This window comes from Meles meles, chromosome 16, assembly GCF_922984935.1.
Source record: "Meles meles chromosome 16, mMelMel3.1 paternal haplotype, whole genome shotgun sequence".
Taxonomy (NCBI): Eukaryota; Metazoa; Chordata; class Mammalia; order Carnivora; family Mustelidae; genus Meles; species Meles meles.
The window spans coordinates 81,526,153-81,592,222 of NC_060081.1; the positions used below are offsets into that span (position 1 = coordinate 81,526,153).

General features: G+C 65.3%; 4 protein-coding genes across 6 annotated transcripts in view; 1 reads left to right on the forward strand and 3 right to left on the reverse strand.

Annotated features, from left to right (window-relative positions):
• The first annotated feature begins 3,492 nt into the window (after positions 1-3,492).
• On the forward strand, positions 3,493-4,539 carry RPS21 (ribosomal protein S21). Its single transcript, XM_045980469.1, has 6 exons — positions 3,493-3,584; positions 3,714-3,776; positions 3,856-3,919; positions 4,054-4,125; positions 4,341-4,396; positions 4,478-4,539. Exons 2-6 carry the CDS (start codon positions 3,727-3,729, stop codon positions 4,485-4,487), a joined length of 252 nt encoding a protein of 83 aa, XP_045836425.1. The 5' UTR covers positions 3,493-3,584; positions 3,714-3,726; the 3' UTR covers positions 4,488-4,539.
• Positions 4,540-4,650: 111 nt separating this feature from the next.
• CABLES2 (Cdk5 and Abl enzyme substrate 2) lies at positions 4,651-18,556 on the reverse strand. Of its 3 annotated transcripts, XR_006815291.1 has the most exons (11): positions 18,017-18,556; positions 10,782-10,853; positions 10,616-10,708; positions 9,895-9,972; positions 9,362-9,470; positions 8,671-8,836; positions 8,207-8,310; positions 7,745-7,851; positions 6,907-7,111; positions 5,884-6,782; positions 4,651-5,511 (listed from the first exon to the last, which is right to left on the reverse strand). XR_006815291.1 is itself a non-coding variant. In XM_045980467.1 (10 exons), exons 1-10 carry the CDS (start codon positions 18,514-18,516, stop codon positions 6,642-6,644), a joined length of 1,548 nt encoding a protein of 515 aa, XP_045836423.1. In that variant the 5' UTR covers positions 18,517-18,556; the 3' UTR covers positions 5,756-6,641. The 3 variants fall into 3 exon arrangements, 2 of the variants coding, with proteins under 2 accessions (XP_045836423.1, XP_045836422.1); XM_045980467.1 differs by lacking the exon at positions 4,651-5,511 and having other exon boundaries at positions 5,756-6,782; positions 10,616-10,681; XM_045980466.1 differs by lacking the exon at positions 4,651-5,511 and having other exon boundaries at positions 5,756-6,782.
• Positions 18,557-20,838: 2,282 nt separating this feature from the next.
• RBBP8NL (RBBP8 N-terminal like) lies at positions 20,839-37,905 on the reverse strand. The gene is made up of 14 exons (XM_045980465.1): positions 37,635-37,905; positions 29,017-29,162; positions 27,941-27,983; positions 27,306-27,401; positions 26,977-27,089; positions 26,479-26,551; positions 25,999-26,150; positions 25,784-25,866; positions 25,445-25,611; positions 24,333-25,044; positions 23,935-24,067; positions 23,418-23,488; positions 23,191-23,320; positions 20,839-21,610 (listed from the first exon to the last, which is right to left on the reverse strand). Exons 2-14 carry the CDS (start codon positions 29,075-29,077, stop codon positions 21,480-21,482), a joined length of 1,965 nt encoding a protein of 654 aa, XP_045836421.1. The 5' UTR covers positions 29,078-29,162; positions 37,635-37,905; the 3' UTR covers positions 20,839-21,479.
• A 19,905-nt stretch (positions 37,906-57,810) lies between these two features.
• GATA5 (GATA binding protein 5) overlaps positions 57,811-66,070 on the reverse strand; it is a 10,899-nt gene continuing 2,639 nt past the window's right edge. The window contains exons 4-7 of the mRNA XM_045980293.1: positions 60,371-60,496; positions 59,853-59,940; positions 59,392-59,516; positions 57,811-59,057 (exon numbers count right to left, since the gene is read on the reverse strand). Coding sequence (XP_045836249.1) covers positions 58,902-59,057; positions 59,392-59,516; positions 59,853-59,940; positions 60,371-60,496 — 495 coding nt within the window. The 3' untranslated portion in view covers positions 57,811-58,901. The remainder of the gene's footprint in view (positions 59,058-59,391; positions 59,517-59,852; positions 59,941-60,370; positions 60,497-66,070) is intronic.

Consider the following 66,070-nt stretch of genomic DNA (forward strand, 5'->3'; position numbering starts at 1 on the left):
GGAAGGGAGCCAGGCCTCCTCTGGACAGAATGGAGGGCGGGCTGGAGGGCTGGAGCTCCTGGCCAGGTCTGGTCGGCCCTGACCTGCTGCTCACCCTGGCCGCCGCTCCAGGCCCGGAAGGAGGGTTTCCTGGTTTGGGGCTGGTTCCGTTGCACACACAATGCATTTCACGCCGGCCTGGCCCTGCCCGGCCCAGAAACAGCTGCTGTGGGAGGAGGAGGCGGAGGGTCCCCTGGAAGGCGGCGCTGCCCCGCATCGCACGGCCTCGTTGACGCGTGTCCGCGGTGGGCCTGCGAGGCGTGCTGGGGAAACGGGCGGCCGCCGGCGCACACAGACACAACCGAATGCTGCTGGTCGCCATCAGCTGCCTGGAGAACCTGCGGGCGGGCCCGTGTGAGACGGGGGTGGTTCCGGTACAGCTTCCTGTCACCTGCCCAGGATCCAAATCTGGTCCTATGGCCTGGAGCCACAACGTAACAACAGTGATGACGGTGCCGGTGGCGAGGACGGTGATGGCGGTGATGGCGCCGGTGCACGCTGGCGGGCTAGGACTTCCTGAGCGCCACACTCATTCTGAGCACGGCATGTGTTGGTCCGCTGAACGCAGACGACCCCGGCCCCGTGGGGTGGCTTTACTTCCGTTGCCCCCACTTCACAGCCAGGAGAGGGCAGCTGAGTAATTTGTCACACGGTTAAGAGGCAGAGAAACAGTACACACTCAGCTAGTGATCCTGACGTGGTACGGATGGTCGCGGTGACCCGGAGAGGGGACAGGAACGGGCGCACATTCTGGAGTAGACACAGGTGCGCACAGGGACCCTGACCGGCACCACCTGCACAACAGCCGCTGCTCCTGGGGGCTGCCCTGGGTCTACCGAAGGGGCAGAGCCTGACAGTGTCTTTAGGTGCCAGGTCCTCCTGCCCCCCCCTTGTACTTCCTGACCTCTGGCCCTTCCCCAACCTGGAAGACCCCACAGGAAGCTTGGTGAACAGTTGACCCCATGGGCAAGGGGCCAGGGGACTGAGGGAGGTGGCTCAGCCCCCTTCAGCCAGCAGGGAAGTGGGCTGGGGACAGGTGAACCTCTGGGGAACCTCCCACAGCTGCTGGCGGAGCCAGGCACAGCTCTCGGACGCCCCACAGTGGCTGCTGGGGACAGTGCAGGTGCCGGGAGGCCACCCCTAACGGAGGCTCTCGATGTCCGCGGGCACCCCGCCTCTACAGGTGGCCCGGGCTCTACTGGTGAGAGGCCTACCTGGCTCCCTTCAGGGACCACTTGCTCCAAGGGGGGACCTGGGACTTCAGACAGCAGGGTTTCTTAAGGGCTCATCCAGATGTCATGGGCCATAGGGTAGGGGGCACAGAATTTCCCCTTGAAGAACTTGGCCTTGGGACTCTGCCCTAGTGGAAAGCAGCGTGTACACCTGTTCGTGTCCTACAGTCTTACTTTTGTGGTTGTTGTTGTTGTGTTAATGATAAACAGGGGGCGCCCGGCTGGCTCAGCTGGTGGAGCGAGAGAGTCTTGACCTTGGGGTTGCGGGTTTGAGTCCCATGCTGGGTGCAGAGATCACTTAAAAATAAAGTCTTTGAAAGAAATAAAACATAAGTGGGCACCTGGGTGGCTCAGTGGTTTAAGCCGCTGCCTTCGGCTCAGGTCATGATCTAAGGGGCCTGGGATCGAGTCCCGCATCGGGCTCTCTGCTCCGCAGGGAGCCTGCTTCCCTCTCACTCTCTCTCTGCCTACTTGTGATCTCTTTCTGTCAAATACATAAATAAAATCTTAAAAAAAAAAAATAAAACATAAGTAACAGAAAACCTGCCGTGTTAACCATTTACGGGTACCGCTCAGTGGTATCAGACACGTTAGGGACACACCATCACTGCTGTCCTTCTCCAGCACTCTTCATTTTGCAGAACTGAAACTCCGTCCCCATTAAACAACTTTCTGTTCCCCTTCCACAGACACCGGCCTCCATCTTCCTCTCCAGTTCTGAGGACTCCAAGCCCCTCCACAAAGTGTGACTGCGCAGGATCTGTCCTCCTGTGACTGGCGTATTCCACTCCGTGTCATGTCTGCAAGGGTTCACTGTACGCACGTGTCGTAATTTTCTTCCTTTTTAAGGCAGAATAACACTCCCTTGTACATGCAGACATCTGGTTCATCGGCTCATACGCCAGTGGGCACCGGGGTACTTCTGACTACTGTGAGTGGCCTGCCGTGAACAGGTGCACAAACATCCCTTCGAGACTGCGCTTCCTCCGTGAATACACTCAACAGGGGACTTGCTGAACGTTTGGTAATTCCTTTACATTGAGGAACCACTATGGTACCCCATGACGGTCGCACACGTTGTCTTTCTACCGACAAGGGGCAAGGGCTCCGGTCTCTCCACACCCATGCCAACATGTCTCTGTTGTTGCCCTCCTAACGGGTGTGCAGTGATCTCTCACTGGGGTCTCGGTCTGCGTCTCCCTCATCAGTGAGGTGGAGCCATTTTAAACGTGCTTCGGGGCTGTTTGTACGTCTTCTTTGGAGAAATGTCTACTTTTGAATTGGGTCATTTGCTTTTCTGTTCAGTTTTTGTTCTCTGTTCTGGATATTGATCCCTTATCAGACGTATAACTTGCAGTATTTGCTCCCACTCTGTGGGTTGCCTTTTTACTTGATTGATCTTGTTTTTTGATGTGCAAATTTAAAAAATTTTCACGAGGTGCCATCTGTCTTGTTTCTGTCCGTGCCTTTGGTCTCCTATCAAAGCCACCAAGTCCAACCCCGTGAAGCTTGTGTTCTACATTTTCTTCTAAGAATTTTATAGTTTTGGGCCACTTTAATTTTGTATGGGGTGAGGCAGGGCCCAGCTTCGTTCTGCACGTGGATGTCCCGATGTCCCGTCTCACCACTGGTTGAAGAAACAATCATTGCCCCAGTGTGGTCTCGGCAGCCGGTGGACAGTCATCTGACCACACGTGCGGTGTGTCCCGGCACACCCCGCTCTCTATTGCGCCCAGTGCCCTGAGGAGACCCTCGGCACACCTGTCTCCCTTCCCGCATTCTGGCGCTCCCGCTGCCTCCGCCTCCCGCCTCCCAGCAACAGGCCGTGACCAGGACGAGCGGCGCTGACCCACGTGCAGACGGGCCGGCTGTGTGGACCCCCGACCACGAGCAGGTCATGTCCGAGCACGCGTGGGGCGGCCTGCAGGCCCACGGAGTGACCGCCCAGCGGGGGCGGCCTCAGCCGGACGCCACAGCCGGAGCTCAGGGCAAGGGGCAGCAGGCGCCCCGCTCCCAGCCGGGGACCTGCACGGGGACCTGCAGCCCCAGCTCCGGCCAGGCCCAGAGTGAGGCTGGCAAAGCGGTGCGTGCGGCCGGGCTGGGTCAGGGAGGCGGTGCGGGAGACGGGACGGTCACTCCGTCCGGAAGCGTCACGTCACGTCCGCCGGAAGCGGAAGTACACCCGAAAGGCAGGCTGCGCGCGGCGCGTCGGGACCCGGAAGCACTCCCCGAGGCCCCGCCCCGCCTCCCAATACCGCTGCCGGGGGCCGCCGCGCTTCCTTTCTGCGCTCGCGCTCGTGGTGCCCGGAGCAAGTGCGTCGCGCGGCCGGGCGGGAGGGGCGAAGGGGGTGGGAGGCCCCGGGGGGTGGCGGTGGGAGACCCGGGCCGCGGCGGGCGGGGAGGGGACTCGGCCCGGCCTCACGGCGCCGCGGGGTCTCGCAGGTGCGCCCTCGCCATGCAGAACGACGCCGGCGAGTTCGTGGACCTGTACGTGCCGCGGAAATGGTGAGCGACCTCCGCCCCGACTCCCGCCGCCTCCGCGGCTCCCCACCCGCCCGCTCACCGCGCTCCCCCATCCCCGCAGCTCCGCCAGCAACCGCATCATCGGCGCCAAGGACCACGCGTCCATCCAGATGAACGTGGCCGAGGTGAGCCGGGCGGCCGAGGGCCAGTCCCTCCGGGGAGGACGCGCGCAGGGTGCCCCGCGCGGCCGGTCATCCCCGGCCCGGTGTGGAGCGGGAGGCGCCCGGCGCTCTCCGTGACACCCGGTGACGATTTGCAGGTGGACAAGGTGACGGGCAGGTTCAACGGCCAGTTCAAGACCTACGCGATCTGCGGGGCCATCCGCAGGATGGTGAGTGTGTCCCTCCCCGCGCGGACGACTGGGAGGGGACGTGAGCGGCCGGGTCCACGTGCTGGCCGCCGGGCCTTCCTGGGGGTGCGGCCGGGGTCTGGGGGCCAGGAAAGGGCCACCCTGGCCCCTAGAGGACCCCCCCCCCCCCGCCGGGCGGTCAGAGGGGAGGCCGGAGACTGAGCGAGCCGGTGCTCGGCCGGCCCTGCTTCTTCCAGGGTGAGTCCGACGACTCCATCCTGCGACTGGCCAAGGCCGACGGCATCGTTTCCAAGTAAGTCAGAGGGCCTGCGTTTGGGCACAGAGGCCCTGGACCTTTCCAGAAACAGGCTTTAACGCTGCCCTTTTGTCCTAGGAACTTCTGAGTGGAGGAGCGCACAGAAGCGGGGGCTTGTCGTAAATAAATGGTGAAACTCGTCTGTGTCGGTCTGGTCTGTGACTGGAGGCGCGTCTCTGGGCACCAGGGTGGGGGCGGTGGTGTTTGACACGGAGGGGCCGCTCAGCCGAAAGGAGACAACCAGCCCGCGGAGGACGTCGCAAAACCACGTTTTACTTTGGACCAGACACATGACTATTTGCAAACACGTGACATGTGACTGGACGACGAGGTCAGAGGGCCCCGAGCGCACTTTCAGTCCACAGCCGCCAGTGCGGAGAGCGCCGGGCCCTCCAGACACCTGTGGCGGGTGCAGGCTGAAGGCTGGTCAGTACTGGCTTGGCTGTGGTGACCGCGGAGTCCCACAGGGGAGCGGCTTTCCGCATGGGGGACACAAGGACGAGCTAAGGGAGACGTTACCTATTGTACGTGAGCACGTAAACGGGGCACGTCTTTGCGGCTCTAAGGTCGCCTGGAAGTTCCCCAGGACACGTGCCCTCTTCTGAGGTGAAGCCGTGAACCGGCACGTGCACTTGGGTGGGTCCCTTGCAGCACCCGTGACCCGAGACATCCTTGAGACGCAGGCGGCAGGGCAGGTGGGTATCCGGAGGGAACCACCACCTTCACCTTGGGTCCGTAGGGGCTCGGGGCCGGCGCTAGCAAGGACAAGGACGTGCTCCACCGTAAACGAGGCTGGAGCGCGGACTTGGGCTTTGGCATTCACGCTGCAGTCTCCGCCGGCCCTGGGGGCGGACGCGGGTGCCCGAGTGCTGTGGTGAGAACTGGGGTCTCCCTTGCGCGGAAGCACCGGTTCGCGTGAGGACGGGGTGGCGCCGCAGCCGGGCCTGCGACCGGTTCGTAGGGCCGCACAAGGGGAGCGGCGGGAGAGCCCAGCCAACGTGGTCGTTGTTGACAGCAGCTGACCCAAGGCGGGAAACTCCTTGGTTCTTCAGTGTTTGGTGGGGCAGTGCGCGGGAGAACCAGGTCACAGAGTGTGCGGGAAGGCCGCAGACCTGGGAAAGCAGAACACAGGCCCTGGTGGGCAGGAGGGGCACAGGCCTGTGCACAGGTGACCGCCATTACCCCGTGGGCTCCCTTCATGACAGCTGGGCCTACTGCTCCTGCCTGCCTGGGAAGAAGCCGTGTGAGCACTGACCCCTCAGGGAGGTGGTGCCATGGGGTGCAGGGCCATGGAGGAGCCCATCTCCTGCCTGCTTGAGGGTCAAGTGTGGTTTCAAGTCACAACTTCAACAGATGTCGTGTAACCAATTTTTCTTCCCTTAAAAAGACCCATAGAACCAAATCGCAAGTAACAATAAATACACTTTCTCCGTCACAATATTGCTTAGGAAGATCAAGAGCCAAGAGCAAGCAATCCAGTCAACCTGAAGGTCCAGAGTGTCGTAGGCAAGCAGGGCGGCGAGGTCCCCAGGGACAGGCCAGTGTCTGTGCCGAGGCCCACTGGGTTGTATGACGCTCGGCACCAGGATTTCACAGTGACACGATGCTGGGAAGAGTAGCAAATGAGGGAAACCGGAGTCTGCTCCAGCTTAATCCGATGCCAGAGCTCCGCCTGGGGATGCGGGGAGGCGGGCGAGCTTCCCCGGAGGCGCTGCTGGGCAGGAGGGAGCCAGGCCTTCGGGGCACATCTCCGCAGCCGAGCCCAACGAGCCCAACGCTTCATGACCCCAACGCTTCATGATGTTACCTTCAGCACTTTCAGTGTGTTGGGGAGGGTGCGGGAACCCGGATCTTCACTGGTGGTTCGTGGAAGACGCCAAGAAGGACACCGCGGAGCTGGGGTGGCCGTACGGGTAAGCCGGGGTCCCCGTGCAGCCCACTCTCAGGCACGTGGCAAAGAACACAAAACCTCCCATCTTGTTCCTACGGACACACTAACTGGCTCTCTGGAATACCACGGGCACAGTGCGCTTTGGAACAGAAACAGTCCCCGCAAGACTGCGAGGGTGTGAAGACAGTGGCATCAGTCACAGAGGCAGGCGAGTCCCCGCCAGGCGGGTGCCCCAGCTGGGTGCCGACGTGGGGCCCGGTGGGCGTGCGATGCCTGCGAACACCTCCTGGGCCCGCGCGGGCGCCTGCACAGGGGCTGCATGGGCTGCGTGGGCAGCAGGGCCGGCCTTGGCTAGAACTGCTGCGTGAGGCGTCGGTAATGAGGTAACACCTGGCTCTCGGGAAGGTAGAGCGCGAGTTCCAAGGCCACCAGCACCGTGAACTCGAACCCAATTAGATCCCGTCTGTTGAATCGGAACCTTTCCTCCAGCTTCTGCATTGAAAACGCGAGGTGGTTACGCGGGGCCTGGTCCTGTCTCCGGCCCAGGACAGCAGGTGCAGGCCTGGCTCCGGGTCCCCCGTGGGCAGCCAGGTCTGGGGGGAGGGGGCGTACTCACATCGATGAGCTGCTTCACCTCGCCCCTGCGCAGGTCGCTGCTGATCTTGGCCGCGAGCAGCACGCAGGCGCCGGCGCACAGCTTGCGGTTCTGCTTGTTGAGTTTGCCCTGCAGGACCAGCTTCTCGAAGTACACGTACGCCATGGACACGGTCACGGGCTCCAGGCTGCACTCCTCAGAAAGGTTCCGCATCTCCCGCTTCAAACTGCGGGTGACGGGGGGCCCGGTGCTCGGGGGCGAGGAAGCAGCCACCCTGCCCGGCCCCGCCACGGTGCTTTGGGCGGCGGGAAAGCCCTATTCCCTTTGGGTGGCGCAGCCCGGCGCTCGGCCTGCCGCTTAGCGGGGGAGCTGGCCGATGCTGGGCCGTGGCACCCGTCCTCCCAGCTGTATTGGCAGGCCCACGCTGTGCTCCAGGGGACACTGGACAGAGGACACGGTCCCTGCTGTCCTGTGGCAGTGGGGAGGACAGGGCGGGAGAAAGCCCGCGGAAAGGCCCTGTGGTGCAGACGCGCTGAGGCAGTATCTAGACCTCAGTGAAGCCCTTAGGCGTGCTGCTGGGGAGCGGACGGTGGGACGCAGTGCGGCCGGAAGGACCCAGGGCAGGGCAGTGTGCCGCTTCCTCGCCGTGAGGTCTTGGGCCAGCCTCGTCGGCCCTCGATCCCATCCACCACGGGGCTCAGTGCCCGCCGCCCATGCCGTCCCGCGTGTCAGGGAGGAGGGCTTGGAGGTGTGGGTACAAGAGGCCGCGAGGCAGCCTGGTCTGCGGAGGCGGTAGGAGGGGACTGGGACCTGCCGGAAATGGGGGCAGGAGCCGGGAGACCCCGCCTCAGCCGCTCACCTCCGGATCTTGCTCAGGGTCAGTTTGATGTGCGGGAACTTCTCTCGGAAGGTCTCATTCATGTCCTTCTTGAGGTCACAGGGCTTCACGTACTCGATCACCGTGGTCTGCAGGAGAGGCAGCAGGGTGGGGAGCCCGCCCCGCGCAGGCCTCGGGCCCCAGCCGCCCGAGGCCCTGGGGGGCGCTTTCATGCCGGCCTGGGGCTGCGACGCCAACACGCGGTGGCTTCAGGCACCAGCTCTGCCAAGGACACACCTCGGGACCGAGAGCACAGTGGGCAGCCCCGGGCCACCAGGGTGCATGCTGAAGGCAGCAGTGACCCCAGGGCACCCCTCCGGCCTACGGTGTCCCCCGTCCTGTCCTGAGGTGCTGCTGCTGTCCTGGGGGTGGGGGGGCAAGTCAGCCCCACCCTGGCAGCTCGCGGGGCCGGGCGGGGTGGGCACGCGGCGGCGCTCCCCGTACCATGTAAGAGGCGAAGACAAGCACCCGCTTGTGCTTGCCGCAGGGCCACTGTGGGTCGTCCAGCAGATTGGGGTTGTATTCCGGCACGTCCCCGGCGTCGCCGCCTGCAGGCAGAGGGCAGCCCTGACTCACCGCGAGCCCCCAGCTGGGGTCTGCGGTCTGGGAGGGGCTGCAGGCCGTGCTTCCCTGCTCCGGAGAGCTGGGTGGAAGGAAGGAACGCTTGACAAGGAAGGGCCCCCGGCCCCCCCGGCCCCCCGGCGACCCTGCCATTGCTGGACACAGGATCTCTCCATTGCCCGGTCAGACGAAGCCTAGGCTGTCTGCTCTAGCGGGAGTCCCTTCTCCTGACCCTGCTCCAGAGCCTGGTGCCCTGTCTGGATTGGGACCCTAGTCGGCCACGTGCTCTCTCTTGCCCAGCTGGTGTGGCCGCCTGCCCTAAGCCCAGTTAGGGCACACGAGGCTACCTAGTTCCGTGCTAGCTGGCGCTGACTTGGCCGGGGCTGGTTTGTATCTTGAGCCTGGCAGAGCGCGGGAGACGCTGGGCCGGGGCTGGGGCGGCGGGCCGTGGCCGTCTGTCTTGTGTGTGACCAGGGCGTTGGTGGGGTACAAGAACTTGGCGTAAGACACCACCTGGAGAGACAAGGGTGTCAGGGCTCAGTCCCTATCGCCCCCGGGCCCTGGGCCTGGCCTGAGACCAGAGGTCCAGCAAGCTGTCCCTACGCCTCCTGTTGCAGGAAGGCCCCGCACAACTACCACCCTGGCGTGGGTAAAGAAAGACCTGCTGAGGGCGAGGGCTCCCAGGCAGCCCCGCGCTGGGCGCTGCGCCCCTGGGGTCAGTGTTCTCAGTAACAAGAACATTCCGGAATGCCACCCTGGCCAGCCCGTGTGGATCTGCAGCACAGGAACCTTCTCCCTCCCTCTGACCGCCAGCGAAGAGACGGCACCGGGACCCCCTCCCGACTCGGGTTGTTTTCGTCACCTGGCTGCTGAGCGAGGCTACGGGGCCCGTGTCCGGGCTGTGGGGCTTTCTCCCACCGACACCGTGCATTTTAGAAGATTTGGGGGAAACACAGCTCCATGTGTTTGTTGCCTTGGTGAGTGCAAGCTCCGTGGCCCCCAACACCCACACTGCCCACGGACCGCAGCCACACTTGCCTTCCCGTCCGCTCCCAGCTCAACGCCTTCCAACTCAAAGACCATCTCGGGAGACACGGAGACGCCGCCGGACGGGTGCTTCTGCTTCTGGCTGTCCACCCTCAGGTCGCTGCAGTGCACAGGACGGGGGACGGCTGCCGCCCTCCCTGCCCCTTCCCAGGCCCACGCACTTCCTGTTCGAATGCTCGAGAGGTCGGCAGTCAGGGAGAGGCACTGACCTCTGCTCGAGGCCACCCGCTTGGCCAGCTTGCCCAGACCCGTCCCAGGGGGAAGGGTTCCCCATCGCCATCCCCACCCCAACGGTCGTCTCCTTCCTCCTGGAGCGACGCACGGGACACACCTGCCCGAACCGCACACGAGGACGCAGGGCAGTGGCCCCACGAGCAGCGTCCCCGGCATCTGCCTTAAGCAGCTCACACAGAGCAATGGTGCGGACACACCCCTGCTAGGGAACCAGGCCCAAAGGCCGTCAGAGCTCCTGGGGAGCTGTGCCAGGCCTGATGCCGAGCTCGGCGCCGCCCTGGGCCACTCACCTGAGCCGCAGGCCTTCTCCGTAGGGCAGGACTGAGAAGGCCGCACAGAGGGACCGCTTGGCACAGATGAGCACAATCCTGGGGGGAGGTGCTGGTCAGAGCAGGTGGGAGGCGTTTCTGGGAGAAAATGCCTTCTCCTCTAGACTTGGGTGACACGAGCTGCTGGCTGGGACCACCGCACACCTGGGCTCGCTGAAGCCCCCCCAGCAAGCAGACCTGCCTCGGGCCTGCTCCTCGGCACCAGCACGAGCCCATCACCCTGGGGGTCATGCTTGTGTGTGGGGGGTCTGGGCTACTGCTAGGAGAATACAGAGCTCCCCGACCAGGGCAATGGGGTGGACACTTGGCAGCAGGGCCTCCAGGAGGAAGGGCAGCAGGCTCAGATGTCTCAGGGCGACAGGAACGCCTAGGGGCCCCTGCAGTGCCAACAGACACAGGAGCCCCGAGGGCCGCCGCACCAGGCCCGCACCCCGGTCCGGGGCAGCTGCATCCCAGCTGGGGCTCAACCACCCACCGTGTTTCCCAAATAAACCCCAGCCCCCCTCTCTCGGCCACACTGCATCATCACGCCTGTCCTGTGTCCCTTCACCCGGGCTACCACAGAGGGGCACAAGGCAGGTCCCCAGCCCCTGATCGGGGCGAGGGGGACACAACGGGCAGCTCCAGGGCTGCAGGTGGGGGCCCAGGATTGGACGGCAGCCCTGGCCGTGGCACGTGGCACCTGCTGTTCCTGGTGTCATACTGCCTCATGTTCTTGATGAAGTGAGTCTTCTTCAAGCCTTTGTGTCTTGGGGATCCGGATATGTGCTTGGTTCTGCAAGATAACAACCAGATCACTCTTTCCCCCCTCGAGACCTCCTCTGGCCCCAGGTCTCAGACACCCTCACCTTTGAACAGAGGCACAGCCCGCAGCGTCTTCCAGGAACTCAAGAGAACAGCGCTGGGAGGAGACTCGCCTTCTGTAAGAAGACAGAGCAGGGCCTCCGCTCAGCTAACACCTGGGAAGGGGCCGCTCTCAGGCTTCTCCCCGCCGAAGGGCAGCCCAGCCACCGACTGGGTCAGGAGCCTGTCTGGGGTGAGGTCTGAGCCTTGGGTAGGGCCACCCAAGGACCAGAGTGTCAGAAGAATCCAAGGGGGACCAGCACCCTGGTCTGCTGCCTGTGGCTTCCCAGAGCTCAGCCCAGCACGTTCCAGCATCTTCTCTGGCCCAGGATTGGCAGGGCCGGCCATGCGCACCCACAGCTGAAGGAGCTGCACCTAGAGAGCTCGCAGCCTCCCACCCCACTGTCAGGGGAGCTCCTCAGGCCTGAAGGCCCAGAGACCCTGCGTGGCCGCGCTCTTAGGCCAAGATCACAAACCCTGGTTACAGCACCCAGGCCACCCCTGTGGTCACCTGTCGACCTCCTCGTCCTCGTGGGTGGACGTGCACATCTCACCAGTAAGGGCCGCTTGTGATGAAGCTATGCAGATGGGCCCCGAGCCCACACACGTTCCCAGCGAGGGAGGATCCCAGAGACCACGGCTGTGGGTCCACGAAATTAAGCGACATGGGCCGGCATATGCCAGACACCCCGCGTGTCTAGAGTATGAACCGAGCCCAGGCTCCTGGGAAGGGGAGCAGGGGAGGGACACATGGCCGAGGAAGCCACTTTGGGGAGCTGCAGCCTGCCCAGAAGCAACGCTGTCCTCCCAAGACCCCGGCTGACGGAAGAGCCCCAGCGTGGTCACGCCACTTCACCACGCAGAGGTGGCCTGGAGTCCCGGGAGGAAGGAGCCAGGGGCACAGGTGGTCACCGTCGTGTGCTAGGGGCCCAGCCCCACCTCCTGCCACGGAGCCACCGCCTGCGGCAGCCCAGAGCCACTGGGCACCTGGCCCGGGTCGCAGGACCAGGGCGGTCCTGGGGCTCCAAGGCTGTCACGCGAAGCTACAGCCCAGGCTCCACGTAAGTCTTTAAAATGACCGCGGCAGCACGAACTCACTGAAAAGCAACAAAAATTGAACACGGCGCAACCTCCAGCGAAATGCTGGGTCTCCGAGGACGGGCAGTGACCTCCCTCCGCAGCTGGTGGGGAGGCACCCGCCTACCAGACGCGTGCTCGGGTCAGAGAGGCAGCAGAGCTGGGGCCGCAGCAGCAGCCTGAGGACTGGCCGGGGGGGGCAGTGAATGGGCAGCGGGAGGGGCACGTCGGGCGGACATCCAGCGTCCTAAGAAGCCTGCGGGGGGAGATAGGGGTGAGCAGGAGGAAGGGCAGGCCCCGCTCAAGGAAAGCTGCCAACCTGGGGAGAGCCCAAGCGTCCCCGGAGGCGTCTGCGTGCGGCCCTGCGGGGCCAGCTCTGAGGCTCCGTGGAGCAGCCCCCTGTGGCTTCCTCAGGGCACTTCCCAGGGGGTGTCCCAATGGCTTCCGCACACCCGGGACCTTGTCTGCAGGGCCCAGGCCGGCAGCGACCTCCACAGAGGCCCGGCCCGGCACACGGTCTCTGGCCCGCTGCCCGGAGGAGTGGCAGGCGGGACAGGGACCTCTGCCGCCTCGCTCACGCCTTCCGGAGATCCTGGGATGATGCCATAAGCTCAGCTCACCAGGCTTTAAAATCTGTCCCCACGTCTTTCGCAGGTACCTCTCTCCCCTCGCAAGCATTTTACACGGACGCTCAGCCCTCACGATAACTGCGTGGGAGGGCGGTGCTATTACTCTCCGTTGATGTGTGGGGAAACTGAGGCACAGAGCAGGCAGGCGAGCTGCCCGAGGTCACAGCTGCTCAGGTGGTACCGGGACCTGCGCACCCGCAGGCGGCCTGTGCGTTTGCCAACGGCAGGAGCACGGCCTCTCTGCCCCGCTGCGGCCACCGCGGGACTGGCTGGAATCGAGGCCGCCCCTCGGGCATGTCCTCGGGTGCTTCTCTGCTGAACGCGGCCTGCGTTCCCGGTGGGCTGTCTGAGCTGGGGTGAAAAGCCCGCAACAGTGCCCGTCACTGTGCCCCAAGCTGAGGTGCACACAGGCCATGGGAGGCCCAGGCGTGCAGGCCTACTGTGTTCTCAGGATCAGGCGGACGTGCAGGTACTGGGAGGGGGCCCAGCGTGGGGTGCGTCCCCACCAGCAGAGGGTGGAGTGAGGGCACAGTGATGAGCTGGTGGCTGCAGAACATCCTGGAAGGGGAGCGTCTGTGGGCAGGAGAGAAGCGGCCTGCACGCTCTCAGGGATCCCAGCCCCCTTGGGTGTGGAGGTGACCGTGTGTCGGGCAGTACCCGGTCTACAGGGTTGCCAGAAAGTGAAGGCAGTTGGGAAGCCGGCAGTCAGGGCCCTGGTCGTGGACGTGCACGACCGTCGAGGGGCTGCCCCAGGTGGCCAAGTGGAGCCTCCCCCTCCCGGAACGTGGAGCAGCCCAGCCGCGCGGGGACAGCGCCCGTTCAAAAGAAACTGCGGTCCACCTCTGGCAGTGGTTCCTCTGGAGGAATGTCCGGCCCCTCGGTGAGTCCCGAGGCGAGACCACCATGGCTTTGCACGGGGCCCCAGCACGGATGGGCTCCAGGCAAGGGTGCCCTGCTCACCCTCTCTGGAACCTGCCCCCAGGAAGGTGTCTGTGCGGGCAGCAGGCAGGACAGAACATGCCAGCAGCTCTACCTGAAAGTCCCCGCGGGAGGTGAGCAGCGTGGTCAGCAGGAGGCTGGGCGCGCCGCACTCTCACGTGCCTAGACCCAGACGGAAGCTGGGGTCTTGGTGCGCCGGGGCGGGGGGGCGGCTGCAGAGAGCTTCTGGGGGACAGCACGAGCTGCCCCCAGAGTGGGACACGCATTTTATACCCCATCTAAAAACACCACCACTAACAAACGGGCTACACAGAACAAAACCTGGGTTCTCTGTCACCTGCGCCGCCCCCTCCCCCTCCCCTGACCCCGGATGTTCGGGCAACACAAGTCTCCCCAGCCTAGGAAGCCTCTCTGCTGAGCCCTGGTCAGGGCCAGGGTCTGTGGGACGGGGGCTACTTGCGGGCGACCGGCCCGAGGCTGCCTGCACTGGCCTCTTCAGGGAAGAAGGAGCCAAGGGTCAGGGCCGTGGGAGAGGCTGTCAGGAGGGCGCAGGCGGCCACTGCAGGGACCCCGGGTCTGCTCACTCTCCTGCTCACTCTCAGAACTGCCTCCCCCAACCCCAGATGTGAAATGCTCCTGCCAACGCAAAATCACCACTAGAGTTTCTATCGTCTGACCGACGCCCTGTCATGCAGAAGTGCCCGGTCAAGGATGGGCTCCCACCTGAGGTCTGTTTGAGGGCTGAGAACCACCCAGACGGAGTGAGGGGCCAAGTGACGGGGTCAGACCAGCTGGCGTGGGCTGCAGAGTACCTGTGCCCACGACGGGGGACCCTTTCCTGCTCTGCTCATGTGAGCACCCGACCTCACAGACCCTTGTGCGTACTTGTCCAAGGAGTGGTGGTCCTGGGCACCCCATCTTGCCAAGTCCCTGCCTGGAAAAGCACAGACCCCATGTTCCAGCTGACCACTCGGAGAGGCCGAAGTGCCCCGGGGATGGGACCCCAGGTGTGGCCTCTGGGGGCCACGTCTCAGCAAGGCCTCTGAGCCGCCACAGGACGACGTGCCTCCGGGCTCTGCCCTTGGCAACCACCTCCAGCTGAGCTCCGGCTTAGAGTCCCCCAAATCAGAGTTGTAAGCAAACTGCCAGCCGCTACACTGACATTGGTTTAACTTGGACAGGAGCTTGGCGGCTTCGGGAACACAAAGTGGCTCCTGGCCAGGGTGGCAGCCGAAACCCCAGGCCCTTCTCAGAATCGCTCCAGGGGGAGCCCTCCAGAATCTGCTCCCAGCGAATGCAGCCACGTCCCTGGCCTCCTGCAGCGCCCCTGGCTCCCCTGCCTTGTCCTCAGTGCCTTGGACACGAAGGAGGGCTGTAGTGGGCTCAGCTGTGCCCCCCCAGGGGTCAGCAGCAGGTTACCCGGTGAGTTGAGTCCTGAACCCTGACGTCTGTGACTAGGACCCTGTTTAGAGACAGGGTCTTCGCAGATACGACCAAACGAAGAGGGGGCCCGTCGGGTGGGCCCTGACCCCATGGCTGGGGTCGTGCGAGGAGAGGAAAGGCCAGGTTTGGATACAGACACAGGAGAAGCACCAGGAAGACGGAGCAGAGACTCGAGGGACACCTGGGGCCACCTGGAGCTGGGGGAGGCAGGAAGCCTCCCTCCCCAGGGCTTCCAGAGGGAGCGCAGCCCTGCACCATCCCCATCTCAGACCTGCGTCCCCCGGGACGGCGAGGGGAAGCGCTGCTGCGGTCCAGCGGGGCCAGCTCCCGGGGCTCTGCTCAGCAGCTGCGCCTCTCGGGGGCTTTCTAGGAGAGAGGAGGGTGTGGGGCCCGGCGGGCACCGGCTGGGGCCTGGAAACCTGTTCCCGCCAGCGGGAGGAGCCCAGAAGCCCGCCCGCTCGCCTCAAGTGACGCGGTGTCAAAATGAAAGTAAACACTGTCTTAGAGGTTCTAGGAGGGAAGTGTGGACACCAGTGACTTGCTCGCTGGCTTGGCAGGAAAAGCCACACCGGGCTGAGCCCTGAGGGTGACACAGCTTTCCCGCCGTGGACTGAGTGGGAGCACTCACCTGCGGCTGCCCCTGCGGCTCACCCGGCCCTGGCCGAGGCCGCCCCTTGCCCAGCCCTTGAGCTCACCGGACCTCACACAGCCCCTCAGGGAGGTGGTGCCGAAGGCAGCGCTTCACAGAGGAGTAAGCTGAGACTCCTGCCCGCGGCCACAACAGAGCCCCTGATGGGTGGACCTAGGATGACAGCGGGTCTGAGCACCGCACGCGTGGTACGGACTTCGGGAGGCCCTCACTAGCCCCCACTCCGGAAGCGCTACAGCTCGGAGCCCCCGGGCTTGGCTGGCCGGCCCTCAGCACTCTGCGGCGGCTCCCTGTGGGCAGGGCCGGGGAGGGACCGTTCTGCACAGGCAGGTGTGGCCCCAGAGGGCAGGAAGGCGGGAGCGGCGGGAGAGCGCTCACGGCCTGGGCTCAGGCCATGGCTAGAGGCACACAGGGACGGGGGTGGGTGCAGCAGGGAAGCCAAAGGGCACCGCTACGCACGTCATGTGCCCACCCCACGCCAGCGTCCTCCCAAGCGCCCGGGGATGGGCGGGGCGGGAGCACCAGCAGCCCCTGCGGCCCGGTGGGGTTCCTGCTCACAGGCAGCCACACCCCCCTCAGGCTCTTCCCTAGAGCGTGGCCGCAAGGGCCAGGCTGCCGGCTGGCCTGGTGTGGAGGGTCTGGCCCGCAGCAGGGTGGCCTGTTTGCGGAACAGAGAGCCTAGGACGACGTGCAGGCTGCCCAGAACGCACACGCGCCCCCAAGGTGGAGGAGGTGGCCGGGTGCCAGCCTGCCCGGAGCAGACACAAACTGCTCTCGGGAAGCTCCGGCCTGGCAGCAGGGGACCCCCTGCCCTCTGAAGCCCCCTGACTCGTCACACCACAGAGGGCCTCCAGAGACCCAGTGTGATCTGGGGACCACCCTCCGGGCTGACACGACGACTTCGAGGAAGAGGACAAGGAGGCTTTGGGGCTCTGTTTTTAAAATGGACTGATCTCCATCGGTCAGACAGCTTTTTCTCAACGCCAGCCTCCCCTGCGGAAGCAGTCCCCCGCCCGGGGGTGGCAGCTGCCGAGCTGCTGTGTTCGGGCCGGATGACCCCTACCTTCACTCAGCCCCCACCTGTCTCTGCGGCCCGGGCCAGGCCTGTGGGTGGCACGGGTCAGGTTCACGGGTGCCCCCTGGCCTGCCCAGAAGCCAGCGGCTTCCCCGCAGAGCTGGAGAGAACCTCCGCCCCCGGTGCGATGGTGACCTCGGTACGCGCCTACCCGTGGGCTACACGCGCGAACTCAGAATGTGAGGTCAAGAACGGACAACCAAGCCTGCAGTCTGGACTCACCCGCCATCTTCCGCGCTGAGGGCCAGGGCTTTGAGGCAGCCGTGACGACCTCCAGGGGAGAAGAGTCGCCTCTGCACCCCAGGGACTCGAGGCGTCGGCCCAACCATGCGGGCCAGCTCTGTGCTCAGCCCCTCCCTGCACACCTGCGGGGGCTGCCTCGGGAGGGCCTGCCCTGCAGCTGTGCTCTGCGAAGGCTAAGCACTGCCCTTCCAGAAGGACAGCAGCCAGTCCTGAGGCCCAGGTGAAGGTGGGCAGTGGGAGGGGACGGGATGGCCCCAGCGTCTAGAGGAAGGTGCCGAGGGAGCCGGGACGCCTAACGCGGAGCTCTGCGGGCAGCTGAGGAAGGGTCTCTGGGAGAAGAAAGTGGGGTGTCTGGCAGCCAGATGGGGCCATCTGGGCGCAGGGGCCATCTGGGCACAGGCAGCCTGGAGGGGCAGGGCTCAGGGGTGGGTGCCTGCTCTGGGACGGGCTGAGGGCTTCCTAGAAGTGGAATCAGGGCAGGGAGAGTAAGTGCAAGCTGGGAATGGACAGGGCCAGGGACACTGAGCTCGGAGGGGACGGGGTGGGGAGGACAGCAGTCAGCCGGGGGTAATGGGGTGGACCAGGGACCAGCAGGCTGGGAGGCTGGGAGGTTCGGCCGGCACAGGCCACACGGTACAGTGCCCGGAAGAGCGGAGGGTCGTCCAGCTCAGAGAACGCAAGGAGACACACAAGGGAGGTTTGGGAGTCCCTGAGTCTGGGGACTGATAAAGGGCTGGGAGGGGCGTGTCCAGAGCTGCCAGGCCTGTGTGTCTGGGGCTGACAAGGGCTGAGGGAACCCGAAGACTGAAGGGGCTGGCAGAGTCAAGGGGACCGTGACCCCATGTCTACGGAGAGGGCCTGAGGACAGCTGACCCCCACATCTGGAGACTCATGGGGCCCAGGCAAAACTCTCTTCCTTGTGCTGATGAGGCCCAGGATACCCCAACCCTGTGTCGGGGGCTCCCAGGGGAGCAGGGTCCCCTTCTGATCCCCAAGTCATGTGTGACCCTCTGTCAGGGGCTCCCAGGGTCCCAGGTGACCCTGATCCCTAGGTCCTATGCAGATAGGGCCCTGGACCACTTCGCCACGCCCGTGGACCGATGACCCCCAGGTCGCCCCGACCCTGTGTCCCGGGCTGTCAGGTCACCCCAGCGCTGCGCGGATCCGGCGTGGGGTTCCACTCACCTCTGGCGCTGCGCATCCAGCCCGAGTCCCAGGCCGATGCCCAGGTTGGCGGGCGCGGGGCCGGGCGCCGGGCTGAGCAGGCCCTGGGGCGCCGACGTCCTGCCCGCGGGACCGGGCAGCCCCGGCAGGCCGGCGGGGGGCGCGGGCGGCGGCGGCGGCGGCGGGGGCGGCGGCGGGGCCCCGCGGGAGGGGGGCTCTGGCCCCGGCGGCCCCGGGGGTCCCGGCGGCGGCGCGGGCGGCTCGCGGGCTTCGGCGGGCGGCGGCGGCGGCGGCTTCTCCCCGCCCGGGCCCAGGCTCGGGGGGCGGCCGTCCAGGGAGATGTTGTTGAGGAAGAAGAGAGCGGCCTGGCGGCGCCGCGAGTCCCCGCGCCTCCGGAGCGCCTGCGGCGGGGCCCTGGCGGCGGGGCCGGGGCCGGCGGGCGGCGGGGCCCTGGCGGGGCCGGCTCCGGCGCCGGGGCCGGGAGCCGGGCCTGGGGCTCCACCCGCCGCGGCCGCGGCCATCCTCCGACTGAGCCCGCCGGCTGCCCGCCGCCGCCGCCCCACCCGCGCGCACGCGCCCGCGCTGGTCGCCCATTGGCCGAGGCGCGCCCACATGCAAATATCTTGCTGCCGCGCCTACCCATTGGTCCTCGCGGTGCCGGGGGCGGCCGCGGAGCCCCGGGGCGGCTCCCCTGGGTCCTAGAGGCGGTGCTGCTGCGGCAGGAGGGAGCCCGGCGCGGGAGGGGGGAGAAACCCCGCGGGGCCCGGCTGTCTGCCCGGCGGCGGTGCTGACCCGGGTTCGAATCCCCGCCTCGGGAGCAGCGGCTACACGGTTGCCGGCGCTCCGCCGCCCTTGCGGGGCTGTGGCATTCACGGTCGGCCTCCGTGGAGCCCGAGTCGTTAGGCTCCGGGCACGTGTCCCGTGGGCGCGGGTCGGTGCTGGCGTGTGCGGGGTGTGCGGGGCTGAAGCCTGCGGGCGGGGGCGGCGTTCGGGTTGCAAAGGGCCGTCGTCTCGGGGAGCCCCTAAGGCTCCCTGGGCAGGCGGGCGGGGCCGGCGCTTCCCTCGGGGACGAGACCGAGGGTCTGCCGGGAGAAGGCACCTGCGGGCCTCGGGACTCGCAGGCAGGCGGGGGCCGTGCGGGGCCGTGCGGGACCCTCGGGGCAGGCAGGGAGCGCTCTGGCCTCGGAGGGGGAGCCTCCGCCTCACTGTCGTCCCGGCGCCCCGCACCCCGACTTCAGAGCTCCGGCTGGGCTGGCTGCGGGCTCTGCACGCCCAGAGCCGCCGCGTCCTTGCGGGACAGGGTCCTGCCGCCGCCTCCAGGCCACTCTTGCGCCCCGTCCCGCCGTCTGCCTGGGCCCACGGCTCCTGTCTGCGCGAGGGGCACCCGCAGGCCGCGGATCTGGGCACCTGCCGGCGGGTTCGTCGCCGGGAGGAGGCTTCGGTGCACTGCCCTCGGCCCACACCCTCGCCCCGCGCGGGTTCTGTGCCCTGGAGAGGCCCCTGGGCAGGGCCAGCGCCACGAGACAGCACTTCCTGTCCCAGGTGAGGTCACTGCATGGCCCCTGCCCTCTCGGACCCCTTCCCCCTCTCACAGCAGCCCGGCCCTCCTCCTCATCTTCACTCCCCGCCCCCTGTCCAGCCTGCCCTCTGCCGTCTGCCATCTGCCCTCTGCCCTTCCCGATTGCTCTCCAAAGCCTGGGAGGGCGTGGCCGGTTTCCCAGCGGGTAGAAAGTGGTGCTTGATCACGCGCCTCCAGGGGCTCAGGGGCAGGAGGGCTGCGCTCTGAAGGCCCCTCCCGGGGAGTCCCCATGCGGGGCTTGGCGCCCCTGCCCCTGATGCCTGCTGACTCCCAGGGAGCGCGGAGTGGGGAGCCTCTGCCCCAGCTTCAGCCTCCGCGGCTGCCTGCCAGCGAGGTGACCTTGGGGGAGTTTCTCACCCTCCCTGGGCTTCGGCGCTGTCTGTGTGTCGGTGCTAGCTGTGTGTGCCCCTTGGGGCTCCGGTGAGGGGGAGTGAGGCCAGGGCCGTGAGGCGCTGTGCTTGGGGCGTGGTGGAGGGACACCTGGGAAGTGAGGGAGGGGTCGTACCTGCTCCTGGCTTCTCAGCTCCACACCCGTGCTTGCGGGCAGCGTGGTGGCAGGGCTGGACCCTGGAGTGTTCCTCTGTTAGCCGGCACTGAGTGGCGTTTGGAGGGTGTTGGGGGAACACCGGCAGGAACGGGGTCTTCTTGCACGGTTGTGCTCTCTCCTGGGCTCCCACCCCATGTGGCTTCTCCTCCGCCCAGGGTACCCCGAGCCAGCCCTGGCCTACAAGTCGGGTGCGAATGGAGCACACAGCTTTTATTTGATTTCGGGAAAATCAAAGCCACTTTGAACAACAGGAGGTTTCGCGCACACACACAAACGTGCACATCCATTCCCCTACACCTCCCTTGGAAACTCAGCCCCTTGTGGCCTTTGGGCCGGCAGGCAGGCCACAGTGACCAGGGCAGAGCCGTGCTCCCGAAGTCCGGCCTGTGCTCCCAGTTTGCCCCAGGCCTCACCCAGCCCAGGCAGCGACCGGCCTCCTGCTTTTGCCTTGCAACGGGCAGTTCTCAAATTTCTCAAACTTCACGTGCAGGCTTGCCCCCAAGACCTGGATTCGGTGGGTCTGGGAACCTGCTTAACCTCCTCTGGCAGGGTGCTCTGAGACACTCCGTCCTGAAGGGAGACCGGTGCAGGGAGCAGGAGATCTCTGAGCGCTTGCCAGGCAGTCCTGGCCGGGCGCCCTGGGGCCTGCAATGGCAGGTGTGGGACCAGGGCCTCTGGAACAGCCAGTGAGGAGGGGACTCTTTGCAGGCTGCTGTGCATTTTCTGTTCTGTTCCCTGCAGCCCTCCCCAGTGGCACCCCTCTGCAGATGGGGCTGGTTTTGTTCCCCAGGCCTGGATGTGTTCCAGAGCCTCTCAAATCCCCAGCAAAGGCAGGTGGAGACCCAGCTGAGCCCTGAGTCTGCTGGTGGAACATGCCATCTTCGACACCTGTGGTCCTGGGTGCCCCACGCCCACCCCTCCCAGCGTGTTTGTGGGGCTCCACGAGGGGGCGCCTGAGACCGCCGCTCAAGCTCCGCGCTGGGTCCGGGAAGGGCCCTGGGAGTTGGGGATGCCGTGGAGTCTGGGAGGGTGAGAGGTGGGGACGCTGCCCAGGAAGGGCGGCCTATGAGTAGCCGGGGTGGGGGCTGGGCTGGGCTGAAGCCTGAGCGACCCCTGCCTCCCTGAACCCTACTTCCTAGGGTGTGGGGGGAGCAGCAGGACCAGCTGGTCATTTCTGAGAAGGGTAGAGACAGAGGGGTTCAAACAACCAGCCAAAGACCCCTTCTTGGCCTTCCCAGCCCCTGTGGCCCCGGGCCAGGACCCAGTCCCCTCCTGCCCTGTGTTGGGCCATCTGCTGGGCTGGATGTCAGGTGGGGAGCCGAGTCTGGGCAGGCTGTGGTGCCCCTGGGAACAGCCCGCTAAGTCTCCTCCCAGCTGCTGTGGCTGGGTGAGGGGCTGCTGTCCTCAGGGTGCCTTGGGCTCCCGGACCCCTCATGAGCTGTCAGGGGCTCCCCTGGGTTCCTTCTCCCCGGTGGTGGCTTCTTGGAGGCTGTGGAGAGTGGACCAAGGTTAGGCAGGAGCAGAGCAGTGGCCTGGCAGTTCCTGCTCACGGCACCGCTGGGTTCTTGCCCAAGGCCCCGTGGATGGGACTGGGGCGAGAGGAGCTGAGCACGTGGGAGCCCACCCTGGTGGGGCTGACCGGTTCCTGGAAGCAGCAGACACTGGGGCAGAACTGGTCGGGTTGGAGGGTGAGCGTGGGCAACTTGTTGGGGGTGCTCTCTGCAGGTGTGTGACCCTGAAGCCCATCGGGCCTCAGTGCCTGGATGCCTTGCTGAAGGTCTGGGACCTTCTGGATAAATCGAGCTTCTGGGGGAATGCTCTTAGGGTGCCCAAGGCACTGGTGCATGCCTCCATGGCCCTGGGGTACAGGAGAGGGCTGTCCGTCCTTGGGACCTTATTGCCAGGTCCTGCAGAGATGCTGGGCCCTAGGTCCGTCTCTGATGCAGAACGAGCTCAAGTTCTGGGTTGGTTGAGTCCAGTTGGAATCCTGACCTCACGTGCCAGCTCTGTGACCTTGGGCAGGGCGGTGAGCTCCAGAGACAGTGGTTACGTTTGCCAACTTGAACCCTGGCACGGATGCTGCCCTTGGCGCTGAGCGGTGCCAGTCCGCGCGGTCGGGGCCCTGCTCTCACTGACCAGAGGCGTGTGTGTGGCAGAGTTCGGGTTCCTGCTTGGCGGCCCCCATCTTGGCCCAGCAGGGAGGACTAGGGACAGAGAAGCCTTGGCCCCGAGTGGAGGGTAAGGTCGATGCCTCGACACCCCGTGGACTCTGGCCGCCAGGACAGCGCCCCAACATGCCCAGCAGGAAGTGGCTTGAAGTCAGACAGGTGTGCTGGCCTCCCACCCCCATGTGCGCCAGCAAACACAGGCCACCGTCCCTTTCCCGGCAAGAGTGGGGTGTTGTGGCGGCCACAGCCCAGCCTGCCTATCGCGGGCAGCTTGCACAAACAGCGGGGCAGCATCCGTCATGAGCTCAGGCATTCGTGGGTGCCCCGCGGCCCCGCCGAGCGGCCTCTGCGGCCAGAGCAGAGGAGAAGGGGAAGGTGGTGCTGATGCCCTCAGGCCGGCCCGCTGCTCCTGCCGCCCTCGGGGAGGAGCCCCCAGGCACCAGCCTTGGCAAACATTCCAGGGTCCCCAGGGCTGCTGCTCCTCTTTGAAGGGGGGCAGGAGGGCCCGGGAGTCTCCCCTCCAGCGAGGGACGGGGAGACCGGGGGGCCTTAGGACCCCAGGCCTGGGGGCTGCTTGTGGCCCAGGAGGCCCCTCCACCCTGATAACAAAGACGGCGAGAACCACGTCCTCAGCCTTATCCTGCTGAACTCTCACACTGGCTCTGCCATTGCCCCACTTTCTGGGGGGAAACTGAGGCTCAGGTTGACGGGACTGGCCGGGGCTGCACAGTGACCTGAGGAGAGCCCAGATTCGTGCTGTCCTGACCTGGGTCCCCTCTCCTAAGGGGCTTGTGCTAGGAGAGGTTCAAGGACCGGTTTCTGGTTCCCAGCAGCCAGAAAGGTGGGGTGCGGGCAAGGTGCTGTGGCTGCCCCCCGCCCCCCATGGCCCCGGCTGCCATACCTTTGCACCATGGGCCGGAGGCCCGCTTCCTCTTCTGCGGCAGGCCTTGCCCCCGCTCCTTGGTGTAGGAGCACCTGGGCCCCTCCCCTGGCGTGCTCGGCTTGGCCCCCACCTCGGAGCTCAGGCCCACCTGAGGGGTGTGGCGGTGTGGTCAGGAGAGGACCTTCCCCCAAGCCCGGGGCAGCCCTGGCTCAGTGGCCCCACCGGATGCGTGGTGAGCGACCCACCTCATTGTCCGAGGGCTCCGACGTGTCCAGGTCGTCTGACTCCAGCCCCTGCACTCGGGCCTCGCTGAGTTCTGCGGGACGCAGGGGTGGGTCAGGCCAGGCGGGGGCCCTGGAGCCGGGCAGGAGCAGAGAGCTTTCTGGCAGGCCAAACTAAGAGCGACCCCTGAAGGAGACCTCAGTGCCAGCTTCCCCTGCACCCTCCACGGTGGCCCCAGCGTCTGAGCGGTCCCTAGGCTTGGTCTCCCTGTGGCAGGGAGCTCACTCCCCGTCCTAAACCCCGAATTGCCATGATGCTCTTCCCTTCCCTGTCTGCGGTCAGAGATGTGCCTGCCCTGGGCCCCTGCTTCTTCACTGGGTCTGCAGCTGGGGTGCCAAGCCCTAGACCCACGGTTTGGCCAGGCAGCCCAGGGGACTGAGCTGGGCCCTAGGACAGGTCCCACCCAGCTGAAGCTGACCACCGCCCCTCCCTTCGCACTATGGCACCACTTCCTGGGGTCTCAGGACTCTGGGGACTCACCCTTGCCAGGGGGACCATCGGCATCAGGCCTCTGTGGGTGGGGAGGAGGTTTTGGCCTCCCTTTCGCCTCCACTCCTGTCCCGCTCGGAGAGGCCATGTTTCGGCGGTGCCCTGTTAGAGGCTGGGAGGGATCCTGGGGGGAAGCAAGTAAGCGGCTTGAATTCATCTGTGGCAGCTGCCCTGCCCCCAGTCCAGTGCTGGGAGCGCCTGGGAGACTGGGGCTGTGCCGGGGCGCTGCCGGCGGGTTAGCCGTCTCCCCTCTGGCGCGAACCAGGCAGTCAGGCTTCCCCCAGGGGACCGGCCTGCTGGTGCCAAGGGAAGAGCACAGCCTGGGCCCTGGCGGGGTGCTGGCCTGGACAGGGGCCTGTGGAGGCCAGGAGCAGGGGTGGGCTCCTCACCGCAGGGCTGGGGGGCTCTTCTGACTCTGGAGCTCCGGCTCCCTTTGTACCGTTGCTGAGTTCCCAGGGTCCGGACTGGGCAGGGGGTTCCGCTCCCCGGGATGGTTCCGGGCTGGGGGTGTGGGCACTTGGGGGGCTGGGGGATCCCCGCCGGTCGGGAGGCTTTGGGGCATCCCGGCCCCGGCCCCGCTCTGAAAGGTCCAGGGGCTTGTCTGGGACATGGTCTCGTGCGTCTGTGGCTTCCTGTCCCCTGGGGCTGCCTGGGCCCCTGGGCTGTGCGGGCCCCACTCCGGACGGGGCCCTGGCTGCCTCGCCCTGGGGGCCTTCTGAGTCAGAGCTGACCGGCGGGGAGGGTGGGGTCCCCCCTGGCGTGGGCGGGCCCCTCAGCCGGGCGCCGCCCCCCGGCCCCTGTGCCCGCAGCTGCCGGGGGAGGAGCAGATGCAACGCGCCATCCAGCCGAGGGTCCCGCATGTCCGCCAGGGCCCCGGGCAGCCCCAGTAGGCCCACCGACTCCTCCCAGGCCTCCGCCTCCCCAGCCTTCAGGGCCTGGGGGCGGGGGCCACGGGCGGCCGTGGGGGGGACTTGGGGGCTGCAGGGCGGGCTCTGGAGGTGCAGAGACAGGCGGTGGTTCAGGAGGAAGAGGTGGTCAGCCTGGAGGGAGCGCTTCAGGGACTCGTAGGCCGTGACGGGGGCGCGGGAGGCCGGCAGAAAGCTGCAGGGGGAGGAGAAGCCCTGTCACTGTGGCCCCGGGTTAGCCCCCGTGTCGTAGGCAAGCTGTCCCAGGTCAAGGGCGAGCCCACGTGGACGGTGGTGGAGAGGCCAGAGGCGACCTGGGGCCTGGGGTCTGAGGAGGGACCCGCCGTGGAGATCTTTCTCTCTTCGGGACCTGGGCTACCCGCTGTCCCCAGCCCCCCTGCGGACGATGTTCTCAGACAGGAAGGATGGTCTGACCTTGCGTCCAAGAGGGGTTCCCAGGCCTCAGTCCCCTGCAGCTGCTCCCACGCCCCGGCCCCCCAGCCCTATCCCGCCACCTCTGGAAAGGTGGGACCAGATTCGGAGACTGGCTGCTCAGCGGGGGCTGCTCCTGGTGGGGGTGGGGGGCGGGGCCTCACCTGTCCAGGGGGAGGCCGTGCTCATAGGGCGGGCTGGGCGGGCTGCTCCTGGTCAGCGGCAGCGGGGGGGTCCCGTTCCTGGAGCCCCGTTCAGTGCAGCAGGCCTGGGAGCCCGGTCGCACCACGGCGATGGTCCCATGAAGCTGGTTGGAGATTCGCTGGGGGCTCTGCACGGGGTCCGCGGGTCAGCCCTGCCCTCTGCCCTCGTTCTCTATGTGACTTTGGGCAGGCCGCCCACCCCCTCTGAGCCTCGCCTCCACCCAGGGGTCCCTGCGTTGGCACAGAGAACAGACAGCTGGACTGGCACAGACGGGGCTGCCCGGCAGAAAGGGTCCTCACCATGTCCGAGGCCCGAGTCTCGGGCAGGTTGGCACCCGGGGAGATTTTGGCGACTGGAGATGTCCTGTACCCTGTAGACTTTTCTGTGGGAGGAGAGGAGGTGGGAAGGCCAGATTGGGAGGCCCTCAGACGGGTGGGCAGCACAGCCCCCTCAACCCCGAGGGCTCCGCGATCTTGCAGGGTCCAGCTTTCTGGTCTCCTGTCCCTCAGAGCACCTTGTCTCTGGGGACTCGCACCTGGATGGTCATCCTGGGCCTCCTCGTGGCCTCCCAGCGTCTTCTCCTTGATGGCCTTCCGAGCGCCCGGGGAGGGGAGTAGCGGGGGTGAGGGGGGGTCTGAGGCACCCTCCCTGCATCGGGGCTTGAGCCTGACTCCAGAGGGGAGGCAAAGACAAGGAGGGTGAGCGAGAGCAGCACCCCCAGAGGCGATCAGAAAGACCAGGGCACCCTCCTGGGGGCCAGGCCACCCCTGCGGAGACACTCAGGGGACCGGGAAAGAGCCCTCTCTGGACACTGCCTGGGGTTTCACTCTCAGTGGCTGGTGCCGCCAGGCCGGTTTCTCTCAGATACCAGTGTCCCTAGTCTTGGGAGGGGACCCCCGACCCCCATGGTCCTGCGCCCTCCTCTCTGTGCCCTGTGCTGGGGGCCTGCCTTGGGGAGGTCCTTGGGGCCAGAGGGTGCCTCCCTCGCACTCACCGTGGGCCCTGAAGCCGCTTCACCTCCTCCTTCAATGTCTCGTTCTCCCCCTGCAGCCGATTCAACTCGTTGGCTGCAAAAGGCACTGATTAGTGAAGGACGAGGGGAGGGGAGGCCGGGCAGGGGCAGGGAGGTCCCCCTCCATGACCTGTCCCCCATCGTGCCGCCTTGGCCAGGGGCTTGCACGAGTGGACGGGTGAGGCTACTGATCCCGCGGCCTGGAGCCCCTCCGCCCCCAGCACCAAGCTTGTCTCTGGGGTGTCCCCCGAGGGCAGGGGGGGGCTGTGCTCCTCGTTATAGGGAGGATGGGCTGAGGTCCTGGGGGCAGGGGGACCCCCGGCCTGGGTGGCTGGCCGGTGAGGGACATGCTGGAGCCAGGTGGGGCTTTGTACCATTGTGTGTTTCCCTGAGACCCCAGGTCAGGCTGAGCAGGTCCTGGGGGTCACTGGACCCCCACGGGGGACACCGAGGAGCAGGGTGACAGGGGGTGGGGCTCACTGAGGATGAAGACGTGCTGCAGGCTCTGCAGGAGGGAGTTCTCGAACTCCTGCTGCTTCTTCCTGGCCAGCTCCTGGGTGACCATGCAGCGGTCACACAGGCCAGCCCGCAGCCTGTGGGGGGTGCGAAGGAGGCCACTCTGAGGAGGGAGACGGAGGCCCACGGAGGGGGTGCTCCCGAGAGGTGCCCCTGCCGTTCCCAAATGGCAGAGCTGGGCTCTGAGATCGTACAGGGGAGACCCCTGCTGGGTTCACTCTGCCCCAGAGCTTCCCGAGCTCCGCCTGCCCCCTGCCTCCTGCCCCCTTCCCCCAGCCCTGCCCAGGGCACACCTGTTCTCCAGCACTCGCACGTTCTCCTTCAGCGCCTTCTGCTGCTCCCGGAGCTGGTGGTTCTTGGCGCAGAGCTCCTCCACCCGCTGCGCGTCCCTGTGGGGGCGAGCCCAGGTGGTCTTCTGCTCTGCTCCGGAGCCCCACGCTGCGTCCACCGGGGGAGGTCCCGGCCCAGGCCCCGCTGGCCGCGCCCTCCACGGACGTTTCCTCGCAAGGGCCGTGTGGAACCCAGCAGCCCAGACACGAGCGTTTAACAGGCCGGGTGCACGCGCCCTTCGCACCGCTAGGGACCGGCAGCCCCATACGTGAAATGGGGATGAAGGGGGATGCACAGGCCTTGAGGTCTCCCCAGCAGCGTTCCTACTGATTACTGCTGGTAGCGCAGGTGCCCCGAACGGACGCGGCTTGCCCACCCACCGGAGGGTCCCCCTTCACTCAGTGGGCTTGCGGATTCCAGGCCTGGGTCCACCTGCTCCTGGAGGCTGGGTCTCGGGCCAGAGACCCACCCCCACCTGCCACGCTGAGCCTCAGTTTCCCCTTCTGCATCACTGGCTGAGGACAGGGTTAGCGCCCTGGGCCGTGGCCGCTGTCTTTCTCATTGGTTTCCCGCCGAGCCAGGATCTATCTGGACTCACCGGCATCTCTCCGAGTCCAGCTCCAAAAGCTTATTCTGCAGACCTGGAAGAGCAAGGAAAGGAGTGGGCGGTCAGGCCCGGTCACGCAGCAGAGCCCGGGGTACCTCCTGCCCCTGGCTGTCCCGTGGGGCTCTCCGTAGACCTGCCGGCCTGGACCTATCACTGATGCCCCAAGGCTGCCACCCCGGGGGCTCCTGCTCCGCGCCGGCTGGCAGCTCCCACCCAGTCTCACGGCTGCCTGGGACCCCTGGGGGTCTCTGGCTCTGGCGTCTGCCTGGAGACTGGGAGGGACCCTGCTGCTGGCGAGGAGTGACCAGCCACCGGGCCAAGTCCCAGAGGAGGGTTTTTTGGGGGGCACAGCCAGTGTTGAAATAAAGCAGGCTCTTTGGGGAAACCCCAGCAAAGGGTTGCCTCTTTGCCACCTGGCTGCAGTGGGACTCGGGCCTGCAAGCCCGCACACCCCCAGCGTCGCTGGGTCGCTGGGGAGGAGATCCAGGCCCTTGGGCCCTCAGGGTGGTGCGTCACTTGCTGCTGGGAAAAGGTCTTGGGAGGGTCTGGCTGGTCCTCGAGTGAGGCGAGTGGGGTAGCTCCAGCCCGTGGTTAGGGGATGGGGTGCACGGTGTGTGGCTACGGCCGAGCTGGCTCGGGGGTCCTGCAGGGAAGCAGAGGGATTTCAGCTCCAAACCCTGGAACATTCTGGACAGGCTCCAGAGCCATGAGCTCCCAGTCCTAGAGGTGGGCGACCATGCTTCTGTGGGACGCAGAGCACCCCTGCCCTGTCCTGAGCAGGACCTCGTCTCAGCCAAGCTTCTGGCTCTCCGCTGGGGGTGTGGCTTTTTCTTCCCGCTGCGCTGTCAGCAGACCCCTTGGGAGAAGACACTCCAGGGCCACACTCAGGCACTCAGGGAGGCCGTTCTGAGACCGGGGGCCTGCTGTGTGGCAGCTCTGGGCTCTGGGTTAGGACGCCTTGTCTGGGCCTGGAAGGCACAGTCCCCAGGTCTGGCAAGAATTGGGGGTGACCTGTAGGAGTGGCCAGACCAGGTGAGGGCCACGGACACCTGCCCCATGATACTCACCTCGGACCTCGTTCTCGTGGACCTCTTTCAGCCTGTTTAGTGACTCTGCGAAGCTCTCCATGGCTCCCCACGGCTCTGGCCCAGACCCCTCTGTGCTCAGGCTGCAGCAACAACCTCCGGGCCTCTACCGCCCCTGTGTTCCCAGCCTGGAGAGGAGGAAGTGGGGAGAGGTCATGCTGGCTTGGGAAGGGCTGAGCAGAAGCCCGCCGTCCCCAGCGTTGGGCTGGTGCTGTGCCGGGGAGGGGCCCATGCTCAGTGTCTCTCAGAGAGCAGAGTGGGGCTTGTCCTGGCCCACCTGGGACCAGAGCCTACTGTCTCCCTCTCCAGGTGTCACTACCACGCCAGGGGAAGTGGCCCCTCTCGGTCCTTGGCCTGAGGAGCCCTGGGGTTTCTGGGTCCCGTCAACAGGCGGCTGGCTGAGCTCTTGGCCCTCCCAGCCCCTTGCCTGCTGGCATCCCGCCCCCACTGGGCAGCAGCGACTGCTGGTTGGCCTCCTGCGTCCACCCAGAACTCTCCTTTCCCTCTCCTGCCACCCCGCTTCGTGAGGACACACGCTCAGCCCAGCTGTGGTGTAGGCCCTGAGGGCCTCTGCCCACACCTGCCTGGGGCCTCGTCACTGTGGTCTCGGGCAGCCAGCTGCGGCCACCCAAAGGAACGCTGCCCTATTTGAATTTCAGTTTGCACTGAAGACACACACACGAGGGCTCGCAGCAGCGCTCTGAGGAACAGCCCCAAACTAGGAGCCCCCACATGCCCCTGCTAGTGGCCTCTGCTGGGAGGAATGTCTGCTCCCTGCCCCAGGGGCTAGCATGCGGTGATCCCCAGCCATGGGAGCTGGCCTGATGCGGGCTTCATGCACACAGCGTGGCGGGGTCGTGGTGCTCTGGGATCTCGGGAGCCGGGGCAGTGGCCACTCTGGGCGTGGGAATTGGGGGGCGTCCCTGATTGAGGGGAGCAGCCCCCATGTGTTCTCCTGGAGCTCCAGGAGCTGGCTAAGCTGGACCGTGGAGTCTGGCTCTCGGCAGGCTCCGTGCACCTGAGGTCAAACGTCAGAGCCCTGGGAAGCATCGGCAGGAGGACAGAATGAGGTCCCGTGTCCCGCAGGGGCTGTGGGAGCCCGCTGAGCAGGGCTGGTGGGGTGTGGTGGGAAGGTGACGCTTCTGAACTTGTTCTGAGGCCCTGCCCAGGCCCCGGGCCACTCCCAAGGGATGGCCAGGGGCCTGGGGGTGGCTGCTGGGCAGCTGTGTGCTGACTGGTGAGGGGTCGGGAGCGTCCTGCTGGGAGCAGATGCTCACCTGATGGGGACACGCTTGCAGGTTAGGAGACCAGACCCAACTGTTCAGGGCTGGGAGGGACCAGTGCTCAGCGGGTATAAATGTAGTCCCGGCGCCATTCCCAGGTGCGACATAGACGCTCACATCCTTATGGCTGTTGTGTCTACCCTGGCCGGGAGGCGGGGACCCGCTCTCCCAGTGGGAAACCGAGGCCCAAGGAGGTAGTGCCGTGTTCGCGGGACCGGGGTTTGAACTCACGCTGGGGTCTGCGCGGACCCAGGGTCGAGTCCCCGGTGCCAGGCCGTGCCGGCTGTGGCCATGCTTACCTGCAGCAGGGCCCCGGGAGCCAGGCAGTGAGTGGAGGCTCGGGCCGGGGCAGGGGGAGCGAGGAGGGCTGGCTAGGGCCTGAGCCACAGGAAATTCCACCCCAACCCGCCAGACAGGCGGCTCTCCCCCAGCCCGTAAAGGAGCTGCCCAAGGGAGCCGATGGGGCCCGCAGGACTGGGAGAGGCCAGTGTGGGCTCCGTGCCCCTTCCCCAGGCTCCTGCGCCCCAAGCTCCCTCTGGCCCCACCTGGTTCCTCCTCCCTGGTATCTGAAAGACAGGAGGAGAGGCTCTCCGCTCTCCGGGGCAGCGGAGTGGGGCTAGCAGGGACAGCAGGGACACAGGATGTGCCAGCGGCTGGAAGCGGAGCTGGAAGGGGTGGGACACGTGGGAAGCCCCTCGCCTCCCGGGGGGCTCAGAGCCATGCAACCGGCAGGTGAGAGCGCCCCGGGATGCCGTGCCAGTGGGCCGGTGACAGAGACGCATTGGCCGAGGCAAAGCAGACAGTTTCTTGGGCGCATCTGTCCCAGCCTCACTCTCCTGGGATGTGGGGAGGATCCGAGGAAGGGACAGGAGGCGGAGGGAGGCTGAGCGGGGCTTGAAGTCCGCAGCGCAGCCTCCGGGGCTCTGGGCAAGAAAGCCGGGGTGAGCTGTGGGGAAGAGCAGAGGCTGTGGCACCCCGATGGCCTCCTTCAGGGGCTCTGCGCCCAGGTCTCCCCGGTAGGCAGCTCTGTGTTTGCTGGGCGTGCTGAGAGCAGCTGGGGGGCCCTAGGGATTCCGGGAAGCCGAGGTCCAGTGGGCCTGGGGGTTCTGCAGTGGGGCTGGGCTGGAGGAGCCCCCTGCGGGCATCAGAAGTGAGGCTGCTGCCTCTGGGCCTGGGGGGCTGGGGGACAGATGCGGAGAGAGGCCCGAACTCTGCTCCTTAGGACCCCCAGAGAGGCCCAGGGGTATCCCCCCTCTCCCGCCCTGGATGCCCAGACTGGGAGGTCTCTGCTGGGGCCGAGCCCCTGGAGGGAGCCGGTGGCAGGAGGGCGGGCGGCTTGGCCACCCCCGTGACCCTGCGCGTCTCCCATCTGCGCTGGGCCCGAGGCGGAACCTGCGGGTGTCCCAGCTGACAGCCCGGGTGTCGGTCCCTGTCCTGCCTCTATCCTCCGTGTCACCAGGGCAAATCGTTCTCCTGTCTGGCCTCCGTGTCCTCACAGGGGCGTAACCCCCCCCCCCAGCAGCTTGTTATACGACTCCTTTCATCATCAGGTGACACCTGGCCAGGGAACACACTTCCAGAGAGTGCATGCCCAGGTGATGCGTACCCTGCCAGGAGCCGGCAGGTGGAGTGCTCGGCTGTGTGCAGGTGGAGACCCCGGTGTCCACCGCCTGCGGTCTGTCCACGAGCACCGCCCTCTCACGTGGCCCCCGGGGGGCTCGCAGTGCTGTTTCCGGGAGCGCCCCCTCTCTCAGACAAGCACAAGTCCCTCGCTGCAAAGGGCCTTTGCGAGGGGACGAGATCCCCCAACCCCCAGTTCAGGGGGAGCTCTCAGATTCCAACAGGCACACCCTTGCATCTCCGGACAGCTGCTCACTGTGCGGACACTTTGGGTCCACTGAGTCTGGACGAGCATGTCCAGGGGACGTGCCCTCCAGCCCCTGCGCACAGAAGAGGGTGCGCAGGCTCCAGCTGTGGAGCCGGACTGGGCACCATCAGGCTGAGCGCAACCCCATAGTGAGGCCGGTTCTGGCCTGCTCCCGGGCCAGCCCAGCCCCCGACTCTTCTGGTCGAGTGTGGCCGTGGGAGCAGGGCTCCTCACCCCCCGGGCCAGCTCCCCTTGTTGGGGCCGGTCGAGGGTCTCCCTCCGCCCTCTTTGGGGGCTTCTGTGGTGATGGGTCACACGTCCACCACAACTCTGGCCAAATCACGTGCCTGGCTGTGCCTCAGTGTCCCTGTCCCTCAAACCGGCGGTGGAGGTGGATCCTGACCTGGGCTCTCAGAGACACCAGACTCTGTGCCTCCTGGGGCCGTCAGGACTCCTTGCACGTGAGCGGGCCGGCTGGGGGTCAGGGACCAGCCTGGGAGCCCTGGGTGCTGGGCACCCACGAGTGCACGGCATGCCGCCTCTCCCTGGATCTCACAGTCACCGAGAAGCAACTATGACAACCCCATTTCACAGATGAGGGAGTCGAGGCTCAGAACGACATCAGCTTTCTGTGGCCGCCAGCTTGCTGGGGGCGCAGCCAGGGCAGAAACCTGCAGCCTAGGCCTCCTAGCAACTCCCGGGCCAGTTCACGTGCAGGCAGGTGTCACCGCTGGGGGGTTTCCGATATGTCCAGACACTTAGACCCATGACACACGCGCACGCATGGGTGATGCCCACACACATCCAGGGAGGCATAGTGTCCTCACGACGTCAGTGCTCCCCGGCCTGCACCCGACACAGATGCCACACGCGCGCGTGCTGTCCTTGGTCACTCCCCCGCCACACACCAGCCCCGCGCAGGCCCAGGGCCAGGCGCACACGCATGCACACACACAAATGCCCGTGTGGTTGTGAATCCCACGTACACGTGCGCACAAGCGCAGAAGAGAAAGGCAGGTGTGCGCTTGCTTGGCGGCTCGGGTAACAGCGGGCCCTGCAACCCGACTCCCTGGGGATGGGCTGGCCCTCGTCCTCGCTGGCTCCCACCCTGAGGCCTGGCCGGGGGAGGTTGAGTGGGATCTGCGTCCCTGATCGTCACCGTCTTTCAAGGGACATGGAGCCGGGGGCAGCTGAGGGTCCCTGGTGCCCAGCACAGAGTCAGAGGCGGCTGCGCCATGTACCCCCAACCCCCATGGCTGCCCCCCTTTGCCCTGCGACGGTCTTGGCGGCAGGGCAGGTCCAGATGGAGGGTCTGGCCACCGGCCCATCCCCGGCGCCCCTGGAGCCACACCAGACGATGACTTCCTGGTGTGCCCGTGTCAGGCCCGGCACTGCCTCTCTGCACCCTGACCCTCTGCCTGGGAAGCTCACTGAGCCTCCTTCCCCCTCAGAAGGGGTGCCCCGGGGCAGGGGGCTGCGCCTCTCGGCTGGTCTGCTGACCCCTGCCTCCCGCTCAGCCCGCAGGGGCTGGGGCTCCCGCCTTCACGGCCAGCACTTCCCCCCAACCCGCCCCGCCCCCCTCATCTACCCCCGTTGTTGGAGCTGCCCGCCTGGGGGTCCCTGGGTACTCACATGGCCCCCCGCGGCAGCGACCTCCGCGACCTCGGGAGCCGAGTGCTCCCACCCGAGGGAGACAGAAGCGAGCAGTGCGTGAACTTGCACGGCAACGAGACACGATATTTTGGCCAAACCCGCTTGACGGGTTTTTGGTTCTCTCTGCCAGGAGCAGAAAGGAGGCAGAGACGGCCCAAAGCTGCCAGACGGGTTCTACCTTCGCACAGAAAGTGGCCAAACGGGTCGGGGCTGAATCCACACAGACCTGGGATTGTTTCTCCGTAATTACCAAGTGGCCTGTGCCTCTGGCCCGAGCCTGGCCAGTTAACTAGTCCAGGGGCCTGGGCCGTGCAGGCCGGATGGGGAGCGGGGGAGGTAAGAGGGCAGGGCGGCGGGGCAGCAGACGCGCTAGTCTTGTCTCCTTAGGCCAGAGGCCTGCAGCGGCCCCTCTTGTCCCCCAGCCTGGCTCAGTCCGGGCTGACCTTTCTGGCCTCAGTTTCCCTGTCTGTACAGCGGGGCTGGTGAGCGCGTGTGTTCCTATGAGAGCTCGGGAGAAATCCAGAGCTGTGGTTGGACGTGTCCCCTCAGGTCTGGGAACCCCCGCCCGGTACTGTGTCCTGCACCCCTCCCAGAGGAGGGAGGGCCCAGGTCGGGGGCATCTCTGGGTCCCCGGGCTGGGGGCGCCCGGTGGGGCTGGGCCAAGGGAGGGCATCGAGCTGCGGGAGGGGGCAGCCAGGTGCTGTGTCTCCCCTCGTTTCTTCTCCGCGCAGGGACCTTGTGGCTGGACTTTTGTGGAACCAGCGGGCCTCCGAGTGCCACAGCGGCCCCGTGAAGCTGCCCCTGCCCCTTCCCACGACTCCTCGCGCCCCATCCACGAGACACCCCGCTTGCACGTCCCCTGGCCCCCCACCCCCACAGCTCTCTTGCCTCGGACTCCTGAGCTCCCCTCCCCACACCCCTTCCCCACATCCTCAGCCCCGAGGAGCCCTGAGCCTCCCCCAAGGGCACCTTAGTGACTCCAGGGAGAGCTCAGGGCTCAGAGGAGGAGGCCCCGGGCTCCGGGCCAGTGGACCTGGTGAGGTCCCGGGAGGCCCACTTCCTGCTCCCCGGTGAGGCCCCTGTTGGCCAGCGCGGCCAGGCCTGGGGATCACGGAAAGGGGTGGTGGTCAGACGGGGCGATCCCGGGCTCTGGCCAGGCCCTGGGGCCTCTGGGATCCCTCCCACCCAAGGCCTGCCCACGGCGCCTCCCTTCTGAGCCCCTTGGGGGGGTGGGGTGTGCCCGGTGTGGCCGTGCGTGAGGGGCTGGAGGCAGGAGTGGGGGTGCAGCCCGGTGTGCGGGGCCGCGGGGGGGCCGCGGGGGAGCCGGGTGGGAGGGCGCCTGCCTTTGGTGCCTGCGGGTGTGCGTTGGATCGCAGTTCGGTGAGCTGCGTGCGTTCACCTGCCGCGCGTACGTGGGTGCGTTCTTGTCGTGTGGGGCTGAGCACCGCGTGCGCGGAGTGGGGGGAGGCATAGTCGTGACTTTGCTTGCGTGTGCTGGGGTGGGGGCCCCGTGGGAAGGCAGAGACGGGGGCAGAGCAAACCCTCTCCCCCAGCACCACTGACCCTCAGACTGGCCGGCGTCGGCCTGTGTCCTGTCGCCATCCCCCGCCTCACCCAGGTTTGAATCCTGACTCTGCCCCTTGAGCGCTGAGCCACCTGGGCCAGCTACCCAACCTCTCTGAGCCAGGGTCTCTTCCTCAAAGTGGGATTCATGCTGATGGCAGGGCCAGGGTCCGCCCCACGACCTGGCGGCCCCAGGGTGCTCCTGCCACTATATTCTCAATTGCCCGACCGTGCATCGCGGGGCTGCGCTCCCGGGACGTCAGAACAGACCTCAGGCATGCCCAGCAGTGTGGGTGGCTGTCCAAGTATCTCGTGGGGGACAGCTGCCGCCCTGCGGGGGTCGGGGTGGGGGGACGGCGCCAGCTCCCCGCTTGGCTGACAGGAACCTCTCACAGCGGGAGGCCCGGGTCTGGGGCGGGGGCGGGCCAGGGGTCGGAAGGGACGTCTTCCGTGTGGCGGCTGTTGGAGGGCAGGGCTCGCTTGCCGGATGCAGCCACTGGACGCGCGAGAAACCTAAGCTCGTTGTTTGCAAATCACAAAGCTGTGGTTTTAAATCAATAAACTTCGCTGGAGTAGCTTAGGTTCCCAGTGAAACAGAGGGAGGCGCGGGGACTGCCCCGAAGCGCCCTCCCCCGCCAAGCCGCCCCCGCTATCCCCCCCACCCTCCATGCTGCCACTCTTCGTGGCCAGTTTTACTGTCGATGAACCTGCCCGGTACGTCCCCGTTCCCCGGAGCCCACAGGTCACTTAGGGTCGGCCTTGGCGCTGCACATGCTGTGGTCCCCCCCAAATCCCCTGTGTTCCCTGCGGTCGCCCCTCCCACCTCCTGACGCCGGCAGCCGCGGATCTCGGCCATCTCCCTGGCTGTGTCCTGTCCAGCCCCCCATCCAGCTGGCGTCACAGCGTGGGGGCCCCCTCGGACGGGCCCCCACCCCCACGGATGCTCGTGTGCGCTGCAGCCCGTCTCTGCGGGTCTCACGGCTCACGTCCTGTCCACTCGGACAAATCACCGTCGCGGGCTGGGTGCGTATCCCTCACCGAATGAAGAGCGTCTGCTTGCTCTTGAGTTGGGGCCATTACGATTCAGCTGCTGTGAACACCTGTGCACGGCTTTCGTGTGGACAGATGTCGCCTACGCCTTTGGTAAATGGCAAGGAACGTGACTGAGGGACTGAACGGCGAGGCGACATACAGGACCGGGAGGTGTGACGGTCTGTTGCCCACGGGACCGGCCAGCAGCGTCAGCCCCGACCCCTTCCCTGGCTGCTGGGTGGACGCAGCCCTGGGCTGGCCTTGGGGCGGGACACGAGGCTGGGCTCCAGCCTCATCTTCCCTGTTTGCCCTGCCTGCCGGAATCCTTCAGGCCGTGTCTGGGCTCTGGGGGCGGTCCTGGCGCTGTGGAGGGGCCACAGCTCCCTGTCGGCCTCTGGGAGGTAAGCAGCTGGACTGACAGCGGCGAAGGGACCCTGTCCACCCCGCCGCCCCGACCCTGTGTGCGCAGCGGGCAGGTCCTAGAGGCCCAGGCTCACGGCAAACCCGAGCCGCAGACTGACTTACTTCACCCCCAGCCGGCAGGCCGACGACGGTGTGGGGGTCGCTCCATGACCCGGTTCTTCAGCTGGAAACTGAGGCCCAGTGGCCTGTGCCAGGGCTACAGGGAGTTGGGCGTGGCTCCCGGAACCCAGCCTGGAGCTCCTCTGGGCCAGGCAGCCCCCCCACCAACCAGGACTCCCAGGGTTCCCAGCCCTGCCTCCTGGGACAGCTGGAGGCAAAATGCCTGCGCAGGGGCGAGGGGCGGCTCTCATCCCTGCGGCTCTCACAGGCTCTCATCCCGGGGCGACCGGCGGGAGGTAAGGTTTCAGAGCCATCTGCAAATGAGCTCCGGGAGCCCACCTGTCCACCCGCTGTTTGTGTTGCTGGACTGGTAGCTGGGGTGTGGGCAGCGGCCAGGCCAGCCCTGCCGCACTGGCCCCCAGATAAATGGGTCACCTAGTCATGAGGCCCCTAGAGGGGTCCCTAAAAGGGCCAGGCTGCTTTCAGTGATGTCTGGGGCCCCCGTCCCCACCCTCGCTGCAGACAGGCTTCTGATGACCCGGCCGGACCCTGATGGCGGTGGGCTGTTGGGGGGGCACGTGTGGACCCCCTCCGGTCTGGGAGGCACCCTCTGGGGGGGAGGCACCCCTCCACCCTCCCTTTACGCGGCCTCCACGCCAGGCACCCCATGTTCCACTTACGCTTCGATAGTGCAGGAGCTGCCAGATGGCCACTTGAAAACATGGCCGAATCCTCTCTGCCGTCCTCCTCCGCTCCCAGGCAGACTGTGCTCCTGGCGCGTCCTTCTCTCTGCGCCGGAAGGTCTTACATGGCAGAGTTCCCTGGGGACGGTCGTGGACGTGTGCAACCACAGACCGGACTCCGGGACATTCTCATCACCCCAGAACCAAGCCCCGTTCTTGTTAGCGCGGTGGCCGGTGCCCCCGGCAACGTCTCAGCAGCTTTCGGTCTCTGTGGATTTGCCTGTCCCGGGTGTTTCCTGTGACAACATGGGGTCTTCTGTGTCTGGCTTCATTCGCGGAGCGCCTCTCGTTGGGCTTCATCCACGTTGTAGTGAACGACGGCCCTTCACGCCTCCTCAGGCTCAACAGTCCCCCCGGCCAATGCAGGTGGGGCGGAACCACAGTGTCGTCCACCCCGTGCTTGCCCGTGTGTGCGTGTGTGAAATTCTCCCTCGCTCTCCACTCATCTGTTCGCGGACACGAGGGGGGTTCCGCCGTCCGTCGGGCGGCTGGCAGCGCCGCCGCTGTGACATTTCCGCACGCGGTTCCAGTGGAAGGCTGGTTTCCAGTTCTCTTGGGTGTGGGCCCAGCCGTGGAAGCACCGGCCCCGTGGTGGCTTCCTGCGGAACTCCCTGAGGAGGACTTCCAAGACTTCTCCTTCAGCACGACCTGTCCTGCACACCGTGGTGGAATCCTCGGGTCCTTGCTACGGACGTCACCTGTGTGACCACTGAAGTGCACGGAAGGCAGCTCAAGACACGGCAGAGGATAGAGGACAGGTAGGGAGACAGATGGGTAGAGAGACGGATGGATACATAGATTGGTCTATGGATGGGTGAATGGATGGATGAATGGACAGAGAGACAGACAGACGGACAGATAGATGCCATGTGCCCAGGCCCTGCCCTGGAGACCAGGGCTCAGCAGGTCCAAGAGGACGCTCTCAGGCAGTTTGTCTAATTGGATTGGTCCTAGGAGCACGATGCCCCCCAGTCCTCCTCAACAGCGCCGTGGCCTCCCCCAAGCTGAACACCCTCCGTGTCGTCAGCCGGGTCCGCCCACAGACACTCAAGCTGCTTCTGTCTCTGACCTTTGTTTGGTCCATCCCTACGACCGTGTGCGGCCCGGCCTCCTCCTTGTGCACGGGTACAGCTGATTTCTGCAGAGACATGACTCGCAGAACTGCGACAGGGCTCCCTGCCAGCGGCGCGCTCCGGGGACCAGCACTCGGCTCCAAGTGCAGCTGTGGAGGGACCCGGGCTCTGCCGGCATGGGAGCGTGACCATGAGGGGCTGGGGCAGGAGGATGGCTCGGGGGTCAGTGCACTGCAGGGTCTCTACTGGGGCTGGGATAAAGATGAGGAAAACATGTACGAAGTTGAAGGCAGCACCAAAAACTCAGTAATCGAGAGAAATAACATACATGTTGGGTTTGGCTTTAACTCAACAAAAATTTTTTTAAAGGTTTTATTTACTCATTTGGGAGAGAGAACAGAGGGAGAGGGAGAAGCAGACTCCCTGCTGAACAGAGAGCCCGATGTGGGGCTTGATCCCAGGACTCTGAGATCATGGCCTGAGCCGAAGGCAGATGCTCAACTGACTGAGCCCCCCAGGTGTCCCTCTGTAATTAACATTTTTGTTGAGACAATTATGGAGTCACCACAGCTGCAGGACATAATCGAGACACTGAACAGTGTGCCCTGGACACAAAAACGTGGTCCCACCCCATGCTTGCCCATGCATATGCGTGTGTGCACGTTTGAGCGTGCATATGAAATTCTGCAGCTTTATCTTCTGGTTTTCCACACCCACCTCCCGTATTGGGACAGAATGTTCCTAGCACCTTTTGGGGACTTTCTTCTTGTCCCTTTGTCACCACACTGCCCCCCCTCCCCAAGGCAGCCGCTAACATGTTCTCTGTTTCTGCAATTTGTCATTCCAGAAGTCGTGTCTAAGTGGGACTGTGCGGCAGATGATGGTTCAGGGCCGGCTCTTCCCTTCTGCCCGCACGGCTGAGGGTCCCCAGGTGGGCAGGCGTGCGTCCCAGACCTCCTCGCTGTTGCGGCTGGGCGGCGCAGTATGCACGGACAGGCGCGTGTACGCCGCGCGGAAGGGCAGCAGGCAGTCGCCTCCATCGTCACGGGCGCCTGGACGCAGTGTCCCGTGAACAAGTCTTCGGGAGAGCACTTGGTGGGCCCTGCGGCCGTCACCTGTTGAGTTTGTAAAGAAGCGGCCGATGCCATTGCAGAGCAAGATTTCAGATCAGAATTAATGGGAGAACTCCGCAGGAGCAGGGTATCGGTTTTAAACAAAGACAGGCCTGGGGTGAGGGGAGCGGGACGCCGGGTCTCAGGGGGTGTGAGGGCAGTGTGGCCTCCAGTCTAGGGCCCTCGGGTGAGCCCTGACTGGACCTGAGCAGCAGGCCTCTGCTTCCTCAACTGTAGGAGGGGCCGACCGCATGTCCACCTGTCTGTTTGGTGCAAAGAGAGGGTGTCAGACACATGGCCCAAGCCCAAGCCAGGTGGGCGGCCCCCTCATGGGACCCTCGATGTTCTCCACCTGCCACGTCCCAGGAACAGTCTTCTGCTTTTCCAGCCTGGCAGCGAGTGGTCTCCTCAGAGCCCTGGGTCTGGTCTCCCTAGACGTCTCTGCTGATGCCCACTCACGGGCCCCCTCTGTGGTTGGTCCTCCCCCTGCATCTAGCTAAGCTTGGACACCGGGGAGGTCTTGGTCCAGACACCCGCTCCTTACAGACTCCCTCCTTGGCTGCACAATGGTCAGGCCCCTTTCCAGACTCGCGTGGTGACTTCCGTGGGTTAGCAGGGTGACTTCAGGACCAGTCCCCCAGCCCCACCACCGGGCACAGGCTGGTGCTCCCGAGGACATTCCCCCCAGGGGCAGATTTTGTCTGTTATTGAATAAACAACATAAGAAACGTTCCCCAAAAGGACATGTGTGTCCGCAGAGGAAGGACTTCTAGGGCCCAGAGCAGTGACATGAGCAAAGCCCCATGTGAGGGCATCTTGGGACAATGTTGCCAAGCACCCAGAAGGAGAAAATCCTAGAAGCTTCCAGAAAGAAAGGAAGAGGTTCTAGGTGTGGGATCAGCACCCAGCATGTTTCCAGACTTCTCCCTGGTGGTTCTGAAGCAAAGTCTCTTGTTCTGGAGACCATGGTTTCCAACCCAGCTGCTCGCCAGCCCGGAGTTAGGATGGGAACGCACTTGTGAGGCAGGAGGTGGCTTCCCGGGCACATGGCAGCGCCCAGCGGGAGTGTGAGGCTGGGCTCCACGCAGGGGGCCCTCCGAGCACGGAAGTGAGTGTGTAGGGAGGGGACACTGGGGGTGAGAGCCATCAGCGGCAGGGGCTGGGCAGCCTGGGGTGCGGTCTCTGAGGTGGAGTGGATTGAGAAGAGCTGTGGACCGTTGCCCACACCCCCGCACGGCCCCCTGGAGTGGTGCAGGTCGTACAAGGATGAGCTCACACGGACACGCCGTCATCACCCCAAGTCCGAGGTCACCCTCGGGTCACTGTGGGGGCCGTGCGCTCTGCGGGTCGGGACACACGCGTCGGGACCTGCTTCCGGCTTCATTGCGTCACACGGAGCGGTCCCCCTGGGCGCCACGTGCTCGTCTCCCCCGTCCTCACCCCACCTCCAGCTACCCTGCGACCCCTGGTCTCTCTCCGTCTCCGTCCGTGTGCCTTTTCCAGAAGGTCGCAGAGCTGGAATCCCAGGGCGCGCGGCCGTCTGGGGTTTGCTTCCTTCCCTGCCATGTGTCCGGCTCCCTCCCCGGCTTCTCGCGGCTTGAGAGCGCATCTTCTGAATCCGGTCCTGCCGTCCGGATGGACCCCGGTGTGTCTGTCCATCGCCTGCTGAAGGACGCCTTGGTCGCTTCCGAGTGTTGGCGGTCACCGCGGAGGTTTTGTGTGGACGCGAGCTTTCCGCTCTGTTAGGGAAGCGCCACGGTGCGCGGTCGCTGCAGCGTGTGGCCTGGGGACGCTCGGTGTGGCAGACGCGGCCTTCCGAGGCGTGGGGTGCCGTCGGCGGGGCGGGTCTGGGCTTCGGACGGCGGCGGGCGTGTCGCTGTCGTCCGCGCCGGCGCGTCCCGGAGGACCCGGGCGGGCGCGCGAGTTCGGGGGCTCCACGGCGTCCGCGCGTCCTCGGCGGGGCGGGGCCGGTCCGGGCTCCGCCTGCGGCCGGGCCGCGTGTGCTCCGGCGGGGTCCGCGTCCTTTCCGCATTAGGGTGACGTCCTTCGCCAGACGCCTCTGGGGCGCCGGGGTCCGCGGGCGGGGCACCCGCTGACGTCGTCGGCCGGTCCGCGGGGCTGGGACGCCCGCTCGGGGCTGGGGCGGCGACTCGTCTCCGGCCGCCGCCTGCCCCGCTGCCCGCGCCGGGCCCTCCTCCCGCTCCCCTGCGCGAACTCGCGGAGCTGCGGGCGCGTCTCCGGGGCTCTGACCCGAGCCTCGCCCCGACGACGTCCCGCGGCGGACCGGGCGCCCTGGGCGGGGCGGCCGTCAGCGGGGCCGCGGGCCGAGCTCCCAGTCCGGTCCCTGGGGCGGGGCCGCTCGCCTCCAGCCGCGTCCGAGCGCGGCCCGCCGCCCCCGCCTCCTCCCCGGCCCGCGGGCGGCTGAAGCGCGTCGTGCGGCCGCTCGCCCCCGCCCCGCCTCCCGGGCATCGACGCAAGCGCCTAATGCGGCTTAAAGCCCGGGGTTTTCGGAGCCGGGGAGGGGTGAGGCGGTGCCCTGGGCGGGAGCGAGCGGGCCCCGAGCGCGGCCGCCCGCCGGCACCTCAGGCGCCAGAAAACCCCGTCTTCCCGCGGCGCAGGGGGCGGAGCGTGCGTGGGGGCGGAGCGTGCACAAGGGGGCGGAGCGTGCGGAGGGGGCGGAGCGTGTACGGGGGGGTCAGAGCGTGTACAGGGCGGAGCGAGTGCCGGGGCGGAGCGTGTGCCGGGGCGGAGCCTGAGCAGGGGGCGGGGCGTGTACAGGGGGCAGAGCGTGTGTGGGGTCTGCAGACCCTGCACGGGGGGCGGGGCGTGTACAGGGGCGGAGCGTGCGCAGGGGGCGGAGCGTGTCAAAGCGAGGTGCTGGAGCTGGGGCCTGTGGCCGCGAGCACCCTGGCAGGGAGCCGCAGGTCCGCCCATGTCCTCAACATACAGTCATGGTACGTGCGTTTTCAGAGAAATACCGAAATACTGTCGTTTTACAGGAAACAAGAGTCGAAAATGTTAAAAGTCAGAATTTTATGGCCCAAAAGGAAGTTAAATGATGAGGCTGTGGGCAGGGAGATGCAAGGGTCTCTGTCGGGGGTCCCCGCGTCCCAGAAGGTGGGAGGGAGGGAAGCCACCTGGGTGGGCCAGAGGCTTCCTTCCCCTCCCCCTCAGTCTCCTCCTCGGGGAAGGGCCCAGGAGAGGGGCTAAGCCTGCCCCAACCTGGCCTCCTGCGAGCACCGGGTTCGCCGGCTCCGGACAAGGGCTGGGATGTCCCGCCGGCTTTCACCCCGGATCTTTCCAGGAAATGTTTCTGGCTACCAGGGGCTCCTTGTCAGGCGGGGCAGGAGTTAAATCTTCATTTTATGGATCCGCTTGAACAACCCGCCGGAAGCAGCAAATTGAGGGGTCAGGGCGGGTCCTGAGAACGGTCAGGGGACCAGGTGGGTTCCTGGCAGTCCCCCAGCCCCCAGTCCCAGGACCTACTGGTGGGTCCTGATGACCACTGAGGACCAGTGATGGGTGTGTCTGGCTGTGGCTGCCCCTTGCCCCCAGGGTCCGCCAGGAATGGTCCTGAGCTCTGTGCACGGCCCTCCAGGCCCCGTGGGAAGGCCGCCCCATGTGTGCCCGGGACCCCGCACCCAGGGTTAGGATCTTCCAAACTTTCGCAAAGGTTTATTATTTTGTGTAAGGTTGAGAGTCCCATGATTTAAAATGAACCATTGCGGGGTGAACAGCTCAGTGACGTTCGGTGCGTTGCATGCCGCACCCGCACACCTTCACCCCCTCGGCAGGAGGCCACGCCCCCGGGCAGCCGTGCCTGTCCTCTGGCCGGCCCCTGATGCTGCTGGGTCTCCTGACCCACCTGCTCTGGACGCCGCCTGTAGATGGAGTCCCACGTGCAGCCTTGGCACCGGGCTCGCGCCCTTGGCAGGCGGGTCTGGGGTTTGTGCGCGCGGTCCCTGCGGCCGAGCCACACTGCGGCGCGTGTGTGGGGCACCGAGCTTCCCACGGGGGCTGCTGTAGGGCTCGGAAGCGCGGAGCCCAGATGCTGATCTCAACTCTTCTGGCTGTCGTGCTCTGGAGGAGACACGTTTTCTTGGCCGGTGTCGGAGCTCCTGACCAACAGCAGCCCTGAGGGAGCGATGCCTGGCGGGCCGGCAGCAGCAGCGCCCTCGTCGGAAGCACTCGGTGTGCAGCGGTCTGAAGGCCTCGCTCTCCTCACCCCTCCTCCGGCCTCTTGCTGGGATTTGCCCTCCTCTCCGCCCCCCGCCCCTGCAGCCCAGCACCGTATGGGTCAGCAGAGGGGACAGTGGTCTCCTGCAGCATCCTTGAGGCCCGACCGCGTGCAGCTCCCCTGACTGGAGCGTGGTGCTCACCTCCCCTGCGGTGGTCCCTTCTGGTGGAGCAGAGTCCCCTCACATGACCGCTCACCCATCGTGCTGTGCCCTCCACGCCCCTCGGGAACAGCGAGTCTTGGCCTCTGCCCCGCGAGGCAGGCAATGAGGAACACATTTGAAATGACAGCAAGTAGCCCTTCACACCTTTCTGTCCCGCAAGAAGGATGACCCGGGAGGACAGGAACCGTGGCTGTCTTGCTGCCCTGGCTGCTGGGGGCAGGAGTGGGCTGCAGCTGCCCATTGGACCCTGTGTGCATGGATTTGAGCCCATCACCCCGAGGGACACCCGCCTGGCCTCAGTCCTCTGTGGAGCACAGTGTCTACCTCCAAAGAAAGCCCCACGCAGTGGGATTGTAAGTGCGCACTTCAGAATCTGAGGGGACAAGCAGGACAACATCCCCACCCCAAGCCTGGGGCTTCAGTAATGCTCCCCAGAGGGAGAAAGCCCTCCCTCTTGGCCTTTTGCTTCAGGATGGCAGTAGGTGGATGCCTTCCTCCCCCCGACACTAGGGTCACTAGGTGGCCTGAGGGACGGCTCCTGAGTGTGAGCAGGGTAAGAGCCCCCAGAGTGGATGCTGGGGCGGGGCGCTGGGACCCTGCCTTGCCCAGGGAGGTGTGGCCCCCGGGCTGAGGCCTGTGTGGTCCGTTACATCCCATGTTGCTTTCCCAAACACGCACAGTTACATAAACGATGATAACACTTCATAAACATTTTTCTAACATGCGGAATGTTTGACATGAATTTCAGCTATTTTAGAACTAATAAACAACGGTCAATGTCACGGCCGACACAGAGCAGAAGCCACAGCACTTTACGGAAGATCAAAGGCACGAGCAAAGATCTCATCTTTAAGGAAAAAGAGACGAGGGGAGGGAAGCCCCCCGCCCCGGTCAGAAGGCAGGGGCTCTGCGGCTCCGGGCCGTTGGCGGGAGTCCTTGGGCCGGGGCTGGGCGGGCAGGGGTTCTTGGAGTCCAGAGGTGCTGGGCGCCTTCCCGAGGCGCCGGCTCCCTTGGGCTCAGAGCGAAGGCTCTCTGCTCAGAGGTGCCTCTTACAACTCACCACGCCGGCATCCGAGCCTGTCCCAGTGAGGGCTTTCTGGGGCGGGGTCTGCCTTGGTCGGTGTGTGCCAGCAAGCTGCCAGGCAGCTCGCCAGCCACCCAGCCTCAGAGCCCAAGGCTGGCGCCAGAGCGCCGGCCTGCGGAGGCCAAGCCACGGCCCCAGCAGGCTGTGCCACGTGCCTCAAAGATGCGCCCCATCTGCGTGCAGCCCAAGGCAGCCCCTGGAGTCAGCACACCTGAGCGCATGGCCCAGTCGGCCTCCGGCCCAGTGAGCCTGAGGGCTGCCTCCTCTGGTCTTTCCAAGTGTCGTGTGGGTATCATTTGTACCCCTGGGGCTGGGCACTGCTCGGGATGCGTCATTGATACCCAGAGGACCCTGGGCCAGAGCAAAGCCCCTGCAAGGCCAGTGGCCTCCCTGGAACTCAGAGCCTGGGGAGCACAGGGACCCTGGGTGAGCCTGCAGAAACAGGTGCATGTGGGTTGCCCAGAAGCCCTGAGACCCCACACTTACGGGGGCAACACAACAGGGACAGAGGCACCAGCTGTTTTCATGTGAGCTCTGGGGAGATGTGGACAGAGCCCTCTCACCCTCTATGTCCACGCAGCTGGGGCTGGGCTGAATGATGGCGAGTCTGAAGGGGGGACGGAGGCTCTGGCTGCTGGCTCTCAGCCATACCCTGAGTGCTCCTGGCTGTGGGGACCCTGCCCCAGCTGTAGTGACTTGTGGGATCAGGGTCCCATTCACACCTACAGGGGTTCCCAAAGCTGTGTCCTTCCAGCACACATTGTTTCTGTCCTACCTCCCAGGGGCCAGTGAGAGGGATTCACAGGCAGTCCCTGGCCACTTCCCCCAGGCACAGCTATCTCCCTGAAGTTTGTCCCGACTCCCAAGATAGTGCCCCTCTCTCCCCCCTGAATTCTGCATAGCCCCATCTTTACTTGGAGAAGTAGAAACTTCCCAGAGGCTAGTGAGGTCCAGTGGCCCGGGCCATACCTTCTGTGCTCTCCTCTAGCCTCCTTGCTCCCCCTTCTTCCCTGCCCCTGCCCCAGGACCTTTGCACTGGTTGCTTGCTTTTCTCATTTCCTTCTTCCCACCTTTTCTGTTCTGCCACCACTCAAATATCCGCCCCAGGAGGGGAGGGGCTGGCTCCCTTTACCGCTGCCTCTGAAGAGCCTCGATGGGACTAACGTCTCTTGTGGGGTGGGACTGTGTCTCTGTTTGAAGTCCTGACCCCCAGCACATGTGAGTGTGGCCTCATTTGGAAATGGGGTCTTTGCAGATGTGATCACTTTAAGATAAGGCCACATCCTGGTGCCACGGGAGGACGGAAGCAGGGACAGGAGGGATGTGGCCACAAGCCCAGGGATGCCTGAGGCCTCCAAGAGCTGGAGGAGGAGGCAGAAAGGATCCTCCCTCTGGAGGCATGCCAACTTCCGATGTCTGGTCTCCAGGACGGAAAGGGCATAGATTTCTGTTGCTGCCCCCCAGGAGACTAACAGCACATCCTAGACAAAGAATAAATATTTGGGGTGAACTAAGAGTCGAGGTGATGCAGAATTCCTTACTGCTCTGCCAGCCTCTGCCAGCAGCGGTGCCACTTAACCTTGGGACCGGGGGCTCCCCAAGTTGTGCTCCCTTGGGCACAGGCCCTGTGCCCCCCATGGGCTGCCGGAGTCTCGTCACCCTCACTCCCCATCCAGCCTAGCATGTTCGACCCTCCTTCCCTCTCATCCTCCCCTTGAACCTGGAGGGGTGGTGTCAAGATGGGAGGAAGGAGCCGTTCAGCCCATTTCCAGGGTCCCAGGGCTGGGACAAGTCCATCTCACACCTGGTGCTCACGATTACCTGGGAGAGAGACAAGGCGTAGCCTGGCTGGGGAATTCAGAGAGAATGTTCCGGTAAGTGTAGCCTCTGCTTTGCGCTTTGTCACTGTAGGGAGGAGCCCTGCTGGTCAGTCCCGTTGACTGTGTGGAGCTCCCTGAACCCGGGGGCCTGGCTGGGAGGGGCCTGGGAGGGAGGCCCCCAGGGATCACCTTTCTCTCTGTGGCACTGGGATTCGGCCTTGGCATCCCCCCTCCCCAGGGACAGGAGCCCAGGAGGCCCTGCGCACGGGGATTGTACACACGCCAGCTGGGGCCGAGCGGAGGGGGTGGATGTGCGGGTCTCCTCGAGCCTGGTGCGTGGGATCGGGCTGCGGCGAAGGCAAGGGTCAGCGCAGCCTCGCCACCACCCTCCGTCCGTGCCTCGAGAATCTCGTCTGTGCATCGGCCCCACGATGCAGACCGGGGAGCGGCCACCCGATGAGGACCTCATTCAGCAGCTCGGTTGTTTGCATGAAGTGGACCGTCCCGAGCACGTCCTGTGGGGCCGTGGTCGCCGTCCAGCTCCTCTGCCCACAGCCTCGGGCGCTGCCGGTCTCCGCATTAGCAGGCAGGGCTGCGATCATCAAGGTACAGAGAGGTGAAGGGACTTGCCCCAGGCCACACAGCTAGACTGTGCAGAGCTGGGGTGTGGCTGAGTCCCGGCTCCTACCCAGCCTGCCCCTGTCCCTCCCCGATGGCAGGTGACGCCCATCAAGTTTCACCTGCTTGTGTGGAGGGCCCGGGGGCCAGGGTCAGGCGTCTGGTCTCACCCCGTCCAGTTGCCGGCCCTGCTGCTAAGGTGTGTGCTGGGCCCGTTGACTAATTACAGAGGTGGGGCAGGCGTGCTCTGGAGGACGTCCGGTGGCTGCGCTTGTCAGCCGTCCCCGTGGCCTGGTGTGGGTGGTGGGAGCAGGGTGAGGAGCCCACGGACCTGGTGCAGGGAGCTGGTTGTGGCCCTGGGGAGGCCATCACCCCTCAGAGGGACCAGCAGCCCCGGCAGATGGCCCTGGCTCGTCCTCCTCACTCCCAGGCCTGCCTGGGCCGCACTGATCTGTGGCTGTAGCCTGGGGTGATCAGTCCCTGCCCTGACAGCTGGGCACCCAGCAGCCCATCACGGCGTTCTCACTGGAGAGCGCCGTCTCCCTTCCTGGCTGTGTCCCCACCAGGTCTCTGCCTCCCCCGCGGCATCAGCAGACACCTCTCCCTGGCAGCAGAGCCCGACGCAAGCCCCACCCCGCCTGGGCGGCCCGGTTGCTCTGGGGTGCAGCCAGGAGGCTGGGTGCGGAACCCGTCCCATCTGTCACCGACAGAGGCTGCGTCCATGGGGCTGGGGGTCCCGTCTGCAGAGGCCTCGTCTCTAAGTGCTCGGCCTTCCTCCTTTGGGTGGAAACCTAGCACAGGAGTCCAGATGGCCCATTGTCGTGGAGGGGACTGTGGAGGCGGGGGTCGGCTCTGCCTTCCTCTCCTCTACCCCGGGGAAGCAGGCAGGAGGGGGGCGGCCTGGCCCCCTGCCCTCCTGCAGCTGGGAGCCCCGTACACCCACACGCCGCCAACCGTGCGTCTCCCACCCTCCCGCACGGGTGCAGCCTGCGGCCTCCGGGCCGGCCGGGTCACTGCAAGTTCGTCCACACGGTGACTCTCGGCCAACAGCTAATGTGCACAGGCGTCTGCCGCAACTCCCGCTTGCCTGGGTTTGGGGTCAAGCCCCAGGGGGCTGTCCCTACCTGTGCCGTCTGGCACGGGGCCCCCGCGTCACACGTGGCTGCCGAGGACAGGCCGGTCCCGGCTGAGCTGCCCGGTCAGTGTGGAACGAAGACCCAGTTCAAACCCAAGAACCCGGAGGGTCACATCCTCACTTCTTGGGGCGCTCACGTGCTGGCAGGCAGCAGCTCGGATGCGCAGGGATAAAAGAAGTCATTACATACATCCCACCTCTTTCTTTTCCCTTTGTCCGTGTGGCCTGGCACTTTGCAGTCACGCATGGGGCTCGAGGCATGGATGTACTGGCCAGGGCCGGGCCGGGCGGGGCAGCACGCAGACCCGTGTATGACGAGGACTTTCCAGATCGTGGGGATGGGTCTCTGGGAGTGGGGTCAGGGTCAACTCCTGCTCTCAGACCCCGTGTGCCCTGTTCTGCCTCTAGGGGCTCCCCTGACTGGGGTGAGCAGAGTCCTTGGGGCATCGCTGACCCACTGTGGGCCAGATGCCTCCCCTCCCCTCCCCTCTGCCTCCCCGTCTCTGGAGCCAGGGACGGGGATGTGGTCCAGCCTCCTCAGCAGCACGTCGGGCAGCTCGGGAGGGCCGTGGTTGTGAGTTTCATGTGCTTTGAGGTAAAAGGATCCAGGTCCATATGGGCATATGGGTGGTGAGATTCGTGGCTGCCAGCAGCAAGGGGAGGCCTTCTCTCCTGGGGGGACCCTCCGGTGGAGCAGAAGGGTGGGGAGCCGGCCCAGGAAGTGCGTGTCCTAGGGCCACTGGAACAAAGCATCATGGACCAGGACTTTGACAACAGAAAAGCAGGGGGCTCGTTCCTTCTAGGGAGAATGTCCCGGGCTCCTCTCCAGCTTCTGGTCGTCACCCTCACCAGCACCCCTGAGTTCCTGGTTTTGTATCACGGGTCTCTGCCTCCATCATCATGTGGGCTTCTCCCTGTGCACATGTCTGTGTCCTTATAGGACCCCCGTCACCTTGGATGAGGGCCCATCCTAATGACATCATCTAGCTGAGGGCATGTGCAGGAACCCTATTTCCAAACGAGGTCATGCTCCCGAGAGGCAGGCTCAGGTGCTCCGTGCGGGTCAGGCGGGGCCCACGTCCAGCCACACACTTGCTGTGGGAATTGGCAGCCCCACCTCTGGGCTGCGTGTGCAGGGGGCCCCACACCTGCCTCGTGCTGGCACCGGTAAAGAGTGGGGCCAGCAGACCCAAGGGCAGGCGGGATCCATGCTGGGACACCCAGTGTTGAACGGGCTTGCAGTTTCCCCGGGGGCCGGCGGGTCGGCTTCCCGGGAAACAGTGCTGGTTCCAGCGATGCCCTGGGAGGGGTCCGGGGAGCCTCTGGGGTGGGGAAAGCTAAGCCGGTTGCATCCCCAGGACGGCGATGGTGCAGGCCTGCCCAGCCCTGCTCCTGACCCTCCTTGGGGATCCGGCTCTTGGCGGCGGCCCCAGGGAGGACCTTGTTTTTCATTTTCCCTTTTCTTCAGGGTCTATAGCTCGATTTAACTGTAAAGAGCAATAAATTATGAATCAGGAAAAACATCCCTTGTCCCCACAAAGGACGTGGCTGTCCCCGGATGACTAATGACTCTGAATTCACATTACTTAGTATTTATAACTTCCGCCGGACGGGACTTACAGATGTTCCTGGGAAACCCTGCCTGCCCCTGGTGTATTTTTAGAGCCCATTGTCTGTCCTGACCAGGTTCTCCCTGAGCTGCCTTGGCTGAGGAGGGACCTCAGGGTCCCAGGGGAGGCCAGCGGTGCCCAGGCCTCTCTCTGCAGGACAGGGGTGGGCCCTGGGCCCCTGGAAGGTGGCGCCGCCGTCCATCTGAAGTCTGTCAACACTCCCATCCGGGACTGGCCTTCCCCGAGCACCTGCTGCGTGCCCAGCCCGGAGCTGGGGGCAGGGGGATGACGGCAGCGGGGACGAGCCCCGCCGGGGTAGCACGCCGTGTGCGAGGGCTCCGGGGAGCCCAGGGAGGAGCTGTCAGGAGGGCTGAGCGGGGCCGCGGCTGAGAGTGGGGGTCAGGGTGCGGTGGGAGTGGTGGAGTGGCATCGAGGGGGCCGTGGAGAGGGCCGGGGTGTCCCAGGGACCCATCAGCACCCCCCTTTCTCCTGGGTCTTCAGGGGCTGCACCCCCTTCTGGGGGCTCCGGGGGGACCCGGGACAGAGCTGCATTGGCCTGACCGTGCCAAGCCCCTCCGTGGGGGGCTCCGTGCTCCTGGCACAGACCTGAGCGCTCACCTCCACCTGCAGACCCCCCCCCTTCATGTCCCAGACCTGCCTGGTCTCCCCTGGGGGCCACCCCTGCAGCCTGACTGTGGGTTCTCTGAGCCGCCCCCACAAAGGCCTGGTGAGCTAAGTGCCTCTTGGCCTCGGGTGAGCCCATGTGCTTTATCTGAGTCTTTAATGTCCTCTCTCATTCATAAAGTAAACAAGGGAGGTTTATCTGCAAGTGGTTGTGAACTCCGGCAGGCGCCCCGCAGAGCCGGGCCAGGAAACTTTCCCAACTTGACCGAGGGGAGGCGCAGCCGGGAAGCGGACAGACCTAATATTTTACCGAGGAAGGTTAATGGGGCTGGGCTGCAGGTTCTTAAATCTTCCCCCAGAAGACCCCAGAGCAGCCCTGGAGGGCAGCCGCCCGTTGGCTCTGTGGACGGCACAGGCCTCCTCACAGAGCCCTCGGCAGAAGAGGCCGCTGTGCTGGGGTTTTCCGTGTCTAGTTTACGAGCTCTGGAGAAACTCTGTGCGTTCTCCCTAAACTGGGCTCCAGACTCCGCACTGAGCTACTCAGAGGGGCTCACAGTGGGGGTGGCTCTTCCCTGCCCTTATCCTTCTGGAAGCCATTGGAATGTCATGCAGGGAAGGAGTTCCCAAAGCCTTTCCTCTTGGTTAATCCCGTTCCACGTGTCTGGGCTGGGCCGCCTGGCCCTGCTGCCAGAAGGAACACAGTCCAGGTCGGGCTGCCGGCCCGCACCCCGTACCCCTTCACCCCCTCCCCTGGGCCCTCTCCCCCGAGGCTGGGAGATGGGCCAGTGGCTGCCCCGTTCAACAGACGACCAATGCCCCTTTTCCCTGGGGACACCGTGTCCAAATGGTCCAGACCAGGTGGCTCTGGTCCCCAGGACACAATCTGTCAGCCTCAAGCTGGCCAGTGCCCTGGGCTGACGGGAGCCCTCCCTGGCCAGCTGCAATGCTGTGGGGCCCCTCCGACTCTCTGTGCACTACCCCCTGCCCCTCATTTCAGAATTGCTGCAAAGAGGGATGTAGGAGGGATCCTGGCCCGGGATCAGCCATGCTGACCTACTAGGCTTTTGTCAAAATCTCCAGGAAAGCACCTCACCCGCTGTCCCCAGGCCTGGCAGGCTCTGTCTCTAGAGGCGGCTCCATTGTCCTGACCAGCCCCTGCCTGCCTTGTCTTCCCTGGGGAGACGTGCTAACCAAGCGGCTTCTGTGCATCCCGCTGAATGTAGGCTGGAGAGGCCGGGCACGGCTGAGTCCTCCCTGCCCCCAGAGCCCCCCAGGGCCTGCCTGCGGCCTTGTCCAGCAGGCTTCACTCAGTGGGAAGGGACACACACCCCAGGACAGGCCACTGGGAAAAGTGGGGGAGTCGTTCTAGGGGGTCAGAGTTATGTTTTATCCGTCTCTCTGTCTCTGTCTGTCTCTCCATCGTCTCTCTCTGTGTCTGTCTTTCCATCTCTCTCTGTGTGTCCATCTCTCCATCTCTCTCTGTGTCTGTCTCTCTGTCGTCCCTGTGTGTGTCTGTTTCTCTGTCCCCTGCTGCCCCCTCCCGCCTTGTCTCCCCTTGTCTGTACAGACAGTGGCTTCATGGTCCCTGTCCAAGCACATCCCTGCTCTGGGTCTGACTTGATCTGTCCCATTCCTGGCCATCAGAACCTCTCAGAGGTCCAGATCAAGGTCAAGGACACAGCTGGCCTGTTCTGAGGTCTTCTGCGTATTGTTAAAAAATGGAGGAATGCCAGAACAGGGTTTGAGAGTTGTGTAATCTCTCAAATGTGTGCATTGCACAACTTGGCCTGTCTTACACTCAGGAGACATGACTTAGGAAAGATGAATTTGAAGGTCAGACATGAGGCCCTCCTGCCCCCCACCCCCCCGCCCCGAGTCATTTCTAAATCTCTGGGAACCAGAATCCCTCGGGCTCGGCCTTTTGGCGGGAGGCCTGCCCCACCCGTGGCCGACCTGAGCGTGCCTGGCTCCAAAGGCCCCTGTCGTGCCCCCCCCACCCCCGCTGTGACCCGGGCCTGGGAACCAGCCCCACCGAGCCCCCGACCCAGCCCAGGCACGCTGGCCCAGCTGTCGGAACTGGCGCTGGCCACGTGTGATTTCCCGCCCTGTGCATGGAGCGTGCCCACCCCAGGACCCGCGGACCCGGGCTGAGGTTCCCGGAAGCCCATCCCCGCATGCACAGGGCCGTGGCGGCGGTGGGCGGATGCTGGCGTCCACACAGCCCTCGCTTGCCCTCGGTGCTCCTCTTTCCGCTCCCTTCCCCGTTTCCACACGGATGCCCCCTGGGAGCTTCTGGGGGTCCTGTCCTGCTTCACCCAGGACCCCTCACCTCCCATCTGCCCTCCCGGAGACTCCACCCCCTCTGTCCCCGTCTGCGGCTGTCCTCAGCAGGACTGAGCGCTGCAGGGGGGCCGCGGACAGACAGAGGCCCCTCCCCCACCCCCCCATCCCCACGGTGGTGGTCCCGGGAGGGGCTGGGCAGCCTGTCCCCCGAGCCGGCAGGGGCAGCCGGTCCCTTCGCACATTGGTTCTGCCGTCACCAAGCGCCGGCCAGGCACAGGGCTCAGCACCCTGCCGCTGCCTTTCTGCATGACAGCCTCGGGCAGGGCTTGGACCCAGAGTTTGGAATAAGCCATAACGCATCAGTGCCCCCAGGAGCTCGATCTCGGCTCCATCTGCACCCTCTCTCTGTCGCCTCAGCCACCCCGCTTCTCGAGCACACGGGGTGTCTTCCTCGTGCACGCACAGCCCCAGCAGTGAGGACGGCTCTGCTGAGAGAGACCTCCTGGCATGGCCTGAGGAAGACTTCCTGGAGGAGGCAGCACATAGGGTTTTGACCCCCACGTGCGTGTCACCAGTTAGGGCCACAGAGCACTGCGGTCTGAGGGAAGAGCACGTGCAAAGGCCCAGAGGCATAGTGGGTTTGGATGCTGGCAGGTGTTCCCTGCCCTTAAGAGCGGGCATGAGTGTGGGGAAGGGAAGCCCTGAGGTCACGGGGCGGTCAGCGTTTTGGTCAGCTGGGCCGTTGCTGGGCTGCTACCTGGGCTGAGTGTTTGGAAACAAAGAAGAAAGAGGCCCAGATTTGCATCATGGAAAATCTGAGCTTTGGGCAAGCGGAGGGGTGGAGGATGGGCGGCTGGATGGGCAGGGCCGGCGGCCGGGAGGACCTGGCTGGGGGTTCTCCAGAGACCATGGGGTCGCAGGTCTTGGGGGCTGCCACTCCCAGACAGGGAGGCCCGGGGTCGCCCTGTGCAGGCGCTGAGCTCCTCCGTGGCCAGCTGGCTCCGGGGCAGTGGAGAAGGAAAGCTGCTCGCCAGGAAGGGAAAAGCCCAGATTCCTCAGTGCGTCCTGCCCCAGAGTCCAGCGTGAAGGCCTGCTCTGGCCTCCTGTCCTCCCACCGCCCGCCTCCCTCCCCCAGGCCCCAGCACGGCCAGACGCCGTCCCCAGCGGTGCCGAGCGCCCTTTATCAGATAATAAATAAGGCGGCTGGAGCCGTCCGTGTCAACATCTTGGCGGGCGTCGCAGGGCATGGGGGGGGGCTGCCTGCCATGGCCTCCGAGTGGTCGTCAGCCCGGCCACCCCCACCCTGGCTCCAGCAGGACTGTGGGGCTCAGCCAGCCCCCTCCCCTTTGGGGCCGGTTCCGCGTCTGCCAAAACGCACACGGGAGGAAAGATGGGGACCCCTGGCGCCACAGCCATGCAGCCTGGGGGGCACCTGGTCTCTGGGCCTCCGTTAGCCAAATGGGGGTCCACTTGGGGGCTGGGACCCCGAGGCCTGGCCGTCCTCTGTCTGAGCGCCTGTCCGCATGCCCTGGAGGACGGCTGCCCCGGCCGCCGCACGCCGTCCGCGGTCTGCGGCAGAGGAAGGCAGCAAGAAGCTATAAAGCCATCGTCCTGCGGCGGCCGGCTGTGTCTGGTGGCAGGATGATCTGTGTTTGATGACGGTGACAGCAGCAGCTGTTCCCTTCTAAGAAATGTCCTTATTTGGTCAAATACAAAGTTGGTACCCTGCGGTGCTTACCCCAAAGGACCATTTTCTCTTCTCAAGAAGCACGTTCCATTTCTCAGGCGAGCACCTTAGAGAATTTGCGCCCGTTTGTCAATGAGCTGTCTCTGGTCGTAGCCTGGGCCCCCCTGGGTCCCCGGAAGCCCTCAGGTCCCGCCCAACTGTACCCGGGGCCCCGGGCTGTGCCGCTGGGGTGATGCTCAGGCAGGTGACTGTGGAGGCTCCGGGTGAGGCAGCACCAGGGCCCGAAGGTACAAACGTGCACCTGGGGTGGGCACTGAGTGCAGGGTGAGCCGCGGCCGCTGCTGTCATCGAGCTGGCCGCGTCCCTGACGACCTGGGAGTGGGGGCCCCACGGAGCCCTGCCAGGTGTCGCTGGGGGCCCGCGGCTCTGGTCCTGCAGGGGAGTGTTAGGGCTCTGAGCGGGTGGGGGAGGGAAGCCAGCAGAAGGGACCCGGGGTGTCTCCCCTTCTACACCCTGGATCTCAGTGTCTCAACTCTCTTTTCTTGGGGGTCCTCTCCTTGCCTCGAGGCACCAGGGAAGAACCCCGCAGCGGCTCAGGGGACACCTTCTGTGGCCGGGACAGTGGCAAGATCGAGGGTCCCTGCTCCGCCTGGGAAGGTGGTGGGAAGGAAGCCCGTGGTCAGCCAGCACACGTGAGGGCCCCCGTTCGTGTCCTGTCCTTGCCGGAGCGGCCGCGCTGCCCACACCGCCAGCCTCTCCCGCTCGTCCGGTTGTTCATGGCCCACGGGCGGGGCTGGGGGTGCTGGCGGGAGGAAGAGTTGCAGGAAGGGGTTGCCGGCAGCTATATTAAGGCTCTGGGTCCTGACAGCTTCCGGCGCTGAGGGGGCACTGGGGGAAAGGCTTAAATTAGCAACACCCATGCCCAGAGGTGGGGCACCCGGCCCACCTCATCCTGGGCACGACACATTTAAAAAATGACAAAAACAGGGAGGAAGTCACTGCTTCCTTCCCTCTTGTCGACCCTCCCCCTTCCCTGTCAAGGGCCCCTCTTCACAGGCTGGGCGCCTGGGGGCCGGGGCACCCAGCTGCTCCTGTGGGGACCCTACGTGTCCTACAGTGGACACCTCCCGGAAGCCTCCTTGGGTTGGGTGGTGGAGAACGCTGCTTCCGTACACCAGGGACTGCCAGGCCTGGACCAGTTGTGTGCCTGTGTGGATCCCAGACCTGGCCACAGGCACGTGGCGTCCTCCTCGACCTACAGATGGGGAAACCGAGGCTCCGCCAGAAGTACGGAGTCCTGGGTGGTGGTTCTGCGAGGGGCTGTGCTGTCCCCTCCACGTCCAGGCCCTGCCGTGCTGCCGTGTGGTCCTCAAGGTGCTCTGTGGCCTCCCCCCTTCTCCTGCTTCTCGTCTCTCTCACTCTGGGGCCCATCACCCTCTCCTGGAGCCCGAGGAAGGGCCGGGCCTGGCGGGGCAGGAGGACAGTTGCGTCCGTCCCCCCAGCTGCTTGGGCCGGTGGGCAGAGGAGGGCACTGCCACCTGGTTCTTTCAGAGGAATGATCTGGGTCTCATCCTCGGGGACTCAGTGCCCTGGCAGGGTGGGAAGGGGCTCCGCAGACAGGTGGGGAGGGGGGCTGCCCTGCCCCGCCAGGGCCGCTTACCCCTCTGCCTCACCTGCCCCCTTCGGAGTGGTCTCCCGGGAATGGTAGCTCAGGGCCTGTGGGCACAGAGACGAGAGGGCAGCAAGCTCCCCACAGCCTGGGGCAGAGGTGTGATGCCCGGGCTGTGCCCCGTCCCCCCGGTGCGCCCGCCCACGGGCAAAACCCTGTGGGTACGACTCTGTTCCCTCCTCTCCTGCCCAGTCTGAAAGCGCCGGCTGTGACCTGTTGGACGGACCGCATCCCGTCTTCCTCTGCAGCCTGGCCTTGGCCACTCGGTTCCCAGTGTGGCTCTGCAGGCGCCCTAGGTGCTGGCCACCATGCAGGCTCCCGGGCCCCGAGAGTCTGCATTTAACGGGCCCATTGGTTCACCCAGATCTGGGTGGCCCCCGCTGAAGCCCTCTGTGTAGCGGGGTGGGGGTCCTGACTCAGACGGTGCCAAGGCCCCGATGTTAGTGACTTTCCGTGGACATCCAGAGGCTGAGAGGTGCCAGTGCTGGCCTGCCTGGGGGCCCGACTCGTGCCTTGTGTCCCCCGAGCTCATCCTGACACTGCCTGACTGCCCGATGACCCGCCGTGAGGAGCAGGAGAGCTACATGGGGACACGGGCTCCCAGTGCCCCAAACCACATCTTGGTCCCTGTCCCCTCACCACCGGCCAGTGCAGCAGTGCGAGGCAGGGCAGCACCCCAAACTCCCATCCACTTGACCGGGGAGCGAGGACCTCTCCACGTGCGGGCGCCCAGCTGACCCCGGGTTCCTCCCCCACGCTCCTCCCCAAGCAGGCGGTCTCAAAGGCCCTGTGCTCAAGGGACTCCTGATCCACTCGGAGCGGCCAGCAAGGTCCAGCAGACCAACACGTGGAGATGGCCCGACTGAGCGCCAGACCGGGGGCCGACCTGGCCTGCAGGGATGGGGCTGGAAAACCGCACAGGCATTTGGGAAAAAGAAATGTGAAATCAATGTCTTTATTTTCCATTTTTTCTCACGGCATCACTTGTCTTTGATTAAAAAGAAAAAAAAAGACAAGATCACATGTGAATTGTGCAGCTCGAACTCCAGGTGCCTGCTCAGGACAGACGGACGGACGGACCCATTCTGGAAGCCGCACTCGCAGCTCCTCCAGCCAGCTCATGGTGCAGCTGCTGCGCAGAGGGAGGATGGGGGGCCCCTGGCCTGGCCTGGCGAGCCCCACGCCCCCCTCCTGCCAGTGCCACCTGCTGACTGGTGGCCGCACGCCGGGCTTCTGTAAGCAAGGCGGTGCTATTAACAATTCCCCTGGGGCAACAAACGAAGCTGGACCGACCCGAGGTGAGCCAGGACATGTGGTCACTCGGCCACTGGCCCCGACAGAGCCTGTGAGGTCAGCACGGGGCCCCAGGTCCTGTACTCTGCCTGTCAGAAATGGTCACAACACACAGGTTCAGTCAGCATGAGGACCCTTACTGCCCCCTTTGGGAAAACCATCCAAATAAATACACAAGTAGATGATGACTACAGCGTGAGTGGCTTGCCCTTGGGGTGGCATCCTGGTACAGTGCACGACCTACACATCTGTCCCTGGCAGTCCTTCCCTCACAGGAGGGGAAGTTCTCTGTGCCGTAGCTCTATCCATCAGATGAGAGAAAGGGACAGACCCTGAGGCTCGAGGAGGGGTCATGTCCAGCTGCCCCCGTCATTCACGTTGTGGGCCTGACCTCGGCATTTCATGTGTGATCCTGGTTTCGTAGTAGGAGGTTGGGGTTTTTCCCACCTTCTGTAACGTGTAAACATGGCGACGGCAAATGTTGACAAGAGAACTCAAGTTGGCAATGGGCGCCCCAGGCCAGCCTTGGCTGGAGCGGCCGGGCTAGACCCGGCACAGCATTTGGGAGGGTCGCCTGCTGTCTGCGGTGGCGGCTCAGGCCCTTCTCTTCAGCCTTCCTCCTGCTCTGGGGCCTGACTGCTGTCTGTACAGAGGCCTCCCCCTCACCATGGCGAGGGGTGCCCAGCGGTTCGAGGTCCCATTGGCTTGTCGCTTCTGGCGGGTGGACCTGGTGAGCTCTCTCCGCTGTGCCGGACCCCAACAGGCAGTGAGATGGGTCTGTTGGGTGCCCGGGGACCTAGGCTAAGGCCAGCGCACACCAGGCCTCCTGGCGCAGGACCCCGCCGAGGCCAGCCTGGGGGCCCAGGGCTGCAGAGGGGAAGGCAAAGTCCTCGGGCTCGAATTTGAACTCCAAGTGGCTGGGGGCCGGGGGGTCGTCCGCCTGGCTGGAGGCCTGGAGGGAGAGCAGGAGATTATGGGAGTGCAGGAACAGGAATGGCCAGCTTGGGGAAAGGAGCCCTCACGACCGGGCCGTCTGCCTTAAGGGGCCTCCGCAGGGATAGCGTCGGGGCCTCCTTGCGATGGGAAGGACGACATGCGCGACTCGAAGCCTGGCGTCTGCTGCAGGTCAGCTGCTGGGACCAGGGACCACCTGTGTGCTCAGCCCTGCACTCCTGGGAGAGGCCATGAGGGCTGAGATGGGGTCTGACCTGGTCAGGGAGTCGGGGTTCCTTGAGGAGTAGCCGGGAGCCAGCTCTGGGCACCCCACTCCACCCCACCTGCCTTACCTGGGAGGCGACGCTGGACCCAGGGCATGAAGGGGACGCCAGGCTGGGTTTGGGTTTCAAAGCAGCTGCTGGGCTCTCAGGGTCGGGGACGGAGGGTGGCGAGGCTGTGCTGTTTGCTGGGCATCCTGGAAGGTGGGGGCGTTTACAGAAGCTGCCAGACCGAGCTGCGCGGGCCAGTGAATGAGAGGGCCTGGGTGTGGCCTCCGGAGCCTGCCTCCTGCCCCGCGGCGTGGGCCCACACCACTGCCCCCAGGCCAGAGCGACCAGGGCCCACACCACTGCCCCCAGGCCAGAGCGACCAGGGCGGGGTCGGGGTATGTGCACTTGGGGAGGACAGTGCTCGAGCCCAACATGTAACGGTCTAACTTAACGGGGGAGGCGGAGACGCCTGAAGCGACTCCAGGGGGCGAGGCGGGGGACTGGGCTCCCTCCCGCGGCCCGCCAGGCCCCGCCCCACGCACCCGAGGAGCTCTTGGTCTTCACAACGTTCTTGGGTTTCCGCTTCCGCGTCTGGATACTTTCCTTCTTCATCGCCAGGGGCCGCGGCACCTGGCAGGGGCGGGCAGGGGTGGGTAGGGGCGGGCGGCTGGTTCCGTCCCTGCCCATCCCCAGACCCCTCGCACGGCCACGGGCCCTCGTGTCAGCCTGCGGAGCCACTCAGGGAGCCGAGCGGGTCCTCAGCCCCATCTGGGGAGCGGCTGGCCCTGGCGTGTCCCTTTCCTCCAGGCAGGGCGCTCAGGAGCCGGTCCAGGCCCCAACCCCACAGAGCTGCAGGGGTGCAGACCCCACATCAGGGGGCCTAGCCCCGTCCCAGGCTGAGCCGGGGGTGGGGTGGGGCAGACAGTAACCGCAGAGGCGCGGGCAGTGGGTGGTGGCCACGTGGGGAGCACGTCCTGCCCCTCCCTGCCTCCCGTCCCACAGCAGCAGCGGCGCCCCCTGCACCCAGCCCCCCGCCCCCTGCGCCCCGGCGCCCGCTCACCCCGTGCAGCTTCATGTAGAGGCCGCAGGCGTTGCACACCGGCTCGCCGTCCGCATTGCGCCGCCACAGCGTCGTCGTGGTCGTGTGGCAGTTGGTGCAGCAGAGGCCGGCACGGCGGGACGAGGACTGTGGACGGGGGAGGCCGGTGTGAGCGGGGGCCCTGGGCTCTACCAGCGGCTCTCAGGACGGACCTGCAGCCAGTCTGGGACCACGTGAGGCCGGGCAAGGAGGCTTCGGGGCGCCAAGGTCGTCAGGTCGGCCCCCACAGGGACTTCCTGCACCTCGAACGGTGGGACAGGTCACTTCACCACTCTGGGCCTCAGTTTCCCCCCCAGTAAAAAGGGGTGAGAACAGACCTGTCCTGGGGTCAGGACCCCACGAAGAACCCAACACAAAAAGGCAATTGCTTTCTGGTGCTCTCTCTTTTTCACGGCCAGCACGGCTTCACCCCAGGCTGCTGGGAGGGAGCAGAACACCCACCCCGGGCCACAGGGTCCCCCCTGGAGCTCAGGCCCCAGGCTAAGCAGGCAGGGCACCCGCCTCCCAAGACAGGATCTAGAGCGCGTGCTCAGCGCAAGCACTCTCTGGCGGCAGGCAAGCTGGAGGCACCAGGCTGGGCCCCCACACCTCCCTCGTGCTCCTGTCCCCATCCGGAACTTTCCTGAGACGCTGACATTCCAAAGGCCTCCCTCCTTCCCACGTCTCCCTGCAGGACTGACCCCCGATTCTGCAGGTCTCATCAGGCCAGAGACCTCAAACCTCTCTGCACTTGGGGGCCTGGCAAGGCCCAGACGCCACCAGCTCCAGGGACTCTCAGAGAGTGGCTCATTCGGGGCTGAGCAGTCTGGACCCAACAGGCTTGGGACGGGGCTCTGCCAAGCTGGCCGGCTGGGGTGGCCTGACACAGGCGCTCTCCCACCTGCTCAGGATCCCGCGAGCGGCCAGAGCCCGGCCTGCCTCTCTGTGTTGGATGGACTGGGTCACCTGCACTCTGGGACCTCCAGGCTGGGGTGCCAGCCACCTCCCCCCGCCCCGGAGGCACCTCGGACCTCGGACTCAAGCCCTTCCCTGTACCCCTCAGGACAGCCTGCTGGAGCTCCAACCTGCCCAGACCCCAGGCTTCGTCTTCGGGGAGCACGATTGTCTTGTCCTCAGCCCCCGGCCGGCCCTCAGGTGTCTGAGAACCTGCCCAGCCTGCACCGAGGCCCCGGTCCAGGTCCTTGGCCCCCTCACCTGGACCACAGCGATGGGACACGGGGTCTCTGACCCATCTTCCCCACGGCACCGGGGTCAGACTGGGCCACATCTGACCCGATGTTTCAGTGGCACTCTGAGGCACCGGGACAGAAGCCCATGAGGACCTTTTATCCAAATCGTCCCAACGATGTATTTCCTCTTCTTGGGGTTCTCCAGAACGGAGCTGGGGGTCAATCTAAAGTAAGGGGGCCAGACGCAGTCACAAAAGGAACATGCCCTGGGTTAGGAGTGGTGGACAGGGGACCAGCCTCGGCCTCCCCATCTTTCAACAGTCTCTAGGATGCTTCCTTCTGCAGTGGCTGAGTGTGGCCAGCCCTGCCAACCAGCTCCTGCTCACCCCTTTCCCCAGGCTGTGGTCAGCCGGTCGAGGGCACAGGCCTGCCTCTGGGAATGGCCAGGAGGGAGAGCAAGAGCCCGTCTCAAGCCCTCTGCCCAGCCATTACCAAGAAAACTCAAGACATGAAAATGCCTCCTTGCCCTCCCCTCCCCTCCCCTTCCAGCTGTGGGCAGCTGCCATGGGCTCCAGAGAACTCTCTGCTGTTTAGCGGAAGGCTTGGCCTCCAGGTTCCAGCCAGGACTCTGCCCCAGGCTCTGGGCCAAAGGGGCCAAAAGGGAAGGAAGGGACGAGGCCTTGGAGACTCTAGAGGAACACGGGGCCAAGCCTGTGGCCCTGACTGGGGAAACCTCATCCTGATGTCTAGCCTCCCAGGGATCCCCGGCCGCCTCCCCAGCAGCACCTGGGGCTGGGACGCACGCAGGAGCTAGAGTGGACAAAGCCGGCGCCCAGCTCAGGCCCCAGCAGGACCGGAAGGGAAATGGCGGCCGCGGCCTCCGCCAGACAGCGCACATGCTCACAGGCAGGAGGGAGCTCTGGACCCGGAGTCGACCCGGGTCCCCAGCCTGACCTTGCCTAGAAAACAGCAGCTTTCACTGGACGTGATTTGGGTGTTCTCTCCCTGTCCTGTCCCCCTCCGTGCCCTGTCCCTCTCTCCCATCTGTCGCTGGGTGCCAGGAACTATGCACACAGCCAGTCCCCCCGGGCCCTCATGAGGCGGGGTCCCTGCCGCCCACAGGCCATCCTCCTTGCTGCAGTGGGAGAAGGCCCTGGACCTGCCCCAGGCCCCGGCTGCCCAGCTCCATGTGAACTGCGGACGAGCGGCAGGTCCAAGTTTGCCTGCATGTGGTATTGGGGACCTACTTTTGCTAAAATTCTAGTTGCGGTTTGTCTGAGATCCCCATATCTGAGGGTCCAGTATTCGAACCCGGCAGGGTCCCCCCTCTGCTGCGCCCCCGCTCTCCCCATCCCTCAGGCCCTCTCCCCAGGCTTGGCTCCCTGCCAGCCCGCCTTCCGGAAAAACCGCACCCGTCAGCCCCTTGTCACCAAGTCCTTCCTATACGCACGCACTGGCCGGCGCGGACGTGCACACGCTGAGCCGTGCACACCAGGGCTACTTTCCCGCGGCGCTGGCGAGCACACACACTCAGGCTCGCATGCCCTCCCACTACTGTCCTGCGCGTCTCAGAAGAAGGAGAGTCACGGGCGCCCCGAGACGCAGGTGTGCAGGTGGCGGGTGTGCACGCAGCAGCCCCAGCGCTCACGACGTCCCTCTGCGCCCGGGCCCGGGAGGGAGCCTGGGTGAGGCGTGAATTGTTCTTTAGCGAACACAAATTAAAATTAAGACAATGGAAAAAAATTTCAAAGTGTTTGCTCCTTTCTATTTCCTCTCCCGTCATCGGGTCGCGCGGTCCGCAAGGGACACGGAGGCGGGAGGCGCGGGTGGACAGAACCTCCTCCCTCCGCTGAGCACACGTCCCCGACACGTCCCTGCTGCCGTCCCTCCTGTCTCCGCCCGTCCTGTTCGCCGCCCGGACAAGCAGCCGGGCCTGGCCACTCTCAGGGCCCCCTTGCTGCCAGGCGTCCTCTGGCTGAATTTCGTCTTTTTTTTTTTGGTCTGTTCTTTTCAAAAGAAGTTACACTTCAAAGCCTGCTCGCTGCACCCAAGAGCTGCCCCAAGCGAGCTGCCCCAAGCTCCAGGCCCTGCCCCCCCCAGATTCAACAGAAGAACTGGGGCGCTGGGCAGTGTGGGGCCAGGGGCGGAGCAGGGGCCTGGCTGTGCAGCTTGCAGGGGTGAGGTGAGCCTGAAGCAGGGTGGTGGTGGGGGGGAATAAGCACCTCGGATCGCAGAAAATGGCCCAGTTTGGAGCGGGTCCTCCCACGCTCTGGAAAAGAGCACACGGTGGACACTTTACCTAGTAAAACGCGTGTCCCGTGCTGTTCAAGGGCGAACCGAGCCAGGGACGAGAGCCTGTGAGGCGGGCCACGCAGGAAGGAAAAGCCAGGGTCCTCGTCAAGGCCTGGATTCGCTGGGCGAAGGCTGCCGGGCCCCATGCGGCACCGGCCACTTCCCGGAGCTGGCGTCAGCTGTCCCCCGGCCTTGGCTGCAGGGCTCTGGCGTGCGGGGGGGTGGGGGGTGCCAGGGGCTCTAGAGCACTCAGCCACGCGAGCGGCACGCAGCAGTCTCCAGAACCACCTCGACTACCCACTCATCCACACTGACAAAAGCCTCGGGTCAAGGGTTTCCGCCCGCACCGAGGATCCATGCAGGACGCAAAGGGCAGAAGGGTTATGAGCTCCTGCTGGGAGGGGGACGCGCGCTTGTTACGGACGGCCTTCTAGAAACATTTTAGTCATTTAAAGGAGGTTGGGACAGCCGTCCCCCTGGGCATCGGTTCTGGCCACACGTGAGGGAGAGTGGGGCATGGAGGGGGCAAGTCTGTCCCCCGTGGAAGGGAGCCCTGTGGGCCGGGCTCGGGTCCCAGCACTCTCTGAGAACCTCTGAGTTTCTGCGTGAGCCTGGCCGCGCTGGGACCGGCCGCAGGGAAGCGGCAGGGCAGTCTTTCCTGACTGCCGGGCAGGAACTCAGAAACAAGCCAGACGAAACCCGTTCCGGCAGCTGGAGGACAGACGGGAGTAGGATGGCTCCGCGAACACCCCCACGGCCCCCAGTCCCGCTTGGCAAACAAGTCCCAGGTATGTTCTGCACTTAGATCTGCCCGGACAGGGACCCAGGGGCTGTCCACCCTCCGAGGCCTGCGGTCTTGGGGTGATCAGCAGCACGAAGGGTTCTTCCCCAGGAAGCATCTTAAAGCTACATCTTCCTGTCCCCAGACTAGCAGGCAGAGACCTCACCAGGCTAGATGCCGTGTCCTCAGCCAGTGCCCTGAGCGGGCTGAGGCCCAAGTGCCCTTCCTCATTTGATCTTTACAACACAGCATGGGGACAATGTGTGTGTGTGGAAGGGGCTGGGCCGGGAGACCCAGGATAGGGCCAGCAGGCTCCTGGGGAGCGGATTGTGCATGGGAGCAGGAGGCGGGCAGTCCTGGCTGGAGCCCAGGGCCCTCGGAGGGTCTCTGAGCCCGGGGGGTCATTACCCGGCAGTTACAAAGGTAACTACCTCTACGCCTAGATGACTGTCTCACCTCCAGGCCGGGACCTTCTGCAGGAAGGTGAGCCCTGTGAGGGGTGGGGGGCAAAGGCAGGGAGGCCCCACACCTTTTCCTGTTTACCAGTGTGTCCCCCGGGAGAGTGGACGGAGCAGGGAGGGGCTGCAGTCCCCCAGGACACTGCTGCTCTCAGCCTGTTTCCCTCTCAGCGAGGGCGACATCAGATGCCGAGCTGCTGCGGCCCATGGCGGGTCAGGGGGCATGACCACGGGGGCAGGGATAAAAGTGAGGGGCGACATGCATTCTGAGTTACTCCAGGAGGCACAGTGCGGTGGAGGGTAGTTGGGGGGGGCCCCAAATGCCAGGCTAGATCGGGGAGAAAAATGGTGGTTTTCCCCAAATAGGCTGAGTCAGTCCTGCTTCCCCCCTGCCCGGTCAGGGGCCTGGAAGGGTGGGGGGCTCCCGTGGCCCAGGAGTTGCATTTCCAGTAAAGTCGGGCTCCTGAGGACCATGCAGACCCGGGGGTCGGGGGGAGCAGTCCCCTTATCCCCACTGGTCCCAGGCACCAGAACCGGCCAGAACCAGCCGACTGGCCCTGAAAGGGCTCATGGGTTCATACCTGCATGAGACCAGAAGGGGAGGCACCCCCAGAAACAGCCCTGCCCAGACCTCAGACCCGGAGCCGCTCTCGACAGCCTGCAAACAAAGCAGGCCCTTGCAGTTAACAGAGTCCGTGAGCCTCCGAGCTTGCCTGCGGGACGGTGTGCGGTACAGTAACTGTAAACCCTCGCGTGGCTTCCGGGGACTCTGCCCTGCTGGGGGCAAAAGTCAAGCTCCCAGCCCCCCACCCTGCGCCCCGCCACATGCCGGAAGGAAACAAAAGTGAAAACAAGTTCTGCGCCTTGAACAACCCTAACCCAGTCTCAGCCCCACACCTGGTACAGGGTAGAAAGTGCTCCCCAAGAGGCAGGGCCCCCAAACGCCCCCTGCACAGGATTG

Bases quoted from the DNA above. Each gene is read 5' to 3' on its own strand.
- CABLES2 (XM_045980466.1), bottom strand. From the start codon at position 18,516: ATGGCCGCGGCCGCGGCGGGTGGAGCCCCAGGCCCGGCTCCCGGCCCC. The intron at 10,709-10,781 runs GTGAGGGTGTCT...GTTATCTTGCAG, and splicing joins GGCTGTGCCTCTGTTCAAAG to AACCAAGCACATATCCGGAT. The intron at 9,471-9,894 runs GTGAGTGGCCCA...TGTGCACTGCAG, and splicing joins GGAGAAGGCCTGCGGCTCAG to CGACCTGAGGGTGGACAGCC.
- RBBP8NL (XM_045980465.1), bottom strand. From the start codon at position 29,077: ATGGAGAGCTTCGCAGAGTCACTAAACAGGCTGAAAGAGGTCCACGAG. The intron at 27,090-27,305 runs GTGTGCCCTGGG...CACCCCCCACAG, and splicing joins GTGCGAGTGCTGGAGAACAG to GCTGCGGGCTGGCCTGTGTG. The intron at 26,151-26,478 runs GTGAGTGCGAGG...CTCTGGAGTCAG, and splicing joins AAGCGGCTTCAGGGCCCACG to GCTCAAGCCCCGATGCAGGG.
- RPS21 (XM_045980469.1), top strand. From the start codon at position 3,727: ATGCAGAACGACGCCGGCGAGTTCGTGGACCTGTACGTGCCGCGGAAA. The intron at 3,920-4,053 runs GTGAGCCGGGCG...GACGATTTGCAG, and splicing joins TCCAGATGAACGTGGCCGAG to GTGGACAAGGTGACGGGCAG. The intron at 4,126-4,340 runs GTGAGTGTGTCC...TGCTTCTTCCAG, and splicing joins GCGGGGCCATCCGCAGGATG to GGTGAGTCCGACGACTCCAT.